Source organism: Neovison vison, chromosome 7 (assembly GCF_020171115.1).
Source record: "Neovison vison isolate M4711 chromosome 7, ASM_NN_V1, whole genome shotgun sequence".
Lineage (NCBI taxonomy): Eukaryota > Metazoa > Chordata > Mammalia > Carnivora > Mustelidae > Neogale > Neogale vison.
The window spans coordinates 198474794-198544317 of NC_058097.1; the positions used below are offsets into that span (position 1 = coordinate 198474794).

Below are 69524 nucleotides of genomic sequence, written 5' to 3' on the forward strand. Positions count from 1 at the left end.
GTCCGACGCAGAGCTTGAGGTCCTGGGATCATGACTTGAGCCGAAGGCAGAGGCTTTAACCCACTGAGCAACCCAGATGGCCCATAAATAAATAAAATCTTTTAAAAAAAGAATAAACGTGGGCACCTGGGTGGCTCAGTGGGTTAAGCCGCTGCCTTCGGCTCAGGTCATGATCTCAGGGTCCTGGGATCGAGTCCCGCATCAGGCTCTCTGCTCAGCAGGGAGCCTGCTTCTGCCTCTCTCTCTGCCTGCCTCTCTGCCTACTTGTGATCTCTGTCTATCAAATAAATAATAAATAAAATCTTTAAAAAAAAAAGAATAAACTTAAAAAAAAAGATCTTATTTATTTATTTGAAAGAGAGAGAGAACAAGCCGTGGGGAGGGGCGGAGGGAGAGGGAGAGAAGCACTCACGTCTGAGAAGGAAGCCTGATGTGGGGCTCGATCCTAGCACCTGGACATCATGCCCTTAGCTGAAGGCATATGCTTCACGCAGGCACCTAATGGTAGAAATATCTGAAAGTCACGGGGGATGGGAAAATGATGTTACCCACCAGCATTGTGGGACTAGGATGGTAGAAGGATATGATGTTGGAGGGCTTTAGTCATTTAAAGCTGAGTGAATCTCTTATTACCATTTTGCCTCTGGCATGAGCTCAGTATTGTCTCTGATCAGATAGATACCTGATGTCGTCTATCCAAGAATAATATGCTAAAAATGCTTCTTTGTCTAGTCCATAAATTGATCTGCTAGATCTCTGATGTTTCTCTCTTTTGATACTTGGTTGCATTAGAGAGAAAGGCTCCCAGCAGTGTTGTTCATTTGTCTGATTTACTTGAGTGCCAGATACTTTTCAGATCGTGTATTTATTTCTCTTCTAACAGGTGCCTTTGGTTGTATTTCGTTTACTCTTTCTGGCTTTTATCCCCCCTCCTTCTCTGCATTCATTTCCACAGCGCTTTGACTTCCAAATGCTCAGGGCCTTACCTTCAGCCATGACCCAGTTTTCAAATGTCTGAACTCCCCAAAGCTAATGGATATTTTATTTACCTTATTATTTTTTTTTTTTTGGCATTGGGATTAAAAAAAAATTTTTTTTTAAGATTTTATTTATTTATTTGACAGACAGAGATCACAAGTAGGCAGAGAGGCAGGCAGAGAGAGAGAGGGGAGGAAGCAGGCTCCCTGCTGAGCAGAGAGCCTGATGCGGGACTCGATCCCAGGACCCTGAGATCATGACCTGAGCCGAAGGCAGCGGCTTAACCCACTGAGCCACCCAGGCGCCCCCCCCCCCAAATTTTTTTTATTAACATATAATGTAGGGGCACCTGGGTGGCTCAATGGGTTAAGCTCTGCCTTCGGCTCAGGTCATGATCTCAGGGTCCTGGGATCGAGCCCCGAATCAGGCTCTCTGCTCAGTGGGGAGCCTGCTTCCACCTCTCTCTCTGCCTGCCTCTCTGCTTACTTGTGATCTCTCTCTTTCTCGTCAAATAATAAATAAACTATTAAAAAACCCCATATAATGTATTATTTGCCCCAGGGGTTACCTTACTTTTTTAAAAAAAGATTTTACTTACTTACTTACTTAGAAAGAGAGAGAGGGAGAGAGGATAAGCAGGGGGAGGGGTAGAGGGAGAGGGAGAAGCAGACCCCCTGCTGAGCAGGGAGCTGGATGTGGGGCTCCATCCCAGGACCCTGAGCTGAAGGCAGACACTTAACCAGCTGAGCCACCCAGGTGCTCTAATGACTATTTCAGAAACAGAGTCAGGATGCTTTGTTTCTGGGTCTTTGAAATAATGCTTTGGGTTTTGGCAAAGTTGTAGAGTCTGTTGAACAGACAGTCTCCTAGAGAGTTTTAAACTGTCCTTCCACCTTGCTCTGACTTTGGAAATCCTTTTTGTATTTTGGCTAAAATCAAGTATAGTTGGCCCTTGAACAACACAGGTCAGTATCACATAGCTCCACTTATATGCAGATTAAAAGAAGTTTCTCTTTCTTGTCATTTCCTGAATCACGTTTTCTTTTCTCCAGTTTCATTGTAAGAATACAGGATATGATGCATATAGCCTACAAAATATGTGTTAACTGTTTACATTATTGGTAGGGTTATTAGTGGTTAAGTTTTGGGGGAGTCAAAAGTTCCATGCAGAGTTTTGGCTGCACCACTAATTCCTGCATTGTTCAAGGATCAACTGCCATCCTCATTTACTGGCAAACACGTGACATGAATTTTTGCAACAGGGGGTTAGAAAGGAATTTTCTCTGTACACTTGGCCCTCTGTATTTCAGGGCCCAACCCCCTGTCTGCCTGCCCGAGTGTAAAGTGCTGAAAACACATGGCCTCATGGGGCCTCTGGACCTTCGGACTGCCTTTTATCTCTACCTTGTTCCAGCCTTCTCTTGAAGGCTTAATTCTTCTTGTCAAATGATCTACTCTGCACTCCTTTGTAGATATTAAAATTTTATATGTAGCAAAAGTCACTGAAGGATCCGAGTCTCCCTAGCCACCTTCTACCCTCTTTCTCTCCCCTCTTTCCCTTAGATTTATTACTTCATTTTGGTTGAACAAGCCATGGTTCGTTTTTCCTTCCTTCTCTCCCTTCTTTCCTTCCTCCCTTCTTTATTTTTAAAGATTTAATTTTTAAAGTAATCACTACACCCATTCTGCGGCTCGAACTCACAACCCAGAGAGAAAGAGTCACGAGCTCCAAGGACTGATCCAGCCAGGCGCCCCTGTTTTGCTTGCTTATGATATCATACAGTGTTATTTACGTGTCCTTTCACTTTTCCCCATTTATCTTCATCGGCTGCTTTTGTTGTTTCTAAAAAGGGAAATACTTGGGTTTGACTGGTGTAGTTCATCCCCGCATTTTCCAAACACCTGTGACGTGCCTACTTAAGCTACTTCTGTAAGTAGGCAGGACCGTGGACATAGGACAAGGCCCCTGCCGCTTGTCCACAAGTGCGGACACTCAGAAAAGGAAATGTAATAAACAAACAGGGTATGAGTTGTAGCAGAGGTGGATGGAAAAAGGATTCTTTTGGAGAAGTTGAGAAAAAACGTCATCTGAGCTAGGTCTTGAATGAGCAGGAGCTTCTTGAGGTTGAGCGGAAGGGAAGGACACAGAATGGCAGGTGTAGAGATAGGCATGCTGTGGGACTGGCAGGTGTTCGAAGGCTGATGTCGCTGGGTGGCTAGTCCCCGTGGAAGGTGTGTGGGGAGGTGATAAACTTGGGGAGGTCGGTGGTGAGCTTCTTCACTGCACAAAGAAGGAGTTGGCTTCCTCTGTCTGGAACCGTGGCGGGGGTTGGTGTGAGTGAGATGGTATGTTCCCAGGGATGTTATGTCGGACTTTCATAAGCTTCTGACCCCAGCTCTCAACCTTGAGCTTTCACCCTGGAAATAAAGTCTGTTCAGCGCCTCTGGCTGGCACTTATCTGCCATGCCCAGGGCACCTTGGACTTACTATCATCTTTGCGCACTCCTCTGACATCCACCCTATACCCCCTGGCCTGCCTCCCTCTAGTTCTGGCTTTCCTAGGTGGGGGTGGGCTGTGGCATGCAGAAAGGGAAAGGCAGAAGATGAGCCTTTCCACACCCTTGGCTCTCCTCTGGCCCCCCTTTCTGTCTGCTGTTTCTTCAGATCTTGGCTTCTGCTTTCTTCCAAATACACAGCTATCTTGGCTTCCAGCCCAGGTGGAGAGGGAGAAAGAACTTGTTTCCTTCAGCTCTTTTCTGAAAATAACCCGGCTGGCACTGGTCAGGAACAATAAGTTCCTGGCGTCTGGGCCCCATGCTGTTGATGTCCCGCAGTCCCTGTTATGAACCTGTATTTTTTTCTTGCTGTGAACCTTGTCTCTGCCCCACTTCCCCTCCATCCCAGGATCTCCGTGGAGGGAGGTTAGATGATTTTCAAGGACTCTGCAGAGGCCTCCAAGGCTTAGAACAATGAAGTGATGGGGGGCGTGGGTGGGTGGGGCAGGGAACCCCGGGCACCCTGGGGAGATCGGGCTACTCTGTGGGAGGCCCTGCAAAGTGGGGGAAAAGTCGGTCCGTTGTAGGAAAATGGTGGATGTCTCTAACTGAGGCCCAACCTTGGAATGTTTGCTACAGGTTCGAGCTTGCCCAGCAGGCGCCCAAGGCTCTTCTGGAGGTCGGATTCCTCGCCCGACATCCTGGAGCCAGAAACTGGGGGTGGGGTGGGGGTAAAACGGGGAATGTCAGCTTCAACTCTCCTGTCCGAACAGATTCGTCTTAAAACATCATGCAGATCGGGTTAGCGTTCCTTTGGTCAAGTTAATAAAAACGCATTGTGGTGGGCGCCGAATAGTTGCAACGTGATGAACTGTCTGAACTGGACTCAAGATGAGTCTTGAAGGACGAGGAAGCCCTGCGGGGAAGCGGAGGTCTAGCGCCAAGTCCCAGAAGCTGGAGGAGACGCAGCAAGGTCGGGGAAAGAGGGGAGCTCCGTGCGGCCGGCTCTGAGAGCGCCAGCGGCCATGCGAAGTGGGAACCACCACGCGGTGGCCTGCGCCCCCGGCCAGGGGCAGACGGAGGACCGCGTCCGGGTGCGCCTCCGCTTTCGGAGTGGGAGGAGAGGGGCCGGGCCCCCCGCGGCTCTGGACTGTCCCTCCAGGTCCCCTTCGCGGGGCGGGACAAATCAGACTCCGCCCACCGAAAGACGGCTCGGTCTCCGCTCTGGGCGCCGGTCTGGAAGGAACCGTAGGGGCCCAGAAAGAGCGATCGGGGCCGTTCCTCTTTAAGGGGCGGGCGGGGGCGGGGCTCCCCGGCCTCTTCCCGGAGGCTGCGCCGGTCCCCGGGCAGACGCGGACGCAGTAGCCGAAGCTTGCGCGGGCCTCGCTGGTACCCGGAGCCGGTGCCGAAGCCGTGGTGAGGCCGGGAAGGTAGGGACAGGAGTCCAGCCACCACTTGACCGCAGGCTGCATCGTGTCGCTGGTTCCGCGGGCACCATGAGCCAGGACACAGAGGTGGACCTGAAGGAGGTGGAGCTGAACGAGCTGGAGCCCGAGAAGCAGCCGATCAACGCGCCGTCCGGGGCGGCCATGGCCCCGGTCGTGGCGGGCGGCGCGGAGAAGAACGGTCTGGTGAAGATCAAGGTGGCCGACGACGAGGCGGAGGCGGCGGCCGCGGCCAAGTTCACCGGCCTGTCCAAAGAGGAGCTGCTGAAGGTGGCGGGCAGCCCCGGCTGGGTGCGCACGCGCTGGGCGCTGCTGGTGCTCTTCTGGCTCGGCTGGCTCGGCATGCTCGCGGGCGCCGTGGTCATCATCGTGCAGGCCCCGCGCTGCCGCCAGCTGCCGGCGCAGAGCTGGTGGCACAAGGGCGCCCTCTACCGCATCGGCGACCTTCAGGCCTTCCAGGGCCCCGAGGGGGGCGACCTCGCCGGTGAGCTCCGTGCGCGGCCGGTTAAACCCGGAGTCCTGATCCCCTCCCCGCCCCGGAGTCGTCCCGCACCTTCCTCCCTCTCTTGGAGGAAAGCCGCCCTCACTCCCTCTTGGCGCGGGGTGGGGGTACCTGACTCAGCGTCTTCCCTTCCCCTCCGGCTCCGGAAGCCGGGCGCTGACGTTTCTCAAGTAATGTGCCGGGCATCTTACATCAGCAGCCCTGGGTCTTGTGATCGAAGCTCACCCCCGACCCCGCACTGAGTTCCCGGGAGAGGGCAGAATAGGGCGGATCAGGGGCCTCCCGGAGGGGCTTCACCTCAACCCTGCTTCCCGGTTTCAGGCCTGAAGGAACGTCTCGATTACCTGAGCTCCCTGAAGGTGAAGGGCTTTGTGCTGGGCCCAATTCACAAGAACCAGAAGGATGACCTCGCGGGGACCAACTTGGAACAGATTGACCCCACTTTTGGCTCCAAGGAAGATTTTGACAGTCTCTTGCAGTCGGCCAAGAAAAAGAGTGGGTGTCCTGGAGTTGCCTGGGAAGCCTCTGAGAAGGGCTTGGCCCTCTGGCCATAGGAAGGACAGGATAGGATTTTTGTTGGCTTCACTGCTAACTGGGTCTGAGTTTTCCTAAGGCAGGTACCGGGGAAGTTTCTTAGGCTTTAGCCTAAAATTAATTTGTCACGTGGTTCGGAGACGTAATTGCTTTGTGTCCAGACCTTTTACTTCTTGGCTTCAGTGCCCTTGTTTGCAAAATGTAGGCTTTTCCTGATTCACTGGTTTATTTTTATTTTATTTTTAAGTAGGCTCCGTTGCCCAGTGTGGGACTTGAGCTCATGACCCTGAGATCAAGACTCACATGCTTTACTAACTGAGCCAGTCAGGCGCCCCTAATTCAGTGGCTTTTAAACTTTCAGAGGAGCAGATCCTTTTGAGAAAAATAGCCACAAGAAATCAAAGGGTACACTTTGGGGGTGGGGAGCCCAGGGCCCCATAACTCAGCCTTCTCCGCTACAGTGTGTGCCTGCTGCCCTAGAAGATCTCTTAAGGCTGGGTTCAGATCTAAGCATGTGTGCCACATGATACATACCGAATAATCTGCCGGCTTGTGTTTGTTGATTTCTAACTTTTCCCTCGCCCCAGAGTCTTTCTCATCACTCCGGTTTTCTCCATTGTTCCAGGCATCCGGGTCATTCTGGACCTCACTCCCAACTACCGGGGCCAGAACCCGTGGTTCCTCCCCACAGAGATTAACTCTGTGGCCGCCAAGATGAAGGTGAGCGTGTTGATGCTGCCCGCAGGGGCAAGCTGGATGTTGGGGCTGTGTTGAGCCTCCTGGCAAGCCCTGTAAACGGAACCTGGCTCCAGCCGAGGGGGCCCTGGGTCCTTGGAGCCAAACTGGCGCACTCCTCCCGCAGGCAGGATGGGTGGCCAACAGTGCACCCCCCCCCACTTTTGCTTGTTCCTTTTCTGGCCAGTGATTTTTCTTGTTTCCTTGACTCTGATGGTAACAGTGCCAGGAAAGGAATTTCTCAGATGTCAATCTGGGTTTGATTTTTCTTCCTTTTGGGAGAGGAAGCCCTTTCTCTGTGGGACTCCTGTTCTGTCTGGTTTCCCAGCTCTTGTTTGATGTGTTCTGGAGCAGAGCCCAGACTAAGCTTGTACGTGTCTGGGTCTGTGCCACATGTTCTGTATGTGTTCTGAATTTCTCTGTGACCACGCAGGGACCCTATCATCTCTTGTCTGTAAATGGAGAAGCTAAGGTTCAGAGAGGCTTGCTGTGTTTAGGGTTGGAGGTCCTAGGTAGTCTCATTTCTGTGATCTGCCTTCCCTGAGTGAAGGTATAGGTGCAAACACTGCCCAGCAGGCTGGGAGTGGGACTTTGTCGTCTGAGCTCCTGGTGCCTGGGTTCTAGGACACTGACCAGGTCAGCAGGGGTGGAGTAAAAATGGACCAGACCCTGACCCTTTGGTGGCCCCTGTGACTCTGAGTTAGAATTCTTTACTCCCAGCATTTCCATAGGACCCTTGATCAACCAGTTCAGCCCTTGCTAATTGCTGGAAGACGCTTTAAGAGTTACTGATGGAGGGGAGGGCGCGGGTGCACCTGACTGGCTCAGTCAGGAGTGATTCTTTTTTTTTTTTTAAAGATTTTATTTATTTATTTGACAGAGATCTCAAGTAGGCAGAGAGGCAGGCAGAGAGAGAGTGAGAGAGGGAAGCAGGCTCCCTGCTGAGCAGAGAGCCCGACGTGGGACTCGATCCCAGGACCCCGAGATCATGACCTGAGCCGAAGGCAGTGGCTTAACCCACTGAGCGACCCAGGCGCCCGTCAGGAGTGATTCTTGATCTCAGGGTGACTCTTGATCTCAGGGTCGTGAGTTCGAGCCCCACGTCGGTGATAGAGTTTACTTTAAAAAAAAAAACTCTTAAAAGTTACTAATGCAAGAATGTTTTTAGATGGTAAATAGTGTGGCGTGAGGTGTGGTAGCTTCAGATGAAAATAGAGGCAGAAAAAAAAATGAAAATGGAGGTGAGAGGAGAGAGCACAGGGCTCTGGCGCTGGGGGCCCCATGTTCTACATTCACCTGTTGCCTGGAATTCAGGCCTGGGCCTGTGCTGCAGAGCTGACTCCACTTTTCAGTGGAGACTTTCACTTTTAGACTGCCCCAGGGATGTGCTTTGAATTACACTCTTTCATCCTTGGCCTTGCTCTGACCTGCTCTCTTCCTTCTACCCTTCCCAGGCCTCAGGACGCTTGCAGAGGAGTAAGGACACTTGTGGGATCTTGGCTAGCATTTCGGGTCCCGTGTCCGCTGCTCTCTGACTGTGGTCTTGGCCATGCTTCCTTGCTGCTCTGGGAGTGTTGCCTCATTTCTGACCTGAGCATATAAGCATTCCGCACACTTTTTTTTTTTTTTTAAAGATTTTATTTATTTATCAGAGAGAGAGAGAGGGAGAGAGAGCGAGCACAGGCAGACAGAATGGCAGGCAGAGGCAGAAGCAGGCTCCCTGCTGAGCAAGGAGCCCGATGTGGGACTGGATCCCAGGACGCTGGGATCATGACCCGAGCTGAAGGCAGCTGCTCAACCAACTGAGCCACCCAGGCGTCCCGCATTCTGCACATTCTAAGGGTTAAATGAAGTACGTTTTACCAACGTACTTTTTCTCTTGGGCTTTTTCCTATAGGTGTCCAAAGGTGAACCTGTGCGATTGGCCCTGGGAAGGAATAGAGAAGTGAAATGCTGCAGTGATAAGAATCAGTGATAGTTCAGAAGTGGGTGGGGTGGGGGTTAGGGACGAAGGCTAAACCTTTATGATAGAGGTGGTTAAGTGAGGCTGGTCAAGGCAAGTGACTCTCCCAAGGTCAAGGGGACGTGCATCCTGGACAGGGTTTGACGTGGGTGGAATTTTTTTTTTAAAGATTTTGTTTATTTGATAGAGATCACAAATAGGCAGAGAGGCAGGCAGAGGGAGAGGGGTAAGCAGGCTCCCCGCTGATCAGAGAGCCCAATGTGGGGCTCCATCCCAGGGCTCTGAGATCATGACCTGAGCTCACAGCAGAGGCTTAACCCACTGAGCCACCCAGGCACCCCACATGGGGTGAATTTTGTAAGCCTTTGTCAGAGTATCAATACCTTTTCCCTGTTCTTTTGCCCCCTTCCCTGTAGGATGCTCTGAGTTTTTGGCTGCAGGCCGGTGTGGATGGGTTCCAGGTTCGGAACGTGGAGAGTCTGGAGGTGAGTCCCTTTCCATGTGAGAGGCAGAGCCTGGGTGAGAGCAGAGGGACTCTCGAGGGCTTGGTAGCATTCCCTGGTCCTTGACTTGGCTTTTTCTCCTCCAGGATGCGCCTTTGTTCTTGGCCGAGTGGCAGAACATGACCAAGAGCTTCAGTGAAGATAGGTGAGTGCCAGACCTCTCCTGCCAGCTCTGCTGCATTCTGAGATGCTCCTGTTGAGGGCTAGGCCCCAGGGACGAGGACTTCCAGTCCAAAGAACCTTCTCCACCTTCATTCTTTTCTTGCTCTTTACCAACCTGGCTCCCCACCCCCACTCTGTGCAGGCTGCTGATTGCCGGGACCGAGTCCTCTGACCTTCGGCAGATCCTGAGCCTGCTTGGGTCCACCAAGGACCTGTTGTTGACGAGCTCATACCTGTCAAGCTCTGGTTCCACTGGGGAGCGCATGGAATTCCTGGTCACCCAGTATCTGAACGCCACTGAGGATCACTGGTGCAGCTGGAGTGTGAGTACCATGGTGTGGGGGCAGGGGGCGCCGGCCGGTGGGTGGGGGTGCTCCGAGAGGCAGGGGTGTTGGCAGATGGAGGCAGAGGCGGGCTTTGGGGTTCACCTCCGTGCATCCATTCCCGCAGCTGTCCCAGACAGGGTTCCTGGCTTCCCTGGTGCCGGCTCACCTCCGCCGTCTCTACCAGCTGCTGCTGTTCACCCTGCCCGGCACCCCGGTTTTCAACTACGGAGATGAGATTGGCCTGGAGGCAGCTGCCCTTCCTGGCCAGGTACGGCTTGCCGCCTCCCCCCGCACACCGTGGGGAGGTTGTGTGGGTGGCAGCAGGCAGAGGGGAGCCTTGTCAGGAACGGCGTCTGATCCCCGGTTAGCTCCCTGATCGGTCGCCGTGCGGCCTCGGCAAGTCATTTCCCTGCCGTCGCCTTGATCATCTCTTCTGGGATATAGGGCTTCTTGTAGGATTCAGTGAGAGCCTATTTTAAGATGCGGTGGCTGAGCTGACCCCCGCTGGGTATTCGCTATGGGAGCCAGCCCTCGCCTGTCTGCTCATTCGTTCATTCGTTCTCGCATTCAGGGGACTCTGTGCCCTCCAGCAACTCCTGGTTCAGGGGAGGGCCCAGAGGAGTCCGAGAAATGCACGGCAGCCCTCGCTGAGGTCGGGGTAAGGGCACAAAGGTGCTGGCTTACCTTTAGCCGTAGGCCTGGAGGTCGGTACCCCGGCTGATGTGCGTGGAGCTGCCGTTTAGTTACTCTGCGGTTTTCTGGGGTCACTGCTCTGTGCCCCCCGCAGAGGATACAGCAGTGCACAGGAGAGCTGCAGGTGGTGAAGTTAGATAATAAAACAGAATGAAGGTGCCCAGTACTGCTCAGTGCTGCGCAAGAGAGAGCAGGGCCGGGGGCCTAGAGGACAGGGATGGGGGACGTTTTCTGTCGAGGGGCCATAGAAGATCCGGTGGGGCAGCAGAGCAGAGGCCGGAGGGCTGTGAGGGAGCAGGCTATGGCCGTCTGGGAGAAGAGCCCTCAAGGGTAGGGCCCCGTGTGGGCAGCGACCCGAGGCACGAGCCTGCCTTGCTTGTCCAGTCGAAGTCAGGCCACGGTCGGGCCACACTCGGGGACGCTGTGGGACTAGGAGAGGGAGGAGAAGGGAGAGCGGGCCCAGCCCTTTTCCAAGTCCTGTTTTCTCTGCTTCTCAGCCTGCGAAGGCTCCATTCATGCTCTGGGATGAGTCCAGCTTCCCCAACACCTCAGGATCCGGAAGTACCAACATGAGTGTACAGGTAAGGGTTTTGGGTGGGCCAGGCCTGCTCAGCAGAGGGTGGGCAGGTGGCTTCTAGAAGCTTGCGCCGAGGGGCGTCCTTCATCTTTTCCTGCTCTCCGCGGTCCTTTGCAGAGCCAAAGTGAAGACCACGGTTCCCTCCTCTCCCTGTTCCGGAGGCTGAGCGACCAACGGGGCAAGGAGCGCTCTCTGCTGCACGGAGACTTCCACGTGCTCTCCTCCCCCGAGCCCGACCTCTTCGCCTACATCCGCCACTGGGACCAGAACGAGCGCTTCCTGGTGGTGCTCAACTTCGGGGGTGTGGGCCACACTGCCGTGCTGGGGGCCTCTGGTGTGCCGGCCAGCGCCAGCCTGCCGGCCAGTGTCGACCTCCTGCTCAGCACCGATGTGGGCCGTGAGGAGGGCGTGTCTCTGGAATTGGAGCACCTGAACCTGAAGCCCTATGAAGGGCTGTTGCTCCGCTTCCCTTACGTGGCCTGACAGGACCCCCTTCCCCTCTCCTCCCCTCCCCTCCCTGGGCCCTTCAGATCCTGGTTTCTTTTCCTTCTTTTTTTTTTACTGTTACAGATTACAGAGGGAACCCCAGATTAAGGTGTGTTCCGGCTTCAAATAAAAGCCACTCCCATCTGGTGAGGTCTTGTCCTCTCTCCACTTCTCTGTCGGGGCAGGGGCACCCCTCCCTGCTCCCCCTGCCCCTCCTTCCTTTCCCTCTGCCCCCATCCCCCCAGACCTGCCCATCCTGATCAGAGCCAGAGAGTTCCGAGCATCTGCTCTAGCCCAGGGAGGGAGGGGCCTTTCAAGCTCACAACAACATGGGGTCCAGGCTAGGACTAGCATCGGGCCGGGGGCCTCTCCTGGAGGTCTTGGGTCTTAACTGATTTTTTCCCTTCTCCTCCCCAGCAATGGTCTCCAGCCAAGTGTGGTCAGGTTTCCTTGTTTTTGCAGACTTGGCCTTTCAGGGAGGGAGAGGGAGAGCCGGGGGGCTTGTTTACCAAGAGGTACTTCTAAAGGATACTAGAGGGCATTCGTTCAACAGGACTCGCCTGTGTCCTTAGCACATGACAGTTGTTTTCGGTCCTGGGGTTCCAGGAGGGAACAAAGTACAAAATCCCTCTCTCCTTGGGGCTTTTAGTTTAGTGAGGAGATGGAGGAGAAAGGTGAATGCCGTTTAGAGGGCCGTGGATGTAGTGATGGGGAAAGAGTAACAGGGAAGGGAGGGCGGGGCCTGGAGTGGAGGGAGTTTGGGGAGGGGCTGGAGGCATCCTCTCCTGGGAGGGAATGTTCAAATGGAAGGACGGGGTTCCTTTGCCAGATACCTGGGGAAGGGGGCTCCCTGGGGCCCTCGGGCAAGGGTATGCCTTACTCAAGGATCAGGGTATGGGGTCTCATTGGCAGGGGTGAGGCAGATCACGAAGGTCCCAGTAAGGCAGTCACAAAGAATTTGGCCAATAGCACAGTCTGAGGACACAGTCCCACATAACTGCCCTCACTTCAAACACCAGCTGCAAGTCACAGGCCTCAAACCATCCTCTGTGGATAATTTGCTAGAATGACTTACAGAACTCAGGAAAGCCCCAAGATGATGGTGTTTTAATAGCGGAAGGATGCATGTGCCACCAGAGGATGGGGTGTGTAGGGGGGAGTCGGGGGGGGCTCGAGGGGTGAAGCTCCCAGGGGGTTGTCCTCTCCCAGTGGAGCACTGGACCCTGGTTTATGATGCCTAGTGTGGCCCAGCAGGGAAGCTTCCCTGAGCCTTGGGGTCCAGGGTTCTCCTTGGTTCCCACATGGCCAACCTGGAGTTTCTAGCGTCTCTATTTCCTCCCGGAGGTCGTGTGTCCCAAAGCACTTCTTGTAAGTCACACTGTTAGACTGACAGATGTCTGAGGGCTCCAGGTAAACACTCCTGTCAGGACATTTCAGGGGCTTAGATGTTGGCTAAGCTGAACTGCGCTCCACACACGGTCTGAGGGAGTGGGATGGGAGTTGGAGGGCTCTGAGCAGCTCCGGTTTTGATTTTTGAGGACTCACGGGCTGTCCTGCTAGCTGGGAGGCTAGGTCGGGGGTGGTTAGGGCTGCAGTTTACTAGCCTTATGGGGGTAGCAGTAGTGGACGAGCTATGTGCACAGACTTTGCAGGTAGATCCATGGGATTTTCTGTAGGATCTTTCTCTGGCAGTCTTGGTCCTTAGGTTGGCCTCACAGCCCTGGGGGTTAAGTTGGGCCCTCCCAGCTTTCTTAGGGAAAAGAACAGTTGATTCCTACAGGATGGAACTGGACCTCTAAGGGGGTCCTAGTACAGGGGACAGGTCAAGAGACTAGATGCTCCAGTTAAGGCCTGGTCCACGTTTGCTCACTTTGGTTTCCCCCACCCTGCACCTGGGCCAAGGCTGCAACGGCATACACTCTGGTGCCAAGGTCGCAGTTCCCATGAAGATGCCCTTGGCAGCCAGCCAGCTGGGCCTCGGTTCTTTCTGCCTTCCTCATCCCTTCTGCCTCGAACTTCCTACCGCCTCCGGGTTCTGGCCCTTGTCTGGTCTGGGCCTCTCCTCCCTGAGGCTCCGCTTCCAGGAGGCTGACTCCAGCCTCCCTGTTTCTCTCTCTCTCTGCCCTGGCCTCCCCTCTGGCCCGGGGGGTCTATCATGGTGTCACTTAAACATGGAACCTCATCCTGCTTTCGTGCTTTGCAATTTCCTGTAGACTTTCACTTTTTCGAAAGCCCTTTCCCAGTTCACAATGGAGTACTGAGTAACCTGGGGGGGCCCTGGATATAGAAAAGTCAGGATGATTATAAGGTTTTGGCCCAGTAGTGGGGAGACTGCTAGAGGAACAGGTTTAGTTTTTACAAAGATCATAAAAGACACCATGTGAACTGTTTGAAGGCGTGTGTTCAGTGGCATTAAGTATATTCACATTGGCCTGACCAACGCCACCATCCACCTCCAGAACGCCATCATGTCGACCTAATGTACCCATTAAACAGAGCTCTGTCCCTCTGTATCTTAAAAAATTTTTTTAAAAGATTTTATTTATTTATTTGACAGAAATCACAAGTAGATGGAGAGGCAGGCAGAGAGAGAGAGAGAAGCAGGCTCCCTGCTGAGCAGAGAGCCCGATGCGGGGCTCGATCCCAGGACCCTGAGATCATGACCTGAGCCGAAGGCAGCGGCTTAACCCACTGAGCCACCCAGGCGCCCAAAATTTTTTTAAAAAAACTTTTATTTATTGGAGCACAAGCAGGGGGAAAGGCAGGGGGAGAGGGAGAAGCAGACTCCCTGCTGAGCACAGATCCCCATATGGGTCTTTTTTTTTTTTTAAAGATTTTATTTATTTATTTGACAGGCAGAGATCACAAGCAAGCAGAGAGGCAGGCAGAGAGAGAGGAGGAAGCAGGCTCCCTGCTGAGCAGAGAGCCTGATGCGGGGCTCGATCCCAGGACCCTGAGATCATGACCTGAGCCGAAGGCAGAGGCTTTAACCCACGGAGCCACCCAGGCGCCCTGTGGGAGTTAATTTTTAACCCACTTTCTCAAATGATTCCCACAGCACTTTGGGAATCACTAGATCAATGTTTTGCAAACTTGCTGAATTATATCTGAGGAGCAAAGAGGAGGGCAAAGAAGTCCCAGTTTTCCTCCTGAATGTCCTGTTTCAGCAGGATCTGGGGGAGGACATCAGAATCTTTGTAAGAAGCTGAGATAAGAACAGGAAAGAACGCGGCTCTCACTGGTGGGGAGCGATATGATCAGGTTTGAGTTGCAGGAAGCTCAACGGCTCTGGTGTCGGGGAAGAAGAGGAAGGTGGCCAGGAGCCCTCTAAGAGGCTGCTGGGGGGCGCCTGGGTGGCTCAGTGGGTTAAGCCGCTGCCTTCGGCTCAGGTCATGATCTCAGGGTCCTGGGATCGAGTCCCGCATCGGGCTCTCTGCTCGGCAGGGAGCCTGCTTCCTCCTCTCTCTCTCTCTGCCTGCCTCTCTGCCTACTTGTGATCTCTCTCTGTCAAATAAATAAATAAAATCTTAAAAAAAAAAAAAAAAGAGGCTGCTGGAACAGCCTGGGGAGGATGCAGAAGTGAAGGAGGCAGAGGCTGTGGGGTTGGAGAGGAGGGGATGGTTTGGAGAGATGTTTCAAGAGAAGAAGCTCCCGGATTTCCTGAGTGCCTAGGAAGGATGGACTTGACGTGAAGGAAGAAGGGAGTTGTGCGGTGATGCTGAGCTTCTGGCTCCGGTGGTTAGGAAGCAGGCCGGGGTCCTCAAGCTGGGTGGGGGAGGCAGGAAGAGAAGCAGCTGTAGGCGGGAAGGGGACCAGCTCCACGTAGATGTGCTTGAGTGTAGGTGCCCTTGGACTTGCAGGTGGAGGCTCCCGGCAGGGGAGGGTCTGCCGCTCAGCAGAGGGGTAGAGATGGGGTTCATACCATGAGTGTGAAGGGCGCCCTGGGGAGCATGTGGAGTGAAAAGGGCGGAAGGGAGAGGTTGGAGCCCTGAAGCCTGGCACCATTTACAGGACAGACATGGAAGAGGGGCCCCGGAAGAGAACAGAGCCCTGGGGGCGTGCGGGTGGGAAGGCAGGACGAAGAGACCAGGCTGGTGTCAACTAGAGCAGAGCTGTCGCAGGTGGCCTTCAGTTTGGTGACGTCATTGGTGGTCTTCCGGCAGCCCCCTCCAGACCGTTTCCAGGGGACGATGGGGAAATGGAGTTTTCTAATTCTAAGGGTAGGAGGGATTTGCACAAGTTTCTAGATAGTCTTAGTGGGTGTTCCTGGTTTTCTTCAGCAGCAGAGGAATTTATTGAAAGGCCATCAGGAACTGCTGGGAGGAGGGAGGACCAGACTTGGAAAATGGGCAGGAAGCAAGTGCCAAGCAGCAGGAAAGACAATTGTCTTTTCACTGGAACAGCCTGGGAGGCTGCCACCAGGGGACACACTGCCAGTGTGTGTGCGGTTGGGCACAAAGCTGTGGGCTGTGGGGATGGGGCGTGGGGGACACTGAAATTTAGACCCCAGGTCCCATGCCTGCCCAGAGGGGCACCCTTTCCCAGTTCACACTGGGGTGCTGGTTAACCTATGGTTAACCTAGGGGGAGCCCTGGATATAGAAGGGGTCAGGATGATTATAGGTTTTGGCCAGAGCAGGCGGAAGACAGGATGTAACTTTCCTGAGGTGGGGAAGACTGCCAGAGGAACAGACTTAAAAGGAGAAATGAGCAGTTTGGCTTTGCTGACTCTGAGATTGGACAGACACCTGGTGGAAACGTCAGGATGTTAGCAGGGCGTACCTGGGCTAGAGATTCAAACCTGGGAGTCGTGGGTACAACTGGCATGGAGAGCTGCAGAATGGCAGGAGGAGACCAGGAGGGTAAGGAAGGGTAGAGAGGGCAGAGAAGAGGAGCAAGGGGCCAGAGCAGGTGAGAGGCCAGCAACAGACACCGAGAGCCAGGGGCAGCGAGGTGGATGGGAGGGGGTGCCCTGAAGACCAGGCATTGGGGAAACATTGGGTCCCACGCTGCTGGGGGGCGCAGTGGGAACACTATGTCTAGGCTGTTATGTTTATCAGCATGGAGGCCTTTGGTGACCTTGACGAGAGCAGATTTGGTGGAGGCTGCGGCAAAAACCAACTGGAAGGGGCTCCAGAGGGTCCGAGGAGAGAATTCGGAGTCCATGCCTGTACACAGGGGAGTTATTAAGGAAGAGAGGGAAATGAGGGGGTAGCAGGAAGAAGAAGGGGCCAGAAGTCTTTGGTTTCTTAAAGATGGGAGCAGCAGGGGCGCCTGGGTGGCTCAGTGGGTTAAGCCGCTGCCTTCGGCTCAGGTCATGATCTCAGGGTCCTGGGATCGGGTCCCACATCGGGCTCTCTGCTCAGCAGGGAGCCTGCTTCCCTTCCTCTCTCTCTGCCTGCCTCTCTGCCTACTTGTGATCTCTCTCTCTCTCTCAATCTGTCAAATAAATAAATAAATCTTTAAAAAAAAAAAAAAAAAGATGGGAGCAGCGACCGCGCATTTGCTTAGGTGAAAAGGGAAAATGCCAGAAGGAGGACACTGGAGGGGTGGATGCCTTTGCGGGTGGGAAAGGGGGCAGGATCTAGGGTGAGGTTGGGGTGGGGAGGGCTTGCGATATTGCACTGTCACATGTGAGGCACGCAGACAAGAACAGAGTGGCTGGGTCGACGGGGTGGGAGTTTGTGGAATTCCACCCCCCCAGATTGCTTTTTATTTTCTCAGTGAAATAGGAAACGAACGCGGTCCTTGGCTGAGCGTGAGGACTGGGGCCTCCCCAGGGTGGGAGGTTTGAGGAGGGGGACACGTATGAATAAACATCCAGGATGGTCCCATGCACAGTGTCTGGAGGGAGACTGACAGCAAGCATCTCATCTCCCTGTCAGATGTGCGGAATCTCGGGGACACCCCAGACCTCGGCAGTCAGCACCTGAATTTGCACGTTGGATCCCAGGTGACCCGGGCGAGCTCCAGGTGGACAAGCCCTGATGTAGGAGAATGGGAAGGCCATGTAGATGGGCTGCCTGGCAGTGTAGACAATCCTTTTTGGACCCGCCCTTGTTCCTCTTGGTGCTAATGGAATGTCAGCACTTGGCCTTAAAAATTCCAGGTCCCGGGGCACCTGCGTAGCTCAGTGGGTTTAGCATCTGCTTTTGGCTCAGGTCATGATCCTAGGGTCTTGGGATCGAGTCCCACATCAGGTTCCTTGCTCAGCAGGGACCCTGCTTCTCCCTCTGCCTACTGCTTCCCCTGCTTGTGCTCTCTCTCTCTGACAAATGAATAAATAAAAATCTTTTTTTAAAAAAAGATGTTATTTATTTATCTGACACAGAGATCACAAGTAGGCAGAGAGGCAGGCAGAGAGAGAGGGGGAAGCAGGCTCCTGCTGAGCAGAGAGCCCGATGTGGGGCTCGATCCCAGGACCCTGAGATCATGATCCGAGCTGAAGGCAGAGGCTTAACCCACTGAGCCACCCAGGCGCCCCTAAATAAATAAAAATCTTAAAAAAAAAAATTCCAGGTCCATCTAACTGGTGGAGATGAAAATAACCCTGGCTCAGCCTAAGGAGAAAAAAATGTTCCCTTTTTTTTTTCTGAAGCCACGGAAATGAAAGCAGCTTCTTTCCTGCAGCTGAAAACCATCCTTGCAAATGTTACTGCTTACAAGAGAATCTTGTCAGACAATCACATGTAAGAGGCGCTTGCTTTGTCCTGTGAAAGTAACTTTTAACTTTTACAAAGCTTGTGATTCTGATCGCTTGTCTTCCTTAATAATGGGTTGCCCGGGCAATAATATTTAAATTCACTTCTCTGTTTTCTCGAAGGTATAAATACGTATGAGTTTCTTTGTTAAGGCAGAAGGGGAGCACGGGGCACCTCCCTCGGGTCCCACACGCAGGAGATAATGGAATCCCGCTGATTGTGACTGCGAGGTCTCTACAACAGACTTCGAGAGTCTGGTCTCGTTCAAATGAACACCCAGGGGACAAGGGCACACCTTCTGGGGGTGGAGGGCAGGGGACGCGAGAGGTCCCCGCGTTAAGGATCCCTTTGGGGAGAAGGCCAGGAAGCTGACTGAGGACGAGTACAAGGAGACGTGGATGGCACCATGGGGCCCACTGGCTGATGGTGTCGGTCTCCGAAGGTGGCAGGACCTTTTCTCCAGCCATCCTTGGCTGTCCACACGTGGGATCAGGGAAGCTGGATGCTGGGGTTCATCTGGGTAGTGCCTTTGCAGTGGAAACCCGGGGCCCAGGGGCCGTGGACAGCTGTGGCATGGATGAGAAATTGCCTGGTGCCGGCTTCTCAGGGGAGGAAGCTTAATGGCAGGGGAGGGGAGAAGCAGCGCCTCCCTCCAGGCAGCAGTTGAGGACTCTGGGATAGTAGGGAGGTCTCTCGGGCTGAGGAGATCATGACATTGGCACTGCTAAGGCACGTGGGTCACCCAGCCGGGGTGAAGGGGAGGAGAGCAGGGGCTCAGAGAGCACTCGGGAATGGCCTCTTGGCTTTCCCCCGTCTAAACCCATTAGCTCAGTTTCCTCACGTAGGAGATGATCTGAACTCTACTCACAAAACTTCCGACTCCAAATTGTGTGTGTATGTGTGTGTGTGTGTGTGTGTTTTCTCACACCAGCCACTTCTACAATTCAATTCAGTTCTCCTACAGTTCAATGCAATTCTGGCACTATCTACCAGGGTCCCTCTACAGTTCTAAGGGCTCACTCCCCCCGACTGCCATCCTTTGAGATGCCAGTCGTAAGTGCCAGGTTGTCCCTGGAAATTCTGACCAACGGGCTAACAATTCAAAGGGCTCCAGGGGTTTCAAAATTCTCTAGGACGATGCACCCAACTCAGCAAAGTGCTTTCCTTACCATTAACAGTTTCTTATAAAAGTTACAACTCAGGAACCGATACATAGAAGAGATGTAAGGGACAAGGTTCGGGGGAGGGAAGGTGCACAGGGAACATCCATGCCCTCTGGGCGTACCACCCTCCCAGCACCTTGATGTGTAAGCAGATCTGGAAGCTCCCTGTTCTCTGTCATTTAGGAGTTTTTATGGAGATGCCATCATGTAGGCATGACGGATCAAGTCCTCGGCCAGTAGTGATCGGAAGGAAATCTCCGGCTCTTCTCCCTTCCCCGAGGTCATGGGTGGGACTGAAAGTTGCAAGCCTCTTTTTAGGGGTTGGGTCCTCTGGCAACCAGCCCCCCTACCCACCTCGAGCTCTGTAGGGTCCCTCCATCCCAACAGTCGCATGGTTGTCATAAACTCTGATCCTGGTTCCTGACACAGAGCTCCCAAATCCCTCGGAATTTCCTGGGTGATAGGAGTGTCTTTTTTTCTAATGTGATGGCTCTTGTTAGGCTCCTGGATAGCTTTGAGAGGGGCCTTAGGAGCTTGGAACTTTGAGCGCCCATTTCAGCTTCCAGGGAGAAGAGAGGGGCTAGAGGTTGAGTTAATAATCCATCACACTTACCTCCATAACATCCCGGCAGTATGGGGTTCGAGGGGTCCCCAGTCAGTGAACACATTCTTGTGCTGGGAAGGGGGTGCACCCCACTTCCATGGGAACAGAAGGTAATGACTTGGGACCCTCCGGACTTCACTGTTCCTCTGTCCATTCTCCTTTATCATCTCTATCATATAACCTGTAAATGTGTTTATCCGAGTTCCCTGAGCAAAGTATTGAACCGGAGGAGGGGGTTGTGGAAATTCCACAACTTGTAGCCAAATCAGACAGAAGTATGGGTCCCCTCACGACCCACTACTTGAGATTGGTGGGAATGAGAGGGAAGTCTCGTGGCCCTGAGCCCTTAGCCCGTGGGATCTGATGTTAACTACAGGTAGATAGTATCAGAATTAGTTGTTGGACACCTGGCTGATGTTGGAGAATTAGCTGATGTGGAAAAAAGAAAAAAAACCCAAACAAACTGCTATTTGGTGTCAGAAATTTTGTGAGTAGAGTGTAAAGAAAACAGAATTTTTAGTGGGGCAAGAAAATTCCAGACAGAGGAACTGGAAGGAGTGAAAAGCATGAATGAGTGGGCTTGGGGCCTGTGTGAGGACCAGGGGAATTTCCGGGGCTGTCTAGGGTTCATGGGATGAGGGGGTCACAGAAGAGCCTGGATGGAAGGCTGTTGGAGGCTGATGGCCTTGCATTTTTATCTCAAGCTATTGGCCAGTTGTTAGCAAAAGATTGGCAGCATCGGATCTATGTTTTGGCAAAATCCCCTTGGCTGAAGCGTGGGGAATGAACGGGAATGGGATCAATTAAGTCAGGGGTTGGCAAACTACGGCTGGTTGGCCTGGGTTTGTACCCATTGTAAGTTAAGAATGAGTTTTGCATTTTTAAATGGCCAGGAAAAAAAAATCAAAGGAAGAATAAGGTTTTGTGACACATGAATATTATATGCAATTCAAAGCTCAGTGGAATTTAAATAAAGTTTTGTTGGAACACGGCCATGTTCATTCACTTAGGTATTGTTTACGGCTGCTTTTTCCTGCAATGGCACAACCGAATAGTTGTGACAGGGACTATAATATGTAAGTAACTGCATAATATCCTTAATTTTGCCTCTTGGTCCACAGACCCTAAAATATTTACTATCTGGCCCTTTATAGAAAAGGTTTGTTAACCCCTGAATTAACGGGTAGTTTAAGCATTTCAGGCACCCTTTCACTAGGGTGGTGATGGGCAGAGAGGGAGTGCTGGACAAATTTAGGAACTGTTCAGGAGGTGGACTGACCAACTGGTACAGGGGATTGAGGAGGAAAAGATTGAGGAGGAAAAGGAGTCCAAGATGATGCACAGATTTCTGAATTGAGTGCTGCTAGCCAGGCCAGGAACACCGGGAGGGGGAGTAGAACGGGGCGGGGGGGGGCATACAGGGACCTGTAGGACCTGCAGGGAGAGTGATGGTAGTTTTCAGGCTTATTTTGTGTGATAGTCTGATTCCTGGAGTTATGCAGTTTGTGTGTGTTAAAGATGCAAAGAACAAAGACATCACCTCAAAGTCTTTGGAGCTTGCGGCTGGTGTGGGACACCTGCCATTCCAAAGGCTTTTGTGCTGTAAAGGTAGGCGGTACCTGTCTAAATGTCCAGCTGGATCAGTGTCTGTTCTGTACAATCAGAGCCCGGCTCCAAGAAATGAAACTGATGATTCCAAAAGCCTGGGGGGAGGCACTGGGAGAACATGGAGTGGGCTGTCCCTCCATGCCAAGCAACCCCCCCTCCCGCCCCCATCCGTCTCTTACTTGTCTGGTGAAGCCGGCATACAGGAGGTCAGGCTTGCCCCAGCAGGTTTAGCCTGGTAGCCAAGTGAACTGGTCCTTCCGGGGCCTCAGGTTCCTGCCGAGATGTGGGGCAGTTGCCGAGGTGGCCAATGATCTACTCTATCTTTTGCCTTGGGGTCCTGCTGTCTGGGAAGAAACCCCTGGCAGGTTTTAAGCGCCGATTCTCGGCAGGGCAATTCCCTCGGTTGCCCGCAGATGGCGCTCAAGTGATACGGTGAGAACCGCGGGGTGGCGGGGAGGGGGCAGCCCGGACGACAAAGTCCTACCCGGTGCCCCTTCTCTAGGCCCGCTCCAACTTGGTAGGGGCAGGAGGTGGCATTCACAAAGCCGCCTCATTCTTTCCTCATTTCATGTTCACGTTGGAAACAGCCCTTGTTCCTAGGGCCAAGGAGGACACCTTCAGGGCAGGGTGGTGGGGGTGGGGGGTGGGGGGGTGGTTTGCGATGTTTGGGGTGGACTGACGCCATATCCAGCCACCTTCTCCTGTCAGCCTCAAGCCATTTCCTCCATCTTCTGGCAGCTGGCTTTGAAGGACTCCTGCTACAGAGGCTTGCAGGGCCCAGGCTCCATGTTTGGGATGCTGCCTTCGTGGACTGCAAGTCCTCCCCGACCCAGGCTTGCCCCCTGACACTCCTTTGGGCAAGACCCGCTTCTCCCCCCACAACACCCCCTCCCAGGCGGGGGTGGGGGATGGGCCTCTGGACTCCGTAAAGGCACGGCTGGAGGTGTAGGGAAATGTGTGGGTCCGGAACAGCCTCGAAGTCTGGTAACACTGGTCATTGCTCGCAGAGCCTGGGAGGGCCTTTCTTCCTAATCTCTCCAGCCCTCTTCCCTCTTCTGCCAGGAGCTCATTCCCCTTGAGGAGACTGAAAATAAGAGACTTGCCTAGGGTTGCCTGGTGGGGGCCATGGGCAAGGTAGGACTCGCGCTTGCGACAAGGGACAAGTGTGAACCGCTAGCCCCATTCCTGATGTGAACACCAGCTCTGACCTCCCCCTCCTGGCTTCCGGATTCCAGAGCTCCTCTCCTCCTAAGGCTGCTGCTCGGCTTCCTCACTCTCTCTGCCACCAAGACTGCTTTTCCAGTGCCTTTGCCACAGGGCTGGGCATTGAACCCTAAAGGGGGCTCAGGGCTACAAGGGAGCAGTGGTGAGGAATGGGTGCCTCCAGCGTCTAGAGGTGACATAGTGTGGGAAGCTTCCCTTTTTCTGGGGTCCTGACTGCTGTGTGTGTGGGGGTGACCTTCTATGCCCTCTCTGTAAAAAGTTCAGCCCACCCAGGACCTCATTCCTTTAACCAGCGTTTCTCAAACTTTAGCCTGCATCAGCACACCCAGAGGGTTTGTTGAAGCACAGGCTGGGCTCGCTCGACCCCTAGAGTTTCTGGATCAGTACCTCTGGGGTGACCCCACTTAGAGATCTAACAAGTTCCTGAGTGATACTAATGCTACTGGTCAGGACGGCGGTGTCTTTAAGATGAACTCAGGAGGTCTGGGTGGTCCAAACCCGGCACATTGTGGAGAAAGGTTTGGTCCTTGTCCAGGGTCCTGAGAGATCACCCAGGCCCTTGGAATATCCCACCTGATAAGAGTGTCTTTGTTTACCTGGGGGCCCTGGGTCTCGTGGTATCAGATTAGCCTCGGAGGGGCTGGACACTGAGTAACTAAGGCCAGCCAAGTGGGTCAGCCAGGCTTACATGAGCAATTTCCAGTAGAAACATTGGACACCAAGGCTCAGGTAAGCTTTGTGGTTGGTAATCTTTCATGCATGTTGTCACACATGGAAGGCTTAAATGACTTCTTAAATGACCCCATGACTCCTGCTGGGAAAGGACAACTGGAAACTTGCACCTGGTCTCTTTTAGACTCTGCCCTATGTGTTATTAGCTTTTGCTGATTTTTTTTTTTTCCCCTAAAGAGGGGGAGTCAGAGTGTACAGAGAGAGCAGGGGAAGGACAGAGACGCGCCCAGTGTGGAGCCCAGCGCAGGGCTCCGTCCCACAACCCAGAAATCATGACCAGAGCACAAATCAAGAGTTGGGATGCTTAACCGACTGAGCCACCCGGGCGCCCCTCCTTTGCTGATTTTAATTTATATTCTTTTACTGTAATAGATTTTAACCATGAGTATAACAGCTCTCCTGAGTTAGGTGTGTTTTTCTAGCAAATCATTGATCCTAAATGTGCTCCTGAGGACCCCAACGAGAACCACTACTCTGTGCTGTGGGGCTGACCTCTCGAAGATTCCTTTGCTTTAAGCTTTAGGGCCCCCTCACCCATGAGATGCCTAGAACCTGGCCTGAGGGTCCCCTTTATGGAGTGCTTTGGCCTGGACCCCAAGTGTCCCCTCTCCCTAGTCCACGGGTCAGGAGGCTGTGAATTCCCTGGAAGGCTGGGTGTTGCTTTGTAGGCTAACCCTGAATGGTCCTCCTGGGTCAGCGGGCCCTGGTCTCCCCATCTGTAAATGGAGCCTTTACTCTCTCTGGTTCTAGTAGGCCCCCAGAGCAGCCACATATGACAAAGCAGATAGAGCATATGCTGGGCTACGGGCAAGGGCAATGTATTTTACCTGGCCTCCCTACCGCCCATGAACGACCTACTCACCTGAGCCGGGGACCTTGGAGTGCTGGGGCCCGTGGGTTTCAGGAGATCGAGACACTCAGTGCTGCCCCTCCCGGGACGGCCTGTTGCACAGTACTTGGGCCCTGTCTGTCCCATTCTGCCCTGGCCTAAGCCCAGGCCCACGATCCAACACAGGGAAGAAGGCCCCAGAGTGCCCTCTGGGTATGTGGCTTTATTCACAGACTCAGCACTTGCTGAGAATAAAAGGAAAGAACATCGGGGCTGGGGCCAGGCTGGGTCCGGAGATAAGGGCGGCTGGGAGGCCATGCATGGGTTGGACTGGGAGCTCACAGGAGAGGACCCGTCGGCTGGGCCAGGCCTGTGTGGGGCAGGCTGGACGCAGGCAGCATGCGGGAGACCTGGCTAGGCCTGCGTGGAGCAGATCCATCAGGTGGCGGCTGTGAGCCAGGGAGGGAGGGAGGGAGGGACCGAGGGTTTCTCTGGGGCAGAGTGTATGGGTGTGGGGCTGGACAGCAGGCACCCCTGCCCCTCATTCCCAGGGAAACGACAGAGTGGGACAGTCAGAACACCTGGAGCCTGGTCCTGCTCCTGTCTCGGGACTTGGTGTGTGACGGCAGCCAAGCTGGTCTCTTCTGGTGACATTGTCCTGCTGATGCTTGGACGTTTGCTGTGGGGACACTCTGGGGACATCTGTAGGGAGTTCAGACAACCCTGGAAAGTGTGCCTAGGACCCAGCTTCGGTGAGGCAGGGGTGGGGTGGGATGGAGTGGGGGGTGGAGGTGAGGGGGGTGGGGGGGCTGTGCCCAGGGAGGGAGGGGATACCCAGTATCCAGCCAGGGGGTGCTGCCTTGGAGCCAAGCTTTCCTCTCAGTGGTCGGCATCAGCAACCTGCTGTTGGCCCGGGGGTGGGGTGGGGCCTGGGTACCATCTCCCACCGCCATCCCCCCATGGGGCCAGCCCCTGGGCCAGGGATGACTGAAATGTGAACCTATTTACTCCTGGCCCCGCCTGCTGGCTCCCCACAGATTTCCTGCCTGAAGGCAAACAAGGGATCTGAAAGCTTGGATCCTCCTCTCCCCTGCCTTCTTCCTGGTGACAGCCCATTCCCACCCAGCAGGGAACAGAAAAACCAGTTCCCCCGGTTCAGGTTCGTTCCCTGCCTGGGAATAGCAACAGTTTGGAAAGCTGGCAGGGTCTGTCTGGGCTGTCCAGGAAGGTGACCTACGGCTCTCCCCCGCCCCCTGGAAGCCTGGTGAGGACAGAGCAGGGCCCTGGGTCTGAGGTCGCAGCCCCTGCCTGCTTCCTTCCTGCCGGGCTGTCCCAGGGCCTGGGGTGGCAGGCCTGGACACCGGCTAGGGGCCCTCAGCACTGGCGGGAGGGGGTGCGGTGCACAGAGCCCGGGCGCTTGGGGATCTTGCGCCAGCGACGCTTGTCCCAGCGGCAGAGCAGCAGCAGGCGGAAGGTGTCCCGGAAGGCTTTGTTGCAGAGCGCGTAGCACATGGGGTTGATGGTGCTGTTGACGTAGCACAGCCAGTAGCCCAGCTCCCACAGGGTCTCGGGAACACAGTTCTTGCAGAAGGTGGACACCAGCACCATGATGTTGTACGGCGTCCAGGTGACGATGAAGGCCAGCAGAATGGCGCTCAGGGTCCGGGCCGCCTTCTTCTCCTTGACCAGCGAGAAGGTCTTCCGCTTGGCCAGCTGCTCCTTCCCCCGGGGCTTCTGGCTCTTGCCGGCCCGCTCGCGCCCCTTCCGGGTTGGCCTCTTGACCGTGTTGGGGGAGCTCCGGGGGGGCTGCTTGGCCGGGGCCTGGGCCTCGGGGTCCACCATGGGCATCTTGATCACTACCTCGGAGCCGGGCTCCTCCCCCTCGGAGGACGTGAGGGACTCCATGGAGCCTTCATCCTCTTCCTCCTCTTCCTTCCAGCTGTAGGCCTGCAGCAGCCTGGGCGCCCGGCAGCAGCGGCAGCAGCGGCCCGGAGGGGTCTCTGGGGAGCCCTCCGTCCCCCGCTGGGACCGCTCAGAGCTGCTGCTGCTGCCGCCCCCCTTCCCGGGCGTCTCGGAGCCCTGCAGGGCCGCCAGCTCCCGGGCCCGGTTCTCCGTCTCCCGGTAGATGCGCCAGTAGAGCGTGCACATGACCGTGACCGGGAGGTAGAAGGCGGCCATGGCTGTGCCGAAGGTGATGATGGGCTGCGAGAGGAACTGGATGTAGCACTGCCCGGCCAGGACCGTCCGCTCCCCTACCAGGTACTGCCAGAACAGGATGGCCGGAGCCCACAGGATGAAGGAGACCAGCCAGGCCAGGCCGATCATCAGGGCCGCCCGGCGGGGTGTGCGCTTGGCTCGATAGCTCAGGGGCCGGGTCACGGAGAAGTAGCGGTCGAAGCTGATGAGCAGCAGGTTCATGACGGAGGCGTTGCTGGCCACGTAGTCCAGGGCCAGCCAGAGGTCACAGGCCAGGGTGCCCAGAGCCCAGTGGCCCATGAGCAGGTACGTGGTATAGAGGTTCATGGAGAAGGTACCGATGATGAGGTCAGCACAGGCCAGGCTGAGCAGGAAGTAGTTGTTGACTGTCTTGAGCTCAGTGTTGACCTTGAAGGAGATGAGTACCAACAGGTTGCCTGTCACTGTGGCCAGGGACAGGAGGCCTGTGGTGATCCCAATGAAGGCCACTTGCCAGGGTCCTTTTCCCGGTGCCAGGACGGTGATGTTGGGGCTGACGGCGGGTGGGGCCGAGGTATTCATGGTGGTGGGCTGGGGTGGGGGGGGCAGCCCCTTCCTCTAGTCGCGGTACAGGGCTTCCTCAGGGGGAGGTCATCACCTGGAATAAGAGGACACGAGCTTGGTTGGATTGCTGCTCGTCTCTGATAGCTTGGGGTGGAAGGTGCTGGGGACACGGCCTCTGCCTTCTTGGACCCTTAGGCGAGACGTCATCGCTTCTCACCCGTGGCCACTCGCAGTCATTCATAAGGCACTTTCCCAGCCGTGAACGGATGTGCCAGCAGCCCTGGGGGGTGGGGATTTGGAATCCAGAGATGGAATCCTCCTTCTGGCTTCACCGTTCAGACTCCCAGCCTCAATTTTCTCATTGGGAAATTGCTACTAATTCCTGTCTTGCTTCACTCCTGTGGCAGGAGTCGGGAGACTGGCTTTGTATACAACACTGCCAAATTTTCAAAGCACTTCACTCAATTTTATTAGAGCTCTCATTTACTAGGTAGTTACTACATGCCAGACATAGGACTAAGCACTTAACTGAATTACCTAATTTAACTGTCGAACATCTCTAGGAGGAAGGTCTCTTAGACTCCCCATTTCCCCGAGGCAGCCGTGGCTCCAAGCGGCCACTAGAGCAGGCCACAGCGACAGAGGAGGGGAGTATGGTTAGAACCCACGTCTCTCTTTTACTTTGAGCATGTGGAGCTCCAGCAGGATTCTTCCATCAAATAAGGCGAGACGGGAAGGCCGGGGCAAGGCTCTAGAGAAGATAAGGGGGAGGTTATGCTGCCGCGTCTGCATGTTTCCCTGGGTGTATGTGTGAGAGCACGCGCATGTGTGTCTGTGTGTGACACAGAGATAGAGAGGATGAGAGAGGAGGAAGGCAGAGTCTGGAGCTGGATCAGCCCCTCTCGGAGGGCAGCCGGGTAAGTTGCTCTGGGTCTAAATGCTTGTCTGGAGGTAGAAAGTCTGGAGGGAGAGGCTCCTGGGTGGCCCAGTCGGTTAAGCATCTGTCTTTGGCTCAGGTTATGATCCCAGGGTCCTGGGATTGAGTCCTGAGTTGGGTTCCCTGCTCAGTGGGGAACGTGCCTCTCCCTCTGCCTGCCGCTCTGCCTGCTTGTGCTCTCTCTTTCACTGACAAAGAAACAAAATCTTAACAAAAAATAAAAAAGAGTCTGGAGTGAATGCAGGCAGCGGTAGTGGGGCGCTATTGGTGGGGAAACTGAGGGCCTCAGCTCCCGGCAGGGATCTGGCCCCTGATGAGGTGTGGGAGCCCCCTTCTGTCTCCCCACTCTCTTCCTGGGTCCAAGCTGAGTGAGGGGCAGCAAGGGGAAAAGGAAGATTCCACCACATTTTTCTTGAAACTGGAGTCCAGCCCAGGCACTAAAGGACTAAAGGTGGGTAAAGGGAAAAGCCGGGTCTCTTAGCAACCTTAGCCGGAGAACCCCACCGCTCAGCCACCATTTTGCTGTTGCTCTGGCAGGTCCCTTCCTGTCCTGGGCCTCAGGCATCCGTCTGTCCTTGGAAGACTGGGGTCTCCTCCCACCTGCCGCTATGGTTTCAGGGGTTGTATCATTGGAAATATTCCAAGGGAGAGACATCGGGCACCGGGCTCTGGTGTTCCTCAGGAACTGGTCTGTGACAGAGAGATGAGCGCGCTGTGTGCCTGTGAGGAGGTCAGGGCATGACAGGCGGCTGGGACAGCCTGTGACCGAGGGTGTGTGGCTGAGGTCATCTCCACCGGTCACGGGGTCGGGGCGTGAGAGGGACTCTCAGGATGGCAGTCGGGAGTGTGACAGAAGGAGCGAGAAGGACCGTCGCTGTCAGCGTATGCTTGTGCGTCTTGGGCCGTTTGCACGTCAGGAGGACACAGCACGTCATGGTGGAAGGGCCTGGACAGCCTGAGCCACACTGGCTCCGCTGGGACCCAGGCTGTACCATTTCCAGGGTATGGGATCGCTGCTGGCGGTGTCATTGCTGGGTGCCTCAGTTTCCTCAGCTGGAAAACAGGAATGACACTAGTCCCTGGCAAATAAATCAAGGAATTGTTGTGAGGACGAAGTGGGTCTATAGATGAAGAGTGCCTGGGACAGGCCTGGCACCACAGGCCTGAACTTGGTTCCCGTTGATTCTTAGCATGTGTGCCGGTGAGGGCTTCCTCCTACGAGGGTTTGCTCCTTTTTCTTTTCTTTTCTTTTTTTTTTTTAAAGATTTATGTATTTGAGGGGCGCCTGGGTGGCTCAGTGGGTTAAAGCCTCTACCTTCGGCTCAGGTCATGATCCCGGGGTCCTGGGATCGAGCCCCATATCGGGCTCTCTGCTCAGCGGGGAGGCCTGTTTCCCTCTCTCTCTGCCTGCCTCTCTGCCTGCTTGTGATCTCTGTCTGTCAAATAAATAAATAAGATCTTAAAAAAAAGATTTATGCATTTGAGACAGAGAGAGGGAGAGAGGGAAGGAGGGAAGGGGCAGAGGGAGAGGAAGAAGCAGACTCCCCGATGAGCAGGGACCAACATGGGGCTCCATCCCAGGAATTTGGGATCGTGACCTGAGACGAAATCAAGAGTCGGCTGAGTGGGTTTCACTGACTGAGCTACCCAGGCACCCCAAGTGTCTGCTCCTTTGATTAAAAATTTCTTGGGGTGCCTGGCTGGCTCAGTCGGTGGAACATGTGACTCTTGATCTTGGGGTCATGAGTTCAAGCCCCACGTTGGGGTGTAGCGATTACTTAAATAAACTTAAAAGAAATTTCGAATACTATGACAATAGCAACTGCCAACGATAATGATCATTGTTACTATTCAGTGTTCCCTGAGTGGCAGTCGCTGCTGAAAGCACTTTTGTGCGTTACTGCATTTAATCTTAACGGGGAAGCACGTGACCTAGGGGTCGCTCTTCTCTCCATTTCCCAGGTGAAAAACCGAGGTTGGGAAAAGCAAGATCAGGCAGGTAAGGTAGGAACCAAGATCTGAGCCCAAGCACTTCGTTCCACCGAAACTGTATTTATAAAAACCGATGGCTGGCTTGGAGGCTATCATAGTTTGCCAATTAGAATTTTATCTGTCTTTTCTTTAAAAAAAAATGTTATTTATTTATTTGACAGAGAGAGAGACAGCGAGAGAGGGGGCATAAGCAGGGGGAGTGGGAGAGGGAGAAGCAGACTCCCCACAGAGCAGGGAACCCGATGTAGGGCTGATCCCAGGACCCTGGGATTCCGACCTGAGCTGAAGGCAGATGCCTAATGACTGAGCCACCCAGGTGCCCTTGGAATTTTATCTCTTAAATTGTATTTTTTTTTTTTTTTTTAGTAATCTCTACACCCAGTGTGGGGCTTGAACTCATGACCCTGATATCAAGAGTTGTGTGCCCTTCTGATTGAGCCAGCCAGCTGCCCCGCCAATTTGAATTTCAAAAATATTATGCTGAAATATTATTTGTCTTGCTTACTGAATTTTTTTTTATTAAAGATTTTATTTACTTATTTGACAGACAGAGATCACAAGTAGGCAGAGAGGCAGGCAGGGAGAGAGGAGGAAGCAGGCTCCCCGCTGAGCAGAGAGCCTGATGTGGGGCTCCATCGTGGGACCCTGAGATCATGACCTGAGCCGAAGGCAGAGGCTTTAACCCACTGAGCCACCCAGGTGCCCCTTGCTTACTGAATTTTGTTGCATTCTCTTCCCGTAACCAAAGTCAGGTGCTGGGCTGGAGGCTGGCATGGGACTATGCCCATGGAGGCTTTCCCTGGGGAGGTACTGGTGGATGTCAGCAGCCGTGACACTGTTGCCCTCCACCTGCCCCTCTGATCTGAACTCAGTGCTGTTTAGTGCCCATTGCACAGATGGAGCAACTGAGGCCCAGAGAAAAGGGGGAAGAAGGCATGGTGTATCTCCAAAGGAGCCGGCTCCCTTTCCCAAACCCTCAACCTCCGGTGCTTTGGGGAGGCTCTGGAGGCCCCCGTAGTTCCCTGGGTCAAGATGGGAAAAGACTAAGTCAGAGTCAGACAAGATGAACTTGCTGACCTCAGAGGCCGCACCCGAAGCAGCTGCTGAGGCGTCCTGTCTGCCGGGGCGTGGTGTGGCCATCAGCGCTGCGTCAAGGCCTCCCATCTGTCTGGTCCCACACCACCACTGGGCTAGGCTTGGGGCTGGGGGGTGAGGGAGACAGTTTTGCCTCAGGTGTAAAATCAGAGGTGCCCCCAAACTCAGAGTTCAAGAAAGTGGATATTTTAATGCAATATTTAAAAAGTTGATGGGGCGCCTGGCTGGCTCGATGACTCTGGATCTCGGGGTCGTGGGTTCGAGCCCCACGTTGGGTGTAGAGAGTACCTTAAAAAAAAAAAAAGGGAGCTGATGCATAACCATCCATCATGAATAAAATTTTAAAGAAAGGCAGGGTCCAATCTAGCACTTGCACAAACCATCTGATCATCTGATCACCCATGACTCACCCTGATCTTGGCCCTGGTTTCAATGAAACTTTATTTATAAAAACAGACGGCCCGCCTATGGGCTGTCTAGTTGCTGTCTGATTTTTTTTTTTTTTGGTAAGTTGATTTTTAAAAACGTAACATTACAATATTATTTATCTCGATTAGTGAGTTTTTGTGTGTCCTTCCTCAAAACTGTCTCTTCCTAGCGGTGTGATCCTCAGCAACCGTTTAACCTGTCCTTCCCCGGCCACCCTGTATCTACCAGCGGCTGGGGTTCACGGCATCCAAAGCACGTCTCTGGACTTATTTCTGGCTCCTCAGTCCCACCCACAGCCCAGCCCCCTCTTGCTGTCCATACCCCGGCACAGCCCCGCTCCAGTCCTAGATTCCTCATTTGTTTTTTTCTTCTTTCTTTCTTTTCTTTTTAAAAATGTGTTTTTATTTATTATCATTACATATATATATTTAAGGATTATTTACTCATTTATTTGAGAAAGAGAGAGAGAGAACAAGCAGGGAGAGGAGCAGAGGGAGAAGGAGGCGCAGACTCCCTGCTGAGCAGGGAGCCCAATGCGGGGTTCCATCCCAGGACCCCCGAGATGGTGACCTGAGCCGAAAGCAGACACTTGACTGGCTGAGCCACCCCGGTGCCCCAGCTTTGATGAGTTTTAAAAGGGCTTTCGGAATGGAGGATCTCTGAGAAGTGGTCCTTGGAGGCAGTCCCCCTCCTTAAGGGCTAGAAATCCCTCCCACTAACTCATTTTTCTTTTAAACATATTTTAAAAATTTATTTATTTATTTATCAGAGAGAGAGAGCGCACACACAGGTAGGCAGAGAGGCAGGCAGAGGCAGGGAGAGAAGCAGGTTCCCTGCCGATCAAGGAGCCCGATGCGGGACTCGATCCCAGGACGCTGGGATCGTGACCTAAGCCGAAGGCAGTGGCTTAACCGACTGAGCCACCCAGGCGTTCCCCGCTCATTCATTTTAACAGCCACGGTGATAACCACCATCATGAATCACGTCCTGAGTGCCAGACACTTGATGTACGCTATCATTTCCTGTACTCCATGGGGCACCCCAGGGGGGGTCTTATCTCTATTTCACAGACGAAGACACTGAAGTTCGACTTGACTTGCCGATGGTCTCACAGTGGTGAGAAGTGGAGGACCTAGGATTCGGCCCCGGGGCTGCTCCGAGGCCTGCGTTCTTCCCGCTTGGCCAACTCCTCTATACCCCACCTAGGAGCTGGAGGGACTAAGGCCTCCCAGGAGAACGGGGGCAAAGAGGAGGGTAGTGGTTCTGGGGAACTGAACCCCGATTCTTCCACTGCCTGGATCTTCTGAGCTCTTGGGCTACTGCCCAAGGACAGAGTCGTCAATAACTCTGTCTTTCCTCCCCAGTCAGAAGCAGAGGCCGCCCCCCACACCTCTTTCAGACAGTGATTTGCTCCAGAGAACATTCCCAGGGGCCTGCTCTGGTCCCTGTGGTGTGACCTTGGGCAAGTCACTGTCTCAACCTGGTAATCCTTCTGTAGGCTGATGGTGTGTGAGGATGTGTGCATTGCTGAGCGGGAATAAGAAATGGTGGTGGGGTGCTGGTGGGGCGCCTGGGTGGCTCAGTCATTGAGCAGCTGCCTTCGGCTCAGGTCATGGTCCCAGGGTCCTGGGATCCAGCCCAGCATCGGGCTCTCTGCTCAGCGGGAAGCCTGCTCCTCCCTCTCCCACTCCCTCTGCTTGCGTTCCCTCTCTCGCTGTGTCTCTCTCTGTCAAAAAAATAAATAACATCTTAAAAAAAAATGGTGGGGGTGAGTCTCTCTTCTGTGGGTGTCACGTCTGGGGTACCAGAAGGAGGCGAGGAAGCAGGAGGCGCTTTTCTGCTCAGGACTGTGGCCTCCTGATGAAGGCTGTTGGAGCTTTTAATAATATTATTAATATTATCATAACAACTGACATTCACTGATTGTTTACCATATATCAGACCCAGCTCTAAGCTTTCTAGTTATGATTTAATTGACCTGCTACAACTCATTGTGAAACAGGCTTTATTGTCCTCAATTTGCAAAAGGGGTGACACAGGTTTTGAGGCCGTAAGGACCTTAACTCTTTAAGGCAACCAGGATGTAGACCTCTTGGACCCCTGCTTACTCTGAACTGCTCTTGTGGGAATGGCGGGCTCCCCAGCCTCCTCGCTCACCTTGGCTGACTTGGCCAACCCAGAGTTTGAGGTTTGAGTCAATGAAGAACCAGTCCTTCCTTTAGAATCTGGCCTGGGTTTGTGTGTGTGTGTGTGTGTGTGTGTGTGTGTGTGCGCGCGTGTGTGTGCGTGTGTGTGTGTGACAGTGTCTGTTGTCGATCTGCATGATGTGTGATGACAGCGCTATGGAAGGGGGAGGTCTAGCCATAGCTCTCTGAGAAGCAGGGTAGGGGCTGCGTCTACCCTCATTCGCTGCTTTATCCCAGTGCTTGGCACACGTAGTTTCTCCATAAATATTTTGTGGAACAAGTAAGTGAGTTTGTACGTGGGGTCCTCCTGTTTCATCTCAGGCTCGGGAGCATGCCCCCTACTCCTTCTGGCTGTTGCTTACCCTCACCTGCCGGGTCCCTGTCTCCTGGGTGAGGCCCTGTCTGGCTTGAGAGCACAGGAGAGAAATGGCCAAGAGCATCCTCACCTGTTCAATGGACCAAGGAACCTCCTGACTCACCTGCTGCCGGGAAGCTGAGCACCGTGATAGGACAGGCGCGGGTGTGGGAGGGGGCCTGTCAGTGCTGGGGAAGGAAAAAGTCAGCCTGGGCTTAAAGGGTTAAGGGATGAGGTCAGAGCCTCTAGAACAGCAGGCCAGACTACTGACCGCCAGAGCCTTGGATGGATCCCCAGGGGCTGGGGATCTGGCTGGCAAGAGGAAGGGGGAGGCCAGGAGCGATTGCTGGGGAGAGGGATTCCTGAACACTGGGGTTCCTGAATCTTACCACTGGTCAAGTGGTGGAGAAGGGGAGAGGGAGAGTGAGGGGTTGCTGGGGAAGAGACTCAGGAGGGAGGAGCGAAGCCATCTTGTGATTCTGGGCCTGGAAGCTGGTGGAGCCCTGACTGGAGAGAATGAGCAGTACTGGGGAGAGGGAGATACAAGGTAGGGTCCGTGCGGCTGGGCTTCTGGGGTTTCACATGTGCAGGGAGGGGGGCACTCTTCTGGCCGGGTCTTCTGATGGGTCCCTTCTGCTGGGCCCTTCATCCAGAAGCCAGCCTGTCACAGGCGGCTTTCTCCCCCTGGGTTAACTTTTCTCTAAAAGTAGCTCTTGACCCATTAAAGGTGCACAAAACTCCTACCTCCAATGCCTGGCCTTGGCAAGGAGGGGGCAAACACATGCAATTTACCACATTTTCAGGCTCAACAGTCACCACTGGGAATGCCAACTAGCCCTGGGGAGAGCAGGAGCCATCAGTCAAAGGCTCGTAAGTGTGCTGCTGAGCCGGAAGAGGAGCGTCAGCCCTAGAACCACTGCCAAACACACTCACGCTGATGGACTTTAACCAGTTCCCCGACTTGAGCCAAACCATGCCAGAGCCAGGCAGTCGGCAGGCTGGGCCCTAGACCTCACTCCGCCAGGTGGCATCATCAGAGCTCCGCCCCTCATCCACCTCTCCACTTGCCCCCTGTTCTTCCATCCTTGAATTCTCCTCCCCATTTCCTTTCTTCTCTCTCCCTCCCTCCCCCATCCTTCTAGGCATCACCATGGCATCACAGCAGAGCAGAAACCCAGCAAGATAGTCACCCACCTCTCCCTGCCCGCCCTCCCCTCCGGAGCCCAAGCTCCTGCCTCCCAAGGCTTGCTGCTCCCCTCACCCCGTCATCTTTCTCGGGGAGGTGGGGGCGCAGCGTTGCCCTGAGGGTGAGGGGAATGGGGTCCCAGCCCAGGAGGAACCCTCGATGTCCCTTCTGGGACCATGAGCTTGTCCCTTCTCCTTCCTCAGCCTCAGTCTCTTCATCTGTTCGATGAAGAGGTTCCTTTTTAGGGCTGATGTGACCTCTGCCTAATCCCTTCTTGACACTCCGGACGCCTCTTTGCCCTTGGGGATCTAGTTCTCAGACCTCCAGGCCCCAGCCCGGGAGACAAGAGTCACATCTTCCACAGCCCTGCTTCACCATCCCCTCCCCTCCCTGCGTTCTGTATCACAGCAGCGATCATGGCTTGCCCAGTGGCTAAGGTCAGGGGGCAGAGAACTAACTCTTATCTGACAGTTCAGTGAGCAGCTGATTACCCAGGGATAGGAGACTGTCCGGCTACAGGAGACAATCTGACTCCTTCCGGCCAGTTGGGAGAGGGGGGTGAGTGACTGGTGGTGGTTGGGTCAGCCTGGGTGGAGCTGTAGGTCTGTTTTGTGGCAAGAGGTGAGCCCCTCTTGCTAGCACCGAGAACCCCTTAGCAGCACTTGTCTGAATGACCCAATGCGAGCTGACCACCCCCTTCCCAGCTGCCGGCCCGGGAGCTGGCGAATCTGCAGAATCAGAGCTGGTGGCCTCCAGCCCCTCCCTCCCTACATCGTGGGGTCTGGGGGCTCCTGGGATGGGTCCCTGCATGGGTGCCCATTAGTACTGATGCATTAAGAGGCTACAGGACTGAGACCTACTCTGGGGGAGCCCAAGATACTGTGGACATAGGGAGCGCTCTCTGGGCCCTTGCACACGTCAGGGCCACGTACCCTGACTGGTGTGGCCTTCCATGTGTCCATTTGTTCCCGGAGAGCCCTGGGGCTCTTGGCCTGGTCCCCTGCTGGCTTCTGGCCTAACACCCACCTTGGCATCCAGCTTGTCCGTCTGGCCAGCAACCTGGTTCAGTCCATCTTGGGGGGGCTGAAGGTGGATGGGGGTGGTGGGAGTCAGGGTTCCCTGAGGGAAAAGAGGAGGAGGTTCTGGGACGGGCACCCCGATGCTGGGGGGGGCAACCTCCCACAGGATGCTGGTGGCAAAGGCTGCCCTCTGGCCCCCTGCCCTTTCCACTCTGTCTCTGGGATTCTGGGTCCTCTGCCTGCTAGGGGGCGGCTTAGTCCCTCCGGGCTCCAGGTCCAGTTTCCTAAGGGGAGGGGTCTCCATCTTCTCTGCCAGCTGAACCCCAGAAAAACATCGGGTGTATCTGTTCAAAGCCACGAGACCGGGTGTTTGGAACAGGCACTGTCCAGTGCTGCAGAGCCCCCTTGGTCTCTAGACCCCTCCTTGGCCCCCTCCTCTCTTCGGAGTTCATCCCCATTTCCTAGTCCTCGTCTCTGCTTTGCTCCCAGGACCTGCTCTTCCCGCCCCCATCTCGGTGGAGCCCCTCCCGAACCCTTCCAAATGTACTCACCATGGGACTGGAGAAGGGTCTGTAGGGTCCTCAGCCCCACTGCCTCCCCGGGGGCCGGCGGCGTCTCCAGGGACCCAAACACCTGGCTCCCGGGGGGAGCTGCGCCCTGTGCTGGCAGCCGGAGAGGCACAGCCAGTGATTGGCATGTCCCACCCCCTGGCACGCCAGCCTTGGGGGGGAGGGAGGAGAGGAAAGAGAGGGAGGGAGGAAAGGGAGAAAAGGAAGGGAGGGGGAGCTGGAGGGAAGCCTCAGGCAGCGTCTGGGGTTGGACTAGGTCCTGGAGCATGCCCCCCTCCTCCACTAGGGCACCTAATTCGAGCCCGGAGAGGGAGGAGGTAGGACATGGGGAAAATGAGCCCAGGAAGGCTAAAAGTCCAGAACGGGAGAGAAGGCGGATACAGGGAGACAAACACCCACACCCACTGCACACAGACTCAGCGGCACACACACACACACACACACACACCCTCACAAAGGCACACTGTTTCCCCGGGGCTCCTTCCCCCACCCACCCTTAGAGCCCCCAACCGGTGCACACCATGTCCCGACACACACAGCCTAGCATTCACATGCTTGTTTCCCTCATACACGCCCTGTGCCCTGCACATGCCCACGCGCCCACCCACCCACCCAGCCCCACACCCTGCCCTTCCTCCCCGCTGCGAAGGAGCTAGCTAGATTCCTTCTGTTTGGAAATGACACATTGGGCCTCACGTGAGAGGCTCCAACTTGGAACAGACCCAGAGGGCTGGCGCACCCGCCCCAGGGGCTGGGCAGACGTGTCCGCGTGCTGGGCTGCGTGCTCTTGTGTCCGTCCCCGCTGCAGAGCCCGGGTGTGAGGCTATACAGGGGTCTGGTTGGAAGGGAGGAGTGGGGGGGGCGTGTGCTCCCTACACGTGCTGCTGAGTGTCCCCCCCACGCGAATGTCCCCAAATACCGTGCAACCTGTGTAAATGCAGGTGTCGCCTCGTTGGTCTGGAACCAGGACGTGTGTGTACACGTGTATCTGTATTCGGTGTGTGTCTGAGTGTTGCCCAACTGTGGAACTTGCTAATTCTCCCTCCCTGCCTCCACCTCCCTGCCTGCTCCACCCCCACCTTCCACTTGGAAGACAGACAGACAGGCAGACAGACAGCTCTCCTCCCAGCTTGTCAAATTCTGTCTCCCCTGACTCCCACTCAGGGCTCACAGGTGTGTTCCTGGGAAATGACAACCTTGCCCTTATTCCCCACCTGCCTTAGTCCCACTGCTTGGTCAGTACCCACCCCCCTTGCGCTTTTGGATTTCTGTGCTGAGTTTCCTCAGAGATAGAAATCTGGGGGCCCTTTGCGTAGAGCCCAGGGTTCTGTGTGGCCCTCACTTGGCCCTAGAGACCTCCCCCGGGGGAACTGACCTGGGGAGGGAAGCTGGGGAGCCCTCTGCTGGGCTGCTGTGTCCTCTGCCCCACTGGGCCATGCCCAAGCTCTGGGGTGGAAGATAGAAGGACAAGGATCATCTATTAGTCCCATTATGCAGATAAGAAAACTGAAGATCAGAGGGGTGATTAATAGTGAATGGACTCAGGTCCCTTGGCTCTAAGTCAGGGGGTTGGGACCTGCCCCCCACTTTTCCCCTGCCCATTTCCCCACCAAACACCCCCTCTCAATCAGGAGGCCTGTGGATAACCCAGGGCTTCCTCAGGCTGCAGCCCAGTTGCCAGTGGAGCCAGGTGGAACAGGCACGGGAGTCCCCGGGGCTTGGCCAGCAGCCATGGGATGCCAGCGGTGGGCACACGTGGCAGGTACATGAGGGGGATCTCTGCGTCTCAAAGCCAGCTGCGGGTAGAGCAAGCATCCAGGCCACCTCCCTCCTGAAGCAGAGGAGACACGGCAGCTTGGAGACAAGTCCCAGCAAACCCTTCCCACCCCAGGGCCCACCAGCAGGTCAGGGGTGGGGTCAGAACGCCACAGGTCCCTGTCCGTGGGCGCGGACTGGGGCTGCCCCCTGCTGGGCGGTCCTCGGGTTGCGCCTGCGGCTGGCGCGCGCGGTGGGGCTGCGTGTACTTGTGCGCGTACACGTGGCTGAGTGTGGGGGTGTTAGGCCTCCACGCTCAACATCCATTTCCGAGTCTGAATCAGGCTCTCTCCTTGCCCCCTCCCCCCAGTCTCCTTGGTCTCCCTTTTCTCTTCTCCCACCGCCTCTGCACACGTCCCTTTAGAAATAAAAACACTTATTTTGTAGGCGGGGGTGGGGTGGAAGGGGGAGGGTGTCCAGCTTTCCCTTGCCTCTTCTTGAGTGCCCCTCTCTGTCCCAGGCGGTTTCCTCCTTAAGTCCGTGAAGCTGCGGAGGCAGGGGGATGATGTCCCCCCAAACCCTCCTCCCCCCCTGCCTGTATGACTCTTTTCCGCCCAGACTTGGCTCGGTCCCCTTACCAGATGGGGAAACTGAGGCAGGCAGGGAGGGAGGGCCAGGAGAAGCTCTCCCACCCGGCTCTCTCACCGCCCCCGCACCCGCGCCGGATTTAGCCGCAGGGAGGCTGGGAACATTGTCTTTATTTTAAGCCGCCGAGTGAGGCACGAACGCTGCTGCTCGCGACAAAGGGCTTGGCTAAGCAGCGGCAGGCGGCGCACGTGGGGGTCCAGCCCCACCCCCGCTCGACGCCCCCCGGCAACCCGGGAGCGGCCCGGCCTGACCTCAGCCACTTCTCGCTTCTGCCTGGCCGGCTGGGTCGCCGCCTGGCGCAGGACACCCGGGTCTCGGCTCCTGCGGGTTGCTATTTTTGGTCCCTTGACTGAGGAGTCACTCCTCCGGGCCACCGAGGGAGCGCGGGGCCGGGCCCCTCCCTCAGCCTCCTTCCGGGGAGGAGGAGACAAGCGGCCCTGGGTGCGAATCCGACTCTGCCTTCTTGCCCGCTGAACCGCCCGGAGCAAGTTAGGGCCCCTGTCTAGGTCTGTTTCTTTATCCCGGTCACGGAAGTCAGGCGTTTGACCCTCAGTTAAGGGTTAAACGTGACACTGTCGTTTCGCCACCGGTGAAGGCCATGATCGTCGTTATTTATAACCCGCATTGAGCACTTACTACGTGCCTGGCGCTGCTAAACGCTCTACATTCATTAACTGGTTTGCTTCTCCCCGCAGCTCCCTGAGGGAGTTTCTATTATAATTCCCATTTTACAGATGAGTAGGTTTACAAGCGGTGCGTAACCCCGGGGCTCCGTGGCGGGTGCGGTCAGCGTGTCTCGGGCCACGCTGGGATTGGGGTCGCAGTGGGGGTGCGCCGGCTGCAGCTCCAGGAATGGCAGAGACCCGCTGGGCGACCGCGTGGTTGAAAGGCGGGGGCTCCTGGGGGAGGGCTGCGAGGGGTTGGGGACAGGAAGTGAGCGTGCTCGGGGAATGTGCTGGTGCTCCGCGCCCGAAGCCCCTCCGTTTAAACCCTCCCCTCGGCTTGCACCCTCCCAGAAGCTCAAAACCAGATACCTTCGCCACTTGTCAGTGCCGCTTCCTCTGTCCTGGGAAGAGGCCGGAGTGGGCGATTCTTTTTGTTCCCACCCGACCACCGACCTATGAAGTCGAACCGGTTGAGTCTCAGTGCCCTGAGGAATGGGCGTGGGTTGGAGGTCTCACCGGCCGTGGGAGGTGACCTCGGTTCTGAGCCGGGTGGGGGGCGGGGTCAGGGAAGGCAGCTGGTCATCCTGCCGGCCTCCCTCCTTGCCCACCCCCACCGCTGCTCTAGGCCCCCTGCCTCTTTACACCCCTTCCCTCACCTCTCCAACGGTGGGGACTCCGGGAGAGACTAATTCCCAGATAAAAGAAGAAACTAATATCCAGGGTAGGGCTGAAGATAAATGGGGGCTAGTAGGGCCCTCCCGCCCCCCACCCCCCGGCGGTCCCTGACAATTGGGGCCCGGGAGAAAGTGGCTACAACAAAAAGCATCATCTTGGGACAGGATATCGAGGTTTTCCGATCCCTTTCCGAAGTTAAGGCCTCTGTTTGAGAAACAATCTCCCTCTGCGCCCCGGGCGCTTCAGTTCCCGGGAGGGGCTATTTGCAGGTACCTACGGGTCAGCGCCAGGGCCCCAGGCAGCCCAGCCCTACCCGCCCCGAAGCCTTGAGGTCGGCTTCCGGAGAATGAATGGGTTCCGGGAGACCCAGACTCTAGTTCCTTGCGCGGCCTGGACCTGGACTGAGCGCCGCCTGGTCATTCTGGCGGCTGGAGCGACAGGGGTCGCGCCGGGATGTTGAATGTGGGAACAGAGGTGACGCATCTTGGACAAGTCTGTGAATCTCGGTTGCACGGGGCTCCGGGGAGGAGCAGCGTTCCTGTTGGGCGTCCCTAAGCACTCTCTGTTCCGCCTATGAGGACAGGACCTCGGAGTCCAGGTCACTTGCTGCCGCCTAGGAGTTGGACGCACAGTGGACGAGCGACCCAGACGGAGGGAAGGGGCGCTTTCCCCAGCGCTATGGAGGCCGTGCTTCCCACTCAAATCTCTCCGGTCAAAAACATTTTGGAAAATCTGATTAACGGTGTCGATTTTGCTTCGCCCGGTCAGTGGACACCAGGTCCCCAAGTTTGCAGCAACCGGTATATGCGCCCTAGCCCTGCACTTGACCCGATGTGAGACTGCTGGAGAAGTGGTGTAGAGCTTTGGGCAGGAGCGTCGGGCCGGATGCCCAGAGCTTCTCTCCAGCCCCCCCCCCCCCCGCAAGCTGAGTCCACGTGTCCGGCAAGTGAGCCGGCTGAGGCAGGACTGATGTCAGGGTCCCCTGTCCCTGGCCGGGCTAGATTGGCTTCCCTGCCTCCTAGCACCCCTCCCCCACCCCCCACCCCCGTGAGCTTGTACGCCTTGTCCCCACCAGGACAGAGACCGAAGCTCGAAGCCCACAGTGGCGAGGAGTGGGACGGAGCAGGGCGAGAGGAGCCTAAGCCCGCTCTCTCTCCTGCTCACCTCCCCCGCGAGACCCTCGCCCCGGGCACGGGCGCAGCAAGTACGTCGGCTGGCAAGGCGCTGCCCACCCTCCCGGCCTGCGGAGTTGTAACCCTGGCGCGGCGGCTCTCCACCGTCCTCCGCCTCGGTGCCGGCTGCTCTGGACCTTCCGGAGGTACCCACCGCCCCACCCACCTCCGCCGCGCCCTCTAGCGGCCGGGCTCCTGGTCCCAGAGGGGCGGGGCGAGAGGCCGGGCGGGGGCGGGGTTGTGCCTTAGCAGGGAGAGGAATAGTAGTACAAAGGCCTCTTTTCCTGACCTACAACGCAGGCCCTTCGTGTGCAGGGGTGGGTAGGGATGGTGCAGACCCAACTCTCAGAAGTACCCTTCATTGCAGCACTTACCCTTGGCTAACGCATTCATGAGCGCTTTACGTGCACTTGTCTTATGTTAACCTCGTGATATCCCCATGGTGTGGGTGCTGTGATTTCCATTTTACAGATAGAAAACTGAGGCCCAGAGAAGTTAGGCTAACTTAGTGGGCCCTCTGGACTCCCTCACAGTTTGTGGACCTTGGTCCCAGCTTCTTACTAGTTGAGAATTCTTCTGGGCCATTTATGAGAAGAGGTATCCCGGGAATTTGCTAAGCCAGTGTCCTTCCAACAGTTCTTCGTCCTGCTGCCCCGATTTAATTTAACAAATACATAGCTTTGTTCTCAATGTTTTACATAAAAAAAAAAAAAAAAGATTTCATTTATTTATTTGGGAGAGAGAGCGCCCGAGGGAGAGTGCATGAACGGGGGGGGGGGGTGAGGGGGTGGGGAAGAGGCAGAGGGAGAAGGAGAAAAAGGCTCCCCGCTGAGCAGGAAGCTTTATGTAGGGCTTCAACCCAGGACCCTGAGATCATGATTTGAGCCAAAGGCAGATGCTTAACCCCTTAACCCATTGCCCCTCCCAGGCGCCCCTCAATGTTTTACATGTTTTAACCAATTTAATTTTTGTAAAAACCCAACATAGTAGGTAGAATTATTATACCCATTTCACAGATAAGGAAACTGAGGTACTGAGAGGTTCAGTAATCTGTTTAAGGTCGCTCCGCTTGTGGGTGCCAGAGCTAGGCCAGTAGACTCCGATCATCGCCTTTGCCTCTATCCTAAAGGTCCCCCAAATGTCATTATCAATGCATCCACATCGCCTTCCCCTTCTCCAATCTTCCCCCCACCCCGCTCCAATCCCTGACTGTAGGCAATCAGTCTTTCTGCTAGGGTCTCGGTGCCCCCCTTCCTCGCCCCCTTGGCGCCTCCGGCCAGCCTCAGCTGCTGAAGGCCTGACCCGGGCAGGGATTGATAGCTTTGGGCGACCTCGGAGGCCGCCTGTTTACTCCGCCCGTCGGCACACGCTGTGATTAACAGTGCACAATCGAGTTAGGGCCGGAGCTCCGCGGCTGTGGCTTGGGGAGGGGGAGGGGCCTCCCAGCTAGAGTCGCCTCTCCCGGGGCCGCGTTAGGCCTTTGCCTGTAGCCGGAGACCCCCGGAAGACCGAGAGGGTGATGTGCCCGGCCAACGGGGTTAGGGCGCTTGTGTCCCTTAGGGGCTGGGGACAAATCTTCATTGTCTTTCTTGTCCTTGCCCTTTCCACCGAGGGCGGGAGGCTCAGAAAGGGAGGGGCTGGGTGCCTATTAGAAGAAGGAAAACCCTTCTAGCAAAATGGCGGCAGCACCGAGGGAGGAGTGGGAGGGAGCCAGGCTGTCTCTTCGTTGTGGAAGGTGGAAAGCAGCTCTGTCTGGACCTCTAGTGGCTTAGTTCTTTGGTGGGTATGTTTTCCTTCTAGGCCTGTGGTCCTCTTCCTTGAGCATACGTCTAGCCTGCTTTAGCTTTCCGGCCATCACCAGCCAGGGGGGTGAGTGTGCAAGCCACCTGGGGTGAAGGAAGACAGGGATAAAAACCCAGGTGGGCAGCCCTTTATATGGGGATCCTTTGCTCCCTTACCCTACATTCCAGGGATAGGCTTCCAGAGTTTTGTTTTGTTTTTAAGATTTTATTTGCAGAAAGAGAGAGCGAGACAGAGAGCGAGAGCGAGCGAGCGCACAAGTAGGCGGAGAGACAGGCGGAGAGAGAAGCAGGTTCCCTGCTTGGGGAACCAGATCTCGGACTCCATCCCAGGACCCTGGGATCATAACCTGAGCCGAAGGCAGATGCTTAACCCACGGAGCCACCCAGGTGTCCCTGGCTTCCAGAGTTTTAAAACCAGTAGTCACTGTTTGAAAATGACACAGTGCAGCCTGTAGTAGGTCCTACTTCCTGCAGGTTGATAATGCAACCCTATCCTAAGGCAACAGTCTGGAGTCTTTGCCCAGCAGTGTGCTAAACACAAGGAAGGGAACAGATAAAATCAAAGCCCAGAAGCCGTGGGTTTGCTGAGCTAGCTAAGGAGATAAGATGATCTTGGGGAACGTACCAGGGCAGACCAGAGCCCATGAACTTCCTGGGAATAGGAAGAAAGGTGAAGAAAAGTATAGGGATGCTCTGTGGGAACTGGCTCCACTGGGGACGGTATAGGGCCGGCTGAGAAGGATGGTCTGGTTCTGGATCTTCTGTAGGATGTCAGGGCATGAAACTGTTTGAGTCAGGTTGGGGACCCAATCTAGAATCTTGTGGGAGGGAAGGAGTCATGGCCTTTCTCCCAGCTTAAATTTACTCATCTCTAAATGGGTTGGGCATAGAGGTGAAGATGGACTAGATGGTCCCAAAGGACTCTCCCAGATCTGATGTTCTTTGCAGAGGGAACACCTGGGCTTTAACTCAGTTCTGCCTGGCCCTGAGCCCATGGCACATCACTCCCCTTCTCCGAGCTTTGGTTTCTCAGAAGTAAAACAGGAGGTTAGGTTAGCCTAGCGTTCCTCAAAGTCTATTTTGCAAGACTTTAATAGGTGTAAATGGTAAGAAAAAAGGCCTCCACGAGAAAATGGAAATTAATTAGGCTTTTTTTTTTTTTTTTTTTTTACTGCAGGAACCTATCAGAACCTACAAATGGCGAATATGAACAAAGAATCTCGGTGAGGCAGAGAAAACATGCAGATTCCTAACCCTATCTCACTGCAGATTTTTATTTTTTTTATTTTTATTATTTTTTTAAAAAAGATTTTATTTATTTATTTGACAGAGACCACAAGCAGGCAGAGAGAGAGAGGAGGAAGCAGGCTCCCCGCTGATCAGAGAGCCCGATGCGGGGCTCGATCCCAGACCCTGAGATCATGACCTGAGCCGAAGGCAGCGGCTTAACCCACTGAGCCACCCAGGTGCCCCTCACTGCAGATTTTTAAAAAAGATTTTATTTATTGGGGCGCCTGGGTGGCTCAGTGGGTTAAAGCCTCTGCCTTCAGCTCAGGTCATGATTCCAGAGTCCTGGGATTGAGCCCTGAGTTGGTGTCTCTGCTCAGCAGAGAGCCTGTTTCCTCCTCTCTCTCTGCCTGCTGCTCTGCCTACTTGTGATGTCTGTCAAATAAACAAATAAAATCTTTTTAAAAAAAGATTTTATTTATTTATTTGAGAAAGAGACAGAATGAATGTGCAAGTGGAGAGGGGCAAAGAGAAAGAATCCGAGGCAGACTCCGCTGCTGAGTGCAGAGCCGAATGCGGGGCTGGATCCCATGACTGCAAGATTGTGACCAGAGCTGAAACCAAAAGTCAGACGCTTAACCGATAGTGCCACTCAGTTGCCTCGACAGAATTCTTTTTTTTTTTTTTACACATGAGCATCTCTTAGGACTGGCATCAGAAGAGCATACTCACAAGAGCACTAGCCTACGTAGAAACCCTCCAGCTACCATGTGCGAAAATTCTAGGCCTTCTCTCCACCCTTCAGACCTGGACCCTGTCCCCATCAAGGGCTCCTTTTCCTGGCTCCAAACTTTTCTGGACACTTCTCACCCCGGAGCCCCTTGCTCTGCTTTCCTTAGTGTGTCCTTCTTTGTGTCTGGCTTCTTGTGAATTTCCCTGACTTGGCCTTAGAGGGCTCAAACTCAGTCCATTGCCTGCCGCTTCCCAGATTCTTTCTGGTTGCCAGATGATCGGAAGGGTGCCATCTGGCCTTTCCTGGTGGGGGTCAGTGTGATGGCTTCCCATAGCCCTGCATGTGGTTTCCTGGTTCCCAAGCCCAGGTCCCAGCCCCAAGCTTCCCCTCACCCAGCCTCCAACCTTCCAGGCCTCAGTCAACAGACCTCATTCCCTAGCTTACGAGGAGGAGTCTGGCCCCAAGTATCCTGGGTTCCAGCTCCAGACTCTGAACTTTGAACCTCATCTCCAGGCCCTGGTCCTGCTTCCCACCCCTGACTCTCAGCCTTCCTCTCCAAAGCTCTTTGTGAGATTTGGGGTTCTACCTGGTTAACAGGTCACCCTTTCCCTGTCCCCAGCTGCATCTGCAACCCACTTGGTCTTTGGGCCTGACCAGAGTCAAAGGAGAGCCAGGGTGGTGGGAGAGTGATTGCACATATTGGCATCCCGAGGGGTGCCCTGCTCCGTGTTACATTAAAACTCCCCTCCCCCAACACAAGCCTGGTCCAAGGCGAGGGAATCCTTTGGAGGCAAAAATATAGATTATGGGGGCACCTGGGTGGCTCAGTGGGTTGGGCCTCTGCCTTCGGCTCAGGTCATGATCCCTGCGTTCTGGGATCGAGCCCCGCATCGGGCTCTCTGCTCAGCGGGGAGCCTGCTTCCCTTCCTCTCTCTCTGCCTGCCTCTCTGCCTACTTGTGATCTCTCTCTGTCAAATAAATAAATAAAAATCTTAAAAAAATATATATATAGTTTATGAACTAGAACATTCTAGTCAGGTAAGTGGTAGGAGGTAGGAAGTAGAGGCAAGGGCAGAGGTCAGAAGACCATGCCGGGGAGGGTGGTGGTAGGATGGGAGGTGGGTAGAGGCATAAGCCTGTCTCAGTAGGTGGTCCCGGAATGAGGCTGGGGACAAGGGCCAGTCACGGGGGTCATGGGGCGAAAGGAGCCATTTTACAGATGTAAAGGCTGAGGCTGCGTGACTTGCTGAGGGCCACGCAGACACCCAAATTGTCTCTTTGTATTATGATCTCAGTTTACAGTTTTCAAAGTGCTTTCTCTTCATTACTTTCTCCTTCTAGAAATTCTCCCTTCCTTCCTCCTTCCTTCCTCTTTTTCTTTCTATTTATTTATTTTGGGGCGCCCGGGTGGCTCAGATGGCTAGGTGTCTGCCTTCGGCTCAGGTCATGATCTCCAGGTCCTGGCGTCGAGCCCTGCGTCTGCCTCCCAGCTCAGCAGAGAGTCTGTTTCTCCCTCTGCCTCTCCCCCTGCTTGTGCTCTGTCTCTCTCTTTCTCTCAACTGAATAAATCAAATCTTAAGGAAAAAAGACCTATTTATTTTTTTGAGAGAGAGAGTGAGATGGGGGAAGGGAGGGGCAGAGGGAGAGGGAGAAGCAGGATCCCAGCTGAGAGGGAGCCTGATGCCGGCGCGATCCCAGGACCCTGGAATCATGATGCGAGCTGAAGGCAGATGCTTAACTGACTTGAGCCACTCAGGCATCCCTAGAAATACTTTCTGTACTTGTCTCTGGGGACACCCCCTCTTGGTTCTCCTCCTCCTCCCTTCCCTAGCTGTTGTTCCTCAGTTCCCTTTGCCACCGTTCCTCAGCTTCCCACTCTCTAAACTTTGAAGGTCTGGGCTCAGTCTTTGGACCTTCACACCTACTCTCAGGTGAACTGATGCCACCCACACTCTGATGAGACCCAGGTTTAAGTTTCCACCCTGGCCTCTCCTCTGCACACCCAGTATTTTCTTAACCGTAAAATGGGAGTGACGCTAGCTCAATCTCGTGGGGCTCTCATGCAGAGTAAATGAGTTCAGCTTCATGACCTGTTGGGAGGGCGCCGGGCTCAGCTTGCGCATGATGGCTGTAGCCACGATTATTGTTGTCACTGTTATTACTGCTGCCTGCCAGCTCCACTTGGAAATCTAGAATCATCTCAGACATGACTCATCTCAGCCCCCAAACCTGATCTTTCTGGAGCTTTGCCCATCTCAGTTGATGGCAACTCTGTCTTTCCAGTAGTTCAGGTCCCAAATCTTGTAGTAACCTTTGATTCCATTCTTTCTCTCACATCCCAAGCCACATTTATTAGACAATCCTGTTGTTTCTTCCTTACCTATATCCAGGGTGCGGCCACTGTGGTCTTGGCCAGTGCCGTCTCTTCCCTCTTCTACCTGGACTTCTCCGCTGTCTGTTCTCAGCACAGCATTCACAAAGTAAGACAGGGCCGGAGTTAGGGTGAGGCAAGAGAGGCAAGTCAGACTGTTCTTCACCCTAGTCCCAGCCCCAGACCACAGTCGGAGAATTGAAATCTTTCTGGGACGGTGGGAGGTGGGGCAGGACAGACGGCCCTTGATGGATAAGGGGTAGCAACAGGCACAGAGGCCACCCCAGGGCAGTAGCAGCGGACAGGACATTGCTGGCCTGTAAAATGGAGGTTGTGGGTCTTGTCTTTGAGGAACTCAGGAAGATCAGTGAGAAAATGGACAGAAACCCTGTCTTTGGTGGCGGTGCTGGCTGGGCTGGCAGGGGGGAAAGCCGGGAGAGGGGCAGGGGCCTGGGGCACTGGGCAGGGGGTAGTACTGCCTGGTGGAGGGGGCACTCACAGGGCTCCCTCTGGTGTGGATGGTCCCGAACCAGGCATCCGACCGATAGGGGAGGGTGAAGCAAGTGGAGAATCTGAAGGAGATATGGGTGGGTAGGGGTGATCCCAGCAGAGGTCGGACCAGGTGATGGGGCCTTACGATCAAACCTGGGGACAGGGTTTCAGGGGCAGCACCACGGCGGGGAGGCGGAGCCAAGGGCCGAGGGGCAGAACCGGGGTCGGAAAAGCCCTGGGCTCCGAGGGCAGGCTAGGCTGAGAGGATGGGGGGAGGGGTCAGAAGTTGGAGGGCGGGGCCAATGCTAAGGGGCAAGTCCGGGCCGGCCCAGAATAGGCCCAGGATCTAGAAACAGACATCTGGATCAATGGGATTAGGACGGGTATCCATGTAAGAGTCCTGCGGGGGCGTATCTGCCCCGTCCCTGCAGAGCCTGGAGGGGATCATGCCCTCCTTTGCCCTCCTTCCTCGGGCCTGGGACAATGTGTGCTTGTCTTGGGGCGCATCTGGAGCTAGGCTCCTTGGGCTGGGATAGAGTCCCATTAGCCCAGGACGGGGCCAGAACAGGCCTTGGATTGATAGATTTGCCTCTAACCCTCACCTGACGGAGCAGCCACAGCTCGAATCCGCCTGCTCCCACCTCTCTGCACCACTGCCAGAGCTCCTCCTCGCCCCCATTCCCCCAGGCTCAGAACTGGTACCAGGACCGGGAATCCTCAGTGCTGGTCTGGACGGCAGTTCAAGCCATCAGCCTCCATCCCTCTTTTTCTGGGTCCCCCCAGTGCCATTAGTGCTGGGGTTCTGGCCAGCCCGGGAGAGGCAGGCAGGGTGAGAGAGGGGCCCCGGGGTCCGACGACCGAGACCAGATCTCAGTGACTCCTGGGGCTGTGTTTTGCCTCACCAGGCCTCATCCCTGGGGTTGGGGTGGGGCGCAGATCACAGAAGAGCAGAGCCTGGGTGGGAAACTTAGGTTAGTTGGACGTCCTGAACAAGAGCCCAGGTGGGTATAAAGCGGTTCTTCGCTGCCCCTGCAGCCGGGGCGTGGCCGGGAGCGCAGAGGCTTGCTGCCTCCGTGTTCATCTCCCCCTTCATTTTCAGATGTTTGCACCTGTCTCAGAGGGAAAGAGTAGCAGAGCCTCCTGATTGGCTCCCCTCCCTGTTGTCCCTTCTTCGCTGCCAGGGTAGACTGATGGAGGGGTGCAAGTGTGTGTGTGTGTGTGTGTGTGTGTGTGTGTGTGTGTGTGTGTTGGGGGGGTGTGGGCCGATGCATATGGTTTTTCATTGTAACTCTAAGGACAGACTTGCAGGGAGCAGAGAGAAGTGGAGAAGAAGGTGGGCGCATGGTGTGTGTGTGTGTGTGTGTGTGTACTCACGCATGAATTCTACGGACAAGCCAACTTCTGGGTTCAAGTATAGGCTCCATTACTTCTTAGCTGTGTCTTACCTTCCTCAAGGATAATAATAACCCTTCCTGAGGATAATAATAGTACTTACCTTATGGATCACTGAGCATTTTGATACGTGTAATGACATTACAGCGTCAAACAGAGTAGATTTCCTGTCCTGCACATCCCCTGTGTTCCACCTGTTCAACCCTCCTTGCTCCTCCAGACCTCTGGAGATCACAAGTAGGCAGAGAGACAGGCAGAGAGAGAGGAGGAAGCAGGATCCCTGCTGAGCAGAGAGCCCGATGCAGGGCTCGATCCCAGGACTCTGGGATCATGATCTGAGTCAAAGGCAGAGGCTTTGACCCATCGAGCCACCCAGGCACCTCATTTTCATGGTTTTTTTTTTTTCTAATTATTTATTTATTTACTTTTTTTTTTCATTTTCATGTTTTTTTAATGACATTGTTTTTTAAATTTTCATTTCCAGTTGTTAATTGCTAGTGCATAGAAGTGTAATTCTTTTTCTTTTCTTTTTTTTTAAAATTAAAGATTTTATTTATTTATTTGACAGAGAGAGAGAGAGACAGCGCAAGAGGCAACACAAGCAGGGGGAGTGGGAGAGGGAGAAGCAGGCTTCCTATAGAGCAGGGAGCCGGATATGGGGCTTGATCCCAGGACCCCGGGATCATGACCTGAGCCGAAGAAGGCAGACGCTTAATTGACTGAGCCACCCAGGTACCCCTAGAAGTGCAATTCTTTAAAAATATTGACCTATACCCCACAACCTTGCTAAGCTCATGTTTTAGTTGTGGCCGCATTTGTGTAGATTCTATTGGATTTCCCGCATAGACGATCACTGCATGATTGACAGTTGGCTGATGTGAAGTGGCCTCTGTGGGTGAGCCGGAGAGGAGCAATGGGAGAAGGTGGACAGGTGCTTAAAAAAAAAAAAAGTAAAAAAAAAAAAAAGATTTACCTATTTATTTAATCGAGAGAGACAGAGAGAGAGAGTGTGTGTGTGGGCTTGTGTGTCCATGGGAGCCGAGGGAGAGGCAGAGGGAGAAGGAGAGAAGCGGACTCCTTGTTGAGCGTGGAGCCCATCGCGGGGCTGGATCCCAGGTCCCTGAGATCATGACCTGAGCTGAAACCAAGAGCGCGCTGCTTAGTGGGCGGAGCCACTCAGGTGCCCTTGGGCATAATTACTTTTTTAATGAATGAAATGGGCTTAGGTGGGTCCGGCTAGGAGCAGGGATCCAGGGGAGGTGTTTCTCTGGAACCACAAGTCCAGAAGAGGTCCCTCCGGTCCTCCCCTGGCTGTCATTTCTCCAGCCCTCCTCTTGCGGTCCATATCCAGGAGATTCTAGGGCTCCTTCTTCTACTTGCTGCCCCTGTGCAGTCCTTGAGAGGCCTGGAGTGAGACTATTGCTGCCCCAATTTCCATTCCAAGCAGGGTTCAGGAGTAGCCCTGGGGGATTCTTTTTAGGTGTCTGTGCTCAGCTGTTCCCCTTTATGTCCAAACTGCCTGTTTCCAAGAGCCAAGAATCCCAGGAAGGAATCCAGGGGACTCACCCTGTGAGACCAGGACCCAGGAGGCTCAGCAGGCAAGAGGCGTGGATTCTGACCTTGGCTCCACCAGAGTTCCCTTGAATGACCCCAGGTGACCTCTCCCCAGAGCCTAGATTTTTTGGTGAAACAGGGCTGGATCTAGGAGCTGCGAGCCCTTTGTGGGTCTGGGGGCAGGGCAGGCTAGGGGAGGGTGCCACCACCTTCTCCCCTGGTCCTGTACCGTGTTGGGCAGTGGCTGGCCCAGAGTCTCTGGCAAGAGGACAGTGATGGGTCAGGCAGCCACAGGGACTGCTCCACAAACAGGGAGAGGCAAGGAGAGGCAAGGAGGGGTAGAACTCAGCAGTCAGGCTCCCCAGCGGCCTCGGAATTCTGCCTGTGTCCTGCTGAGACCGCTCTGCCTATGGGGAGCAGGAACACCTTGGTGAGGCCACTGGGGCTTTCAGGTGCCCTAACTCTGCCTGCTAGCGTGCTCCCTCTTTTTGCATTCCCTGCAGGGCCAAATGCCTGCACTGACCTTGGCTGAAAGGAAGGTGGGAAGCAAATGGTTTGGGAACCAGGGAGCCTGGGATCTGGTCCCAATTTGCATCTGCTGTGTGACTATAAACAACTCCCCAACCCATCTTTCCCCCAAGCACCAGACTACACGTCCAACTTCCTACTCAAAGTCTTCATTTGGCTGTCTAAAAGGCCCTTCAACTGTTAGATGGTCAAGGGACTCTTAATTTCCATCTCCAAGTCTGCTCCTCTCCAGGTCTCTCCATCCTGGCACGTGGTGTTTGGAACAAGCCAGTTGCTCAGGTGCAAGTGTCTTGACGCCTCCTGGTCCCTTCTTTCCCTACATCCAGAATATGAATCGGGATGCTCTTCGAAACACGTTCGGAGTCAGGCTCTCTCTGCATCTCCACAACCACTCCAGGCTCTTTCCACCTTTGCCGGTACCACTGCCGTCGATTCTGGTCTGGTCTTCCCATTTCTGCTCTTGTCCTTGGAACTCTGTACCCCGCCTGTTCGCCACGAGGCAACCAAAGTGATCTTTAATTTTTTTTAATTATTCTTTTAAGTTTTTAATGCCGGTCAGTTAGCATACAGTGTTCTGTTAGTTTCGGGTGTAGGATATAGTGACTGAACACTTCCTATATCGCCTGGTGTTCATCACGACAATTGCCCTCCTTCAGTCCCTCCTAGCTTCCCCATTACCCCGCCCTAAAGTGATCATTTATTTATTTATTTAAAAAAAAGATTCCTTTCTTTATTTATTTAAGGGAAAGAGAGAGTGCAAGCACAGGGAGAGGGAGAAGCAAGCTCCCCTCTGAGCAGGGAGCCTGATGCAGGGCTTGATCCCAGGACCCTGGGATCATGACCTGAGCTGAAGACAGATACTTAACCAGGTGAGCTACCCAGGCGCTTCCTCCCCCATCAAAGTGATCTTTTAAAGCCATAGCTCAGATCATTTCACATTCTGCTTAAAACCACGCAGTGACATCTCACCATGCTAGAATAAAATCTGACCTCCTTGCAAATCCCTACATGATTGGTCTCTGCTTTCCTCCATTCTTCTCGAATGCCCTGTCCCTCATTCTCATCAGGGCCTTCGGGCTTACTGTTTACCTTTAATCTTTCCTGGGGGAGATTTGCCTTATCACCCTGATCTTACCTAAAGCAGCTACCTAGTCATTCTCTTTTTCTCTACATTTTTTGGGGTCTCAAGTGCAAAGACACTTCCATTCACAACTCGATTATCATTTATCCTTGCAACGTTCCCTTATTGCCTGCCCTTAGTTGTTCATTATTCCTCTTTATCCCCATAACCCACTCCAAATGCCCTCCCTGCCAAACTCAACTATTCTATTGTGTTTGATATATATGCTTTCATTTAGATATGTTCTTGTAAAACATGTATGTTTTGTCTGCACATAGTTTAGTTGACCTCAGCGGTACAGGTAGCAGCTCTCGTTCGATTTCTCATCTCATGCATTGCCGCTCTGTCTTGAAGAGATTTCCATGCTCTTAGGTGTTTGCCTGCCGGTTTCAGTCTATGGTTTACCTAAAACCTAGCTTGCCGCTACCACCTGTGACCTCATAGGACACTGCACTGAATGTCCTTTCATATGAAGCCTTAGGGACCCTTGTGAGAAGTGCTTAGAGATACAGCCCCAGGAAGGGAATCGCTGGGTCACTGTATGTGTGTGTATGTTGCCCTCCAGAATGGCGGCATAGCTTTCACTCCCACCTGTGTTATGTGTGGGCCATGTGGGGACGTAGGAGTCCTGTATTCCTTCATGGCCACAGCACTTGGCACTTTCCAGCTTTTTAATGTTGCTGGTTTAACTGTGCAAAGTGATGATCCCATTCTTCATGTGGTTAACGTTTTAGGCTTCATTGTCTTTAAAATGCCTATTAACTCTTTTTTTTTGCCTGTGTTTCTACTAGGGTTCTCCTTTTTTTCTTGTTGACTTGTAAGAGTTTCATGTATATTCCCTTTTTTTTTTTTTACAATTTTAAAAAGATCTTTAAAAGAGATTTTATTTATTTATTCGAGGGAGAGAAAGCATGAGTGAGAGACAGCATGAGCAGTGGGGAGGGACAGAGGGAGAAGCAGACTCCCCACTGAGCAAGGAGCCTGACGTGGGTCTTGATCCCAGGACCCCAGTCCTAGGTCCCTGGGACCATGATCTGAGCCAAAGGCAGATGCTCAACTGACTGAGCTTCCCAGGCACCCCCTTAATATTCTTAATATTAGAACTTTGTCAGTGTTAAATGTTGCAAATATCTTCTCCCAATCTGTTGTTTATCTTTTACATTTTTCATGTTCTTCAATAAGCAGAAGTCCATTTCAATATAATCAGATTGCTATCATCGCCATATATCTCCGGCCCTGTCTCTGTTTTTCTCCTTCTCTGTCTGTGTCTCTAAGCCCTCTCTTCAATTCTGTTTCTTGCACCGTGAAGGCTGCACACAGACTCTGGCTTTGTTGTATGTCTTAGTAGGTGGTATAGTGAGTCTCTCCTTGATTTTCTATTTCAAAATTCACTTAGCAATTATGGTCTTTTTTACTCCATATACATTTTAGAGTATGTTTTTGGAGTTCCTAAAAAGTAATTGAACTGAAATTCTGATTAGATTCCATTGAATTTCTAGAAATGAATTTGGGGAGGATGGATTTTTTTTTTTAAGATTTTATTTATTTAACAGAGAGACACAGTGTGAGAGGGAACACAGGAGGGGAAGTGGGAGAGGGAGAAGCAGGCTCCAGCAGGGAGCCCTATGTGGGCCTTGATCCCAGGACTCCCGGATCATAACCTGAGCCTAAGGCAGATGCTTAACGACTGAGCCACCCAGGTGCCGGAGGATGGTATCTTTATCACACTGTCATTTATTTTTTATTTCTATTTTTATTTTTATTTTATTTTTTAAAAAAGATTTTATTTATTTATTTGACAGACGGAGATCACAGAGCAGCAGGCAGAGAGAGAGGAGGAAGCAGGCTCCCCGCCGAGCAGAGAGCCCAATGCGGGGCTCGATCCCAGGACCCTGGGATCATGACCTGAGCCGAAGGCAGAGGCTTTAACCCACTGAGCCACCCAGGCGCCCCTTATTTCTATTTTTAAAGATTTATTTATATGAGAGAGAGAGAGAGGGAACAGGGGAAGGGCAGAAGGAGAGGGAGAGAAGCAGACTCCATGCTGAACCTGGAGCCTGACGTGGGGCTCGATTTTATAACCCAGAGATCCATACCTGAGCTGAAACTAAGACTGGATGCTCAACCAACTGAGCCACACAGCTGCCCCCGCATTATGTCATTTATTTATTTAAAAAAAATATATATTTATTTATTTGACAGACAGAGATCACAAATAGGCAGAGAGGCAGGCAGAGAGAGAGAGGAGGAAGCAGGCTCCCTGCTGAGCAGAGAGCCTGATGTGGGGCTCGATCCCAGGACCCTGAGACCATGACGTGAGCTGAAGGCAGAGGCTTAACCCACTGAGCCACCCAGGCACCCCCACATTATGTCATTTAAAGAAGAGTGTGGGATCTCTCTCCTTTTACTAAGATAATCTTCATGATCTTAAAAGAGGTTAAAAAATTCTTGCCATGGAAGTCTTGGGTGTCCTATGTCAATTGCCTAGTGATACTTAGCTTTTGGCATTATTCAGAATGGTATCTTAATTTTCCAAGATTTTGTAGATTATTTCTCTAGGTTATTGTTATTGATTTTCTGGTAATTTGATTTTGTAACCCCTATCCTTGCTGAACTCTCTTCTCAGTTTTAATTGTTTGTTGCTTTTATTGGTTTATTTGAGTACGTGATCATATTCTTTCTAAATAGTGACATTTTAAACACTTCTCTTTTAAATTCCTTATTACTCTTTCTCTCCTAGTAGATCTGTGTTGGCCAGGACCCCAAGTACTAAGGTACACAGTTGATTCAGAGGTCCAAGAGAATGCACATAACTTTCCCCATCATGTCTATGTATAGTATTTGCCTTGATGCTTATCTCTCTTGGTCCCTGATTTCCCTTAGACGGTTGGCCTAGTTTTCTTTTAATCTTATTCCAAATCTCTGGTGCTTTTAAGGACATTTTAAAATACTTTAAAATTTTTGGGGGCTTATTTTCAGTGTTATTTTGTTATTTTAATGGAAATAGAAATCCTTTTTCTAATTGATTTCAGAAGTTCGTTATAAATGCTGGATACAAATCCTTGAAAATACCTTCTTTTACTCTTTTCACATTATTTATAGTGAAACAGATGGCCAGAATTGAAAAAAAAAAACCTCAAAGCAGAAAAATTTAATCAATGTTCCTGTTTTGGTTAGTCCTTTTTATGTCTTAAGAAATCCTTTCCTCTTCAGAAGGAATTAATTTTTGTTTAAGATTGAAATATGAGTTGCACTTTATTTATTTTGCATATGGGTGAGTAGATGTCCTGATACTATTTATTGATTGGTCCATGTTTTATCCAGTCGTCTGCAATGCTCCTCTACAGCTGTCTCCCGTGCGGGGGTCTGTTTCTAAGCTTGGTCTTCTTTCCCACGGGGCAATTTGTTTTTTCCTGCTCCATCATCCACTGTCTTAATTACTATATTTTTATAATAAGAGTTTATGATATGCCTTGATTTCTGGTAGGGCAAATCCTTCTACTTCATTCTTTAAAACAAACAAACAAACTACTGTAGGGGTGCCTGGGTGGCTCAGTCCGTTAAGTGTCCAACTCTTGATCTCAGCTCAGGTCTTGATCTCAGGGTCATGAGTTCAGGCCCTGTGATGGGCTCCATACTGGGGGTGCACCCTACTTAAAAAAAAAAAAAAAGAAAAAAAAAGAATTGGAGCACCTGGATGGCTAAGTTGGTTGAGTGTCTGACTTTGGCTCTGGTCATGATCTTGGGGTCCTGGAACTGAGCCTTGTGCTGGGCTCCTTTGCTAAGAGAGAATTTTGCTTGTCATTCTTCCTCTCCCTCTCCCTCTGCGTCTCCCCTGGCTTGTGCTCTCTCTCTCTCTCTGAAATAAAGTCTTTAAAAAAAAAAACTATCTTAGTTATATGTGGCCCATTGCACTTTTTTTTAAAATATTTTTTTTTCTAAAGATTTTATTTATTTATTTGACACAGAGAGAGAGATCACAAGCAGGCAGAGAGGCAGGCAGAAAGAGAGAGGAGGAAGCAGGCTCCCAGCTGAGCAGAGAGCCCAATATGGGGCTGGATCCCAAGACCCTGAGCTGAAGGCAGAGGCCCAACCCACCGAGCCACCCAGGCGCCCCCCCGTTGCACTTTTATATACATTTTACAATTTACTTTTTACAGTTTTTGGCAAATATCCATTGGAATTTTTAAGAAGATTTTATTTATTTATTTGAGAGAGAGAGAGATAGCATGAGTTGGGGGGATGGACAGAGGGAGAGAGAGAAACAGACTCCCCACTGAGCAGGGAACCCAGCAGGGATGGGGTGGGGTGAGTGGGGTTCAATCCCAGGACCCCGAGATCATGACCTGAGCGGAAAGCAGATGCTTAACCAACTGAGCCACCCAGGTGTCCCTGGAATTTTTTTTTTTAAGATTTTCTTTTCTTTTTTTTAAAAGATTTTATTTATTTATTAGACAGAGAGACAGAGAGAGAGCAGAAGTAGGCAGAACAGCAGGCAGAGCGAGAGAGGGAGAAGCAGACTCCCCACTGAGCTGGGTGTCCGATGTGGGGCTTGATGCCAGGACCCTGGCATCATGACCTGAGCCAAAGGTAGGTGCTTAACCGACTAGCCACCCAGGCACCCCTAAGATTTTGTTTTCTTTAAGTAATCTCCACACCCAATGTGGGCTTGAACTCACAACCCTGAGATCAAGAGTCACATCCTGTAGCAGCTGAGCCAGCCAGATTCCCCTCCATTGGGATATTGATCAGAATTGCACTGAATTTATAAATCAGTATTGGAATGACTGACATTTTTGTATTATCTTATATCAATTATGAGTTGACCTCAGATTTCTTATCCATGTACATAATATATTTATTTAAGTTTTTGAAATACCTTTCAGTATAATTTAAAAATTTTATCAATATAGGAATTAAAAAATTAAAATTTCTAACTACTTTTTACCAGAGCAGAGAATGCAATTGATTTTTTATTTATTGTCCTTGTATCCAGCCATCTTGCCAAACTTTACTATTTCTAATAATTTCAGATTTTTATATAGACAATTATATCTTCTGTAAATAGTACCAGTATTGATTTTTCCTTTCCAGTCCTAGTTCTGTTATTTGTTATTGTTATCCTGAGCACTGACCACACTTTCCAAGATTATACTGATTGGAGGAAGAGACAGCAGGCACACTGGCCTTTTCCCAAGTTTAAAGGAGATGCTTCTAATGTTTCACCACTAAGTATAATGTTTGCTGTGTATTTTTGGCAGATGTTCCACATCAAGTTAAATTTCTTTCTATTATCTGCTTTATTAAGAATTTTTAATAAACATTAACTTTTATTAAAGATTTTTCTACTTTTATTAGGGTTATAAACTATTAATATGATGGTATTAATATATTTTCTCAGATTAAACTACCCTTGATTTCCTGAGATTGACTCTTCATGGTCATAATGTATTATTATTATTGTTGTTTTTTAAAGATTTTATTTATTTACTTGACAGAGATCACAAGTAGGCAGAGAGGCAGGCAGAGAGAGAGAGAGAGGGAAGCAGGATCCCTGCTAAGCAGAAAGCCCAATGTGGGGCTCGATCCCAGGACCCTGGGATCATGACCTGAGCCGAAGGCAGCGGCTTAACCCACTGAGCCACCCAGGTGTCCCAGTTTTATTTAGGATTTTGTATCTGTTTATAGTGATATTGTTCATAATCTTTATTTCACAACAATATTCCTTCGGATTCAGTATCAACTGTTTTCAGAGAATGAATCTGAAATAATTTCATCTTTTTCTCTTTTGGGGGGAAGTGTTGGTATAGTATTGGAAGAATGGTTTTTTAAAAGTGTTGTAGGCTGCACCAACTTGCATTCCCACCAACAGTGTAAGAGGGTTCCCCTTTCTCCACATCCTCTCCAACACATGTTGTTTCCCGTTTTGTTAATTTTGGCCATTCTAACTGGTGTATGGTGATATCTCAATGTGGTTTTAATTTCAATCTCCCTGAGGGCTAATGATGATGCGCATTTTTTCATGTGTCTGATAGCCATTTGTATGTCTTGATTGCAGAAGTGTCTGTTCATATCTTCTGCCCATTTTTTGATGTGTTTGTCTGTTTCGTGTGGGTTGAGTTTGAGGAGTTCATTATAGATCCTGGATATCAACCTTTTGTCTGTACTGTCATTTGCAAATATCTTCTCCCATTCCGTGGGTTGCCTCTTTGTTTTTTTGATTGTTTCCTTTGCTGTGCAAAAGCTTTTGATTTTGATGAAGTCCCAGAAGTTTATTTTCGCTTTTGTTTCCTTTGCCTTTGGAGACGTATCTTGAAAGAAGTTGCTGTGGCTGATATCAAAGAGATTTCTGCCTATGTTCTCCTCTAAGATTCTGATGGATTCCTGTCTCACATTGAGGTCTTTTATCCATTTTGAGTTGATCTTTGTGTACGGTGTAAGAGAATGGTCGAGTTTAATTCTTCTACATATAGCTGTCCAGTTTTCCCAGCACCATTTATTGAAGAGACTGTCTTTTTTCCACTGTATATTTTTTCCTATTTTGTCAAAGGTTAATTGACCATAGAGTTGAGGGTCCATATCTGGGCTCTCTACTCTGTTCCACTGGTCTATGTGTCTGTTTTTATGCCAGTACCATGCTGTCTTGGTGATCACAGCTTTGTAATAAAGCTTGAAATCAGGTAAGGTGATGCCGCCAGCTTTATTTTTGTTTTTCAACATTTCCTTAGCGATTCGGGGTCTCTTCTGATTCCATACAAATTTTAGGATTATTTTCTCCAGCTCTTTGAAGAATGCCGGTGGAATTTTGATCAGAATGGCATTAAAAGTATAGATTGCTCTAGGCAGTATAGACATTTTAACAATGTTTATTCTTCCGATCCAAGAGCATGGAATGGTCTTCCATCTTTTTGTGTCTTCTTCAATTTCTTTCATGAGTGTTCTATAGTTCCTCAAGTACAGATCCTTTACCTCTTTAGTTAGGTTTATTCCAAGGTATCTTATGGTTCTTGGTGCTATAGTAAATGGAATCGATTCTCTAATTTTCCTTTCTGTATTTTCATTGTTAGTGTATAAGAAAGCCACTGATTTCTGCACATTGACTTTGTATCCTGCCACGTTGCTGAATTGCTGTATGAGTTCTAGTAGTTTGGGGGTGGAGTCTTTTGGGTTTTCCATATAAAGAATCATGTCATCTGCGAAGAGAGAGAGTTTGACTTCTTCATTACCAATTTGGATACCTTTTATTACTCTCTGTTGTCTGATTGCTGTTGCTAGGACTTCTAATACTATGTTGAACAAGAGTGGTGAAAGTGGGCATCCTTGTCTTGTTCCTGATCTCAATGGGAAGGCTGCAAGCTTTTTCCCATTGAGGATGATATTTACTGTGGGTCTTTCATAGATAGATTTGATAAGGTTTAGGAATGTTCCCTCTATCCCTATACTTTGAAGCGTTTTAATCAGGAACGGATGTTGGATTTTGTCAAATGCTTTTTCTGCATCAATTGAGAGGACCGTGTGGTTCTTCTCTCTTCTCATATTAATTTGTTGTATCACATTGATTGATTTGCGAATGTTGAACCATCCTTGTAGCCCAGGGATGAATCCCACCTGATCATGGTGGATAATCTTTTTAATGTGCTGTTGGATCCTGTTGGCTAGGATCTTGTTGAGAATCTTAGCATCCATATTCATCAGTGATATTGGTCTGAAATTCTCCTTTTTGGTAGGGTCCTTGCCTGGTTTGGGGATCAAGGTAATGCTGGCTTCATAGAAAGATTCTGGAAGTTTTCCTTCTGCTTCAATTTTTTGAAACAGCTTCAGGAGAATAGGTGTTATTTCTTCTTTGAAGGTTTGGTAGAATTCCCCAGGGAATCCGTCAGGTCCTGGGCTCTTGTTTTTTGGGAGGTTTTTGATCACTGATTCAATCTCGTTATTAGATATCGGTCTATTCAGGTTGTCGATTTCTTCCTGGTTCAATTTTGGTAGTTTATATTTTTCCAGGAATGCATCCATTTCATCTAGGTTGCTAAGCTTATTGGCATATAACTGTTCGTAATAACTTCTGATGATTGTTTCTACTTCCTTAACGTTAGTTGTGATCTCTCCCTTTTCATTCATAATTTTATGAATTTGGGATTTCTCTCTTTTGTTTCGGATTAGTGTAGCCAGTGGCAGCCTCTTTGGAGAACAGTGTGTAGATTCCTCAAGAAATTAAAAATAGAGCTTCCCTATGACCCTGCAATTGCACTCCTGGGTATTTACCCCAAAGACACAGATGTCGTGAAAAGAAGGGCCATCTGTACCCCAATGTTTATAGCAGCAATGGCCACAGTCGCCAAACTATGGAAAGAACCAAGATGCCCTTCAACGGATGAATGGATAAGGAAGATGTGGTCCATATACACTATGGAGTATTATGCCTCCATCAGAAAGGATGAATACCCAACTTTTGTAGCAATATGGACGGGACTGGAAGAGATTATGCTGAGTGAAATAAGTCAAGCAGAGAGAGTCAATTATCATATGGTTTCACTTATTTGTGGAGCATAACAAATAGCATGGAGGACAAGGGGTGTTAGAGAGGAGTAGGGAATTTGGGTAAATTGGAAGGGGAGGTGAACCATGAGAGACTATGGACTCTGAAAAACAATCTGAGGGGTTTGAAGTGGCGGGGGTGTGGGAGGTTGGGGTACCAGGTGGTGGGTATTATAGAGGGCACGGCTTGCATGGAGCACTGGGTGTGGTGAAAAAATAATGAATACTGTTTTTCTGAAAATAAATAAATAAATAAAAATTAAAAAAAAAAAGTGTTGTGGGGGGGGGCGCCTGGGTGGCTCAGTGGATTAAGCCGCTGCCTTCGGCTCGGGTCATGATCCCAGGGTCCTGGGATCGAGCCCCGCATCGGGCTCTCTGCTCTGTGGGAAGCCTGCTTCCTCCTCTCTCTCTGCCTGCCTCTCGCCAACTTCTGATCTCTGTCTGTCAAATAAATAAATAAAATAAAATCTTAAAAAAAAAAAAAGTGTTGTAGGGGGCGCCTGGGTGGCTCAATGGGTTAAGCCTCTGCCTTTGGCTCAGGTCATGATCCCAGGGTCTTGGGATCGAGCCCCGCATCGGGCTCTCTGCTCAGCAGGGAGCCTGCTTACCTTCCTCTCTCTCTGCCTGCTTCTCTGCCTACTTGTGATCTCTGTCTGTCAAATAAATAAATAAAATCTTAAAAAAAAAAAAGTGTGGTGGAACTCACCTGTGTTATTATTTGGGCCTAGTGTCTTCTTTGAGGCAAGATTTTAAGATTTCCTATTTAGACTTTTACACTTTATTCTAGAATTAGTTTTCCTTTATTATCTCTTTTAAATTCATCAGCATAGACTTGTTTATGAATATTTTGTGTCTTTGTAAGTACTCTAAAGCTGTAGTTCAGTTTCTTTGTTTAGTCTTAATATTTGTTCATGTCTTCAGTCTGTTTATTTTATTTTTTGATCATTGTTACCAAAGATTTGTTCATTTCACTGAGATTTTCAAAGATGAATTTTTTTTTTGTTTTGTTGACTCTCTTTTATATTTTTGTTTTCTATTGAATTTATTTCTGGTACTATTATTATTATGTATGTTTTTACAGGTAAGATAACCAAGCATTGGACCAGTTACTTTATATGCTGGAGCCATATTCTTTTTTTTTAAAGGTTTGTTTATTTATTTAAGTGGGGGAGGGGAAGAGGGAGAGAGCGAATCCTGAAGCAGACTCCCCATGAGAGTGGAGCCCAGTGGAGCGCTTGAATGGGGGGCCCTGAGAGCATGGCCTGAGCTGAAATTAAGAGTATGACACTTAACTGACTGAGTCACCCAGGTGCCCGCAGAGACATATTCTTAACCATTGTACTTTCTTTGGTCTTAAAGTGTATTTTGACTCCTATCAGCATAGCTACCTAACTTCTTCTGGTCAATATTAGCTTGGTTTATATTTTTCCATTTCTTTCTTTTCTTTTTTTTTTTTAAAGAGTTTATTTATTTATTTGATAGAAGACACAGTGAGAGAGGGAACACAAGCAGGGGAGTGGGAGAGGGAGAAGCAGGCTTCCTGCTGAGCTGGGAGCCTGATGCAGGGCTTGATCCCAGGACCCTGGGATCATGACCTGAGCAGAAGGCAGATGCTTAATGACTGAGTCACCCAGGTGCCCCTATTTTTCCATTTCTTTATATTTAACATTTTCATGTGCAAACATTTTAGATCAGTCCCTAAACTGCATGGAGTGGTAAATAAAATTAACTTGAAATATCTCTGCCTCTTAACTGGTAGGTTTAACCTATTTACATTTATTTTGGTGACTGATATAGTAGGAATCCGTGACACTTCTAACTTTCTGTCTTAAACTTGTCTTAAAAATTTTAAAAAGATTTTATTTTATTTATTTGACAGAGATCACAAATAGGTGGAGAGGCAGGAAGAGAGAGAGAGCCCAATGTGGGGCTTGATCCCAGGACCTTGGGATCATGACCTGAGTCGAAGGCAGAGGCTTTAACCCACTGAGCCACCCAGGCTAAGTGTCCTTTTCCACTTGCTGTGGGGACTCCCTCGGCCTCTCACCTTCTCAGCCTATCCTGTCTTCTCAGTCTGTATCCATCCACCAGTTTTTCCGTCTCTTACCTGAAAAGGAATGGACCTACCACAGTGGCAGAGGCAGAGGTGGTGAACAGCAGGGGAACACAATAGTTGCAAGACTGAGGGCTGGTCTAGGTCCTTGGTTAGATCCTTCCACAGACTCATCTGGGAAAGCTGCTTGGATAGATGAGGCTCAGGGCCTGGGGTCCCCTAGGGATCCATATCCCCACTCCTTGTCCTGGAAACCACCAGATGTCTTAGGTTCTAGGGTGATGGTAAAGACAGGCAGAGTCCTTGTGGGTTGTCACAGAAAGTCCCAGGTTCTTTCCTCCATACTCAGCTTGGCATCCTCTTCCATCTTCCCATTGATCTTGGCCACTCTCTGCCCAGGGCCACTAGGGTGAGATTCAGCCTTCCCTAGAAGTAGCAGAGGGTGGACTCAATGAAGAACCTGTGGGTTGGGGGCAGGAGGGAGCACCATTTCAGGCTGGGCTGACGAGTTGTTGTTGTCCAAGAAGGGCATAGGACAGAGCTGGAAGACAACTTGGAGAGGTGGAAAGAATTCTGACCTGGGAGTTTGGAGCCCTGGGTTCTACTCTAAGGATTGCTACTGTCTTCTTTGGAGACCTGACACAAGTCTTGCTCCTCTCTGGGCTGTGATCTTCCCCATCTAACAAACTGGGCATTGATTCTTTTTGATTTCACCTACTTTGGTACTAGGGGGGAAGAGAGGGAGTTCTAGGAAATGCTCTGCTCATCTTATTCACTTATTGTGAACCCTCTACCTTACCCTCAGGCCCCATGCACATGGAGTAGATGAAGACAAAGAAGGACAGAGAAACCAACAGTTGCAAGTGGTGCCAGTGGGGCACAACTTAAGCCATGCCAGCGAAGAAGAACTGGCCAAGGTTGGGTATAAATCCAATTAGGAGGTTCAGACCTGGTCAGGCATGGATGGTGAGCCACTCCAGGCCTGGGGAGAAGAGTGGAACTCAGATCAAAGTCAGGGTTTGTGCAGGTGAGTGTGCATGTGTGGTGCTGTAGCTCTTCCAGGTGGATATAAGGATCCTTACATTAGAGCAGAAGAACTACTCTCTTGAGCTCAGTCCTGCTTTGCACCTCTAGACCCCTCAGAGGATAAGGCAAGGGTGGTTTGATCAATGGTAAGGTTCTGTGTATGTGTGGAGCAAGGGATGGGCTGGAAGGGTTTGAATTTCCAGGCATACTCCAATGCAGCTTCTCCAACCTAAGCATTCATATTTTCAGGCTTCCCCCAAACATTGTTTTTGCCCACAGCCACTCTTTCTGTACTTGCTTCAACCCAGTTTAATTCAACAAACAGGGAGCTTGGGTGGCTCAGTGAGTTAAGCTGCTGCTTTCGGCTCGGGTCATGATCTCAGGGTCCTGGGATCGAGTCCCACATTGGGCTCTCTGCTCAGCAAGGGGCCTGCTTCCTTTCCTCTCTCTCTGCCTGCCTCTCTGCCTACTTGTGATCTCTGTCTGTCAAATGAATAAATAAAATCTTAAAAAAATAATTCAACAAACATTTAGGGTTGCCACACTATGCCATGCCCTTTGCTTGCCCTTGGAAATAGAGATGAATGAACCCTGCCCTCAGGGTATCCTACACAACTTTTATTTCCTCCAGTTGATCATACTTTCTGGCTTCATATATTCAGTTGTATATTCTATTCTTTATGCCTAGAACTCTGTTCCAGAAACTTATTCCCTTTCACTTTCTGCCTCAATTTTTGGTTAATTCTGAGCTTAGATGTCACTTCTTTGGGAGAGATTTTCCCAATTTTGAGCTCCCACATCACCCAAGATGGCTCCCATCACAACTTTAAGCACACTAATTTGTAACTGCTTAGCAGTCTTCCCCAAAAGACTGTTAACTCTTTGTGGTCATTGATAGTGTCCTCTTGTTCATTTTGTATCCCCAGTGCAGGGTCTGACACAAACTGCCATCTGAAATTGTGTTCAGTTGGGCACCTGGGTGGCTCAGTTAGTTAAACATCTGCTTCCAGCTTAGGTCATCATCCCAGATCCTGGGATTGAGTCCCACGTCAGGCTCCCTGATCACTGGGGAGCCTGCTTCTCACTCTGCCTGCTGCTCCCCATGCCTGTGCTCTCTCTCTCTCTCTCTGTCAAATAAATAAATAAAATCTTAAAGAAAAAGAAATTATGTTCAATAAATGAGTGTTTAATTAAAGGCTCACAGTTTGATAGGCCTCTTTAAGGAACACCACTTACTTTCTATAAAGTCTTTACTCAGTTCATCTTTTCAGGGATCCCTAAGTATCTGGGATAGATTCCAGCCCTTAATGATCAGAACCACCAAAGAGGCTGTAATCTTAGTTTCTTTCTGCCCTGGGTGTTGCCTACTCTAAGAGAGGCTCTGATAGACGGGGATGCTGGGAGAGATGGGCTCTTTTAACTCAGGGAAGGAGCTAAGGTCTGAATTTGTCAGGTCTTCTGGTCCATTGAATCCCTGTGACTCAGGAGTCCCCATGAGACTGGCCCTTCCCAGACCCTTCTCACTCAATATCAGAGAGTTGCTCCTGAAGCCAGTCATAGCCATGCCCGAGAGAAAGAGGCAAGCACAATAGGCTGGGAAGTTGGGTGTAAAGGCAGAAGACACTGGTAACTGCAGATGGGTTCAGATCAACCCTTCAGGCAGCCCAGCATGTGGCTGGGAGAGGAAACATGTATGGAGAGCACATGGCTTCCTCCTCTGGCCTATTTCCCCGGCTGTCTTGCCCTTGGTGCCTTGGGCAATCTAGCAGATGCATGTGAGGCTGCCCAGATGTGACATAGGTGGATGCAGAGATGGAAAGTGGAATACGATAAGGTGAGGCTGGCATCTTAAGGCCCTGAGTACTGGAAGGTTTGTTGTGTTGCTGCTGTCCAGGGTCCTGACACATCCCAGCGCACCTCCATGGAGGGGCCCACACCCTCTTATCAGAATCATAGCGGTGTATTTATTTAAAAATTTTTTTTAAAAAAGATTTTATTTATTTATTTGACAGAGAGACAGGGAACACAAGCAGGGGGAGTGGGAGAGGGAGAAGAAGCCTTCCCGCTGAGCAAGAGCCGGATGCAAGCTTCTACCCAGGACCCTGGGATCATGACCTGAGCATGAGGCTTAATGACTGAGCCCCCAGGCACCCCAGCGGTGTGTTTAAAACAACTCAGATGATGAGTCCCGGTCTAGTCCTGTAAGGTAAGCTAGAAACCTAATTTTTTAAAAAATATTTTATTTATTTATTTTAAAGAAAGAGTGTGAGAGGGGAGAAGGTCAGAGGGAGAAGCAAATTCCCCATGCTGGGAGCCTGATTTGGGACTCAATCCCCAGACTCCAGGATCAAGACCTGAACCAAAGGCTGGTCGCTTAACCAACTGAGCCACCCAGGCGCCCCTAGAAACCTAAGTTTTAACAAGTTTCCAAGGCTTGGAAACTGATGCTCTGAGGTGTGCTTGGTACTGTGGCTGTTGGTCTATACTGACTCCTAGTAGACGATTCCCAAAAGATAGTAATCTTTAATTAAAAAAAATAAATTGCAATGTTTATGGTTTGGAAAATGAATATGGCTATGATTAATATTTTGTGAAGAATAAAGCTCATTTTGAGTACCTTTGATCTGCTATGACATTTCTAATATTTGAAAATTATATATTTTTAGGCCAACACCTCCATTTTATAGAAGGAAAAACCAAGTCTAAGAGAGGTTGTGTAACTTCCTCATGGACTCACAGTTAGCTGTAGATCTGAGTCAGGGAACCTAGATTCTTGTCTTTCTTTGTCACTTTCTAGCTATGTGACTGTACTTTTTTCTTTTAAAAGAGCAAACATTAAACATTTACTTGTTACAGTCATAAAATAACAAATTGTCACAAAAGCTAAAAAACATATTAATGAAAAGTGAAAACTTCTCTTCTTTCTGATTCCACTCCTTGGAATTCACAACTGACAGCTTTCTTGGGTTCCTTCTAGACAGTTTGGATATGTTATTTAATATCCTCGAACTTCAGTTTTCTCATTGGCAAAATGCAGATAATACTACCTCTTGTATTGGCTTCACAAAGGTATTGTGAGAGGTAAATGAAATGAAGTGACACATGGGAAATGCTGATTGACTGTTGTGTGATTCCTACAGACATTCCAGACTTGGTTAGACTTGGACGGATCAGTCATGTGTCCCTCCCTAGATCCTCAGGGATGCCAGTCTCCCTTCCATGTCCAGCCTAGAGAGACCTTTGCTCTAAATCCAGCAAAAGCCTGTCTGTCAAGATCCCAAACATCAAGCTTGCAATCAGCATTCCTGCCATGAAAATGGATTGGCTCAACGGGGGCAAGGTCTTGTGTGTACACACAAGGTCCAACTGTGAGGAAGGAAGAGCTGGGTCAAGGAGAGCTGGAGTGGCCTCAGGGAAGCCCCACTCTTCATCTCCTGGTGGGGCTGAGGGTTCGGAATTGGGATCAGCACTTACAGAGTGCTTCCCTCTCCCTGCCACACAATCTTTCCTATCACCTTCTCCTGGTGAGATTGATTCAAATTATTTCAAAATATGTAAAAGTTGCCTTTTGGGATGCCAGCTCAGACTGCTCCCCCTACCCTGGGTTCTAACCCTTCACCCTCCTTTAGGGCTACTGAACCTGACCCTCTCTGGGCATAGGTGAAGAAACCTGACCCAGGAGCTGGATTAAGCTAATCAGAATATGTTTATTACAGATTTGGAAATGTGACTCAGAGAAGCAAAATTTATAAAGATACCTAAAATAGGGTAGGAGGGACAAGTTTGGCACAATGTAGAAATGGAATTGAAATAAGAGAGAGTAGGAGAGAGAGCAGGGAGAGGGGAGAATGAAGTACTCTAGTCAGAGAGAAGTCAGGGAGAGAGCTCAGTCAGTGCCGGAGATATAGGGATGAAGAGCTCCCTTCAGCTACCTGATCCCAGTCTCTCACAAGGCTGGGCTCAAGTTCTTGACCTTGGGTTCTGTGAAATACTTTTTCATCTTTCTACTAACTTTCCATAAGCAAATCCGAGAGGGTTGTGGTTATTTGCAGTCCTGAAATAACAGCAATTGGATACTGTAACTGATAGTTTAAATTTTGTTGCTCTTTTTAATGACTATGAAGAAAAAATTGTCATTTTGAAAATAGTTCTATTCTAGGTGGAGTAAAACAGTTCTGGAGCCTGCAGAAAAATCATATTGCTGACAGATGTGCCATTAGAATTAAGTCCAAAATAATAAATAGATGTGGTATTTCTTTTACAAGTAAGCCTTAATTTTTAGACACTTTTGAATATATTTTAAAACTGTTGATTCTTTTGTTAACAGAAAAAAGAAAAGGGGGCTGGAATGACCAGGACAATTAGCGAATTCCCTCCAGATGTGTTAATATATATCCAAATGAATTCATCTTTCAAGTGTATTTACTTGATAATTTTGATTTGGTTGGAGAGAAATCCTTATTTGTGAATATAATTATTACTGTAGGACTTTTACCATAGATACACACATTCACATGTTGTAGAATTTGGGATGTCAACATTTGAATTCTTTCTCCTAAGAGCAATGGACTTTATTGCTGTTTTATTAAAATAACTGTTAATTCATAGTTCTATATGTTGTCTGATATATCTTTAATTTGAAAAAGATCATGGGGGCTGTGTCAGGCTGGGAATTAATTTTAACAATACTTTAATGGAAATACGTGAATGGAATATGACCATAGAGAGGCACATGGGACACACTGTGGTGAGTGGGTTAAGGATATTATAGACAGGATGGAAGGATAAGAAGCAAGATGTAGGAAAAAGGGAAGGAGTCAGAGGAGTGCAAAGAGAATAAGGTCTGTATGCAGTTTAGTGATGAAATCTATATGTAGTCCAGATTAGAAATTGATCCATGATACGGAATATCAGAAAGAATTTCTCTGCCTCTGGTCCACTCTAAGATGATCGTCACCTACAGAAACAACAGTTGCATGGGGTTTCTACCCTTCTAGGGTTAGTACTGG

The 69524-nt window shown here is 51.5% G+C and overlaps 2 protein-coding genes across 5 annotated transcripts; one reads left to right on the forward strand and one right to left on the reverse strand.

The window, feature by feature from the left end:
- Positions 1–4789: 4789 nt before the first annotated feature.
- On the forward strand, positions 4790–11548 carry SLC3A2 (solute carrier family 3 member 2). The gene is made up of 9 exons (XM_044259498.1): positions 4790–5403; positions 5743–5916; positions 6581–6675; positions 9070–9138; positions 9243–9301; positions 9461–9641; positions 9769–9912; positions 10835–10918; positions 11032–11548. The coding sequence occupies exons 1-9, from the start codon at positions 4971–4973 to the stop codon at positions 11395–11397; spliced, it is 1605 nt and encodes a 534-aa protein (XP_044115433.1). The 5' UTR covers positions 4790–4970; the 3' UTR covers positions 11398–11548.
- Positions 11549–25046: 13498 nt separating this feature from the next.
- Positions 25047–37764, reverse strand: CHRM1 (cholinergic receptor muscarinic 1). Of its 4 annotated transcripts, none has more exons than XM_044259499.1 (4): positions 37695–37764; positions 36750–36860; positions 36206–36298; positions 25047–27093 (listed from the first exon to the last, which is right to left on the reverse strand). In XM_044259499.1, the coding sequence occupies exon 4, from the start codon at positions 27015–27017 to the stop codon at positions 25635–25637; it is 1383 nt and encodes a 460-aa protein (XP_044115434.1). In that variant the 5' UTR covers positions 27018–27093; positions 36206–36298; positions 36750–36860; positions 37695–37764; the 3' UTR covers positions 25047–25634. The 4 variants fall into 4 exon arrangements, with proteins under 4 accessions (XP_044115434.1, XP_044115435.1, XP_044115436.1 ...); XM_044259500.1 differs by having other exon boundaries at positions 37687–37735; XM_044259501.1 differs by lacking the exons at positions 36206–36298; positions 37695–37764 and having other exon boundaries at positions 36750–37319.
- Positions 37765–69524: the final 31760 nt, after the last annotated feature.

Excerpts from the sequence above, each read along its gene's own strand:
- SLC3A2 (XM_044259498.1), top strand. The coding sequence starts at position 4,971 with ATGAGCCAGGACACAGAGGTGGACCTGAAGGAGGTGGAGCTGAACGAG. Across the intron at positions 6,676-9,069 it reads CTGTGGCCGCCAAGATGAAG|GATGCTCTGAGTTTTTGGCT; the intron begins GTGAGCGTGTTG and ends CCTTCCCTGTAG. Across the intron at positions 9,139-9,242 it reads GGAACGTGGAGAGTCTGGAG|GATGCGCCTTTGTTCTTGGC; the intron begins GTGAGTCCCTTT and ends TTTCTCCTCCAG.
- CHRM1 (XM_044259499.1), bottom strand. The coding sequence starts at position 27,017 with ATGAATACCTCGGCCCCACCCGCCGTCAGCCCCAACATCACCGTCCTG.